The sequence below is a fragment of the Schistocerca americana genome, chromosome 1 (assembly GCF_021461395.2).
Source record: "Schistocerca americana isolate TAMUIC-IGC-003095 chromosome 1, iqSchAmer2.1, whole genome shotgun sequence".
NCBI lineage: Eukaryota > Metazoa > Arthropoda > Insecta > Orthoptera > Acrididae > Schistocerca > Schistocerca americana.
The window spans coordinates 357,672,627-357,744,715 of NC_060119.1; the positions used below are offsets into that span (position 1 = coordinate 357,672,627).

Here is a 72,089-nt window from a genome sequence, read left to right on the forward strand (position 1 = left end):
ATGGAACAGACATTACGTCAGAACCTCGCAATAAATATTAATGTCTTAATTCAGACAGTAAATCTGCATTTATGCTATGTCATGGTGCTACAAACTTTAAAGTATTGCCGAGGCGATTTGTTCACCAAAATTTCTTCAAACAGACGCTTATTTACAGTAAATAGTGCTACAGCAATCAACTACAAATGCGAGTAAAAAAGAATACGTGTTCACAATTTATCAGTGCCAACGAAACCGAAGCAAAGCTTGGTAGTCTGAATCGTGATAAAACTGGGATTGAAACTTTTCGTCACCAGCAGTGACTGGGAGATACAACCTTCATTAAGTCTGGTTGTCGTATGAGCGACATTTTAAACAACTGTAGCCCATCAAAAAATCAATACGTTTCCATTTTTGGTGGAATAAATGACGTTTGCACAAACTAATATAGTCACCTAAAATGCTGATAGACACTGTCAGGAAAGAGAAAAAGCAAACAAATATCATGACAGGCATCCCTCACGTAAGTCATCTAGCACACTCTAGTTTCGTATTCAAAAGGCTGGACTGTATCTGCAGAAATATCTGCTGGCCAACTGCAAAATTATTCTACATCTTCTCTACATGCTGTTTGCATGGAGAAACGAGCATACGAAATGCACCATTATTATTGATGAAACGTAGAGTAATCTGGTTTTAATCTGCGAGGAAGTTTCATTTCATCGGACACCCGCTGCAGAGTGAAAATTCATTCTGGATTATTATTGATGTACGTACGTCATTTCACACGTCTGTGTCGAATTTTAATTTGTTTCATGTGACTGAAAATAAAATATGTTATTTTCATTAGAAAATAATGATTCAACATTTCTTTATTATAATTTCCAAGTGACAAAAAAATATAGAATTTAAATAGAAGTATGAGAAATGTGAAGGGAGATTTGATCCCAAGACCATTATAATAAGAAGACTCTACGCTAGTCACTGAGCTAAGAGCATCAGCATGGCGTTTGGGCATTGTTTTGCACGTAACAGTGCTCGGAAATTATCTCATTTTTAGAGGCAATAGTTTCGAGTTTTTTTCTTTTTTGAAATTGTGTCCCTCAGTTTTAGTGAATTGGTGTCAGTTATCCTATAAATGTACATAAAGGAAAACGTTCAGAGCCAGTCCACAAGATGCCTTTGTCAGATAAATGTTCATACATGCACTATTTCAGTCGTTGTCAAAAGCCTGAAAAAGAGCGACGTACTACATGTTCCATCTAGTGGCAGCCGTACGTACTGGGTGATGTGACCTCACGAGCCATGACCGCAGAAAGCTCAGGATTTAACGCCGAATCCATAATCACGCGCATTCTGCAGCACTGGTTTGTTTCGCTGGCTCTGCACTGCTCGGCTTACCGCGCTGCTTTGGTCCTGCTGTGCCGCTCCACTATGACGTCAGCCTATTAGACGTGGTACACATATTTTATATTAGATTTTGACCCACCTCATTTAAAACTCGCGTGATGTCTGAGGTCTTTTAGACCCCAGAGCTCTTTTAACTACAAATAAACACTTTTAATGTGCCATCAGAGGGTTGGATCCCCTCAGTCGACGACGTCAGGTTGCAACGCCTGGGCTACTCTCAGGTTGTAATCTCCGTCTTCGGCGGTTGTGTCTGTCTGTCTGTCTGTCTGCCTGCCCGTCGCTTCCTGCTGTCGCTGTTCGTCCGTCTGTCCGCCTGCCTGCTCGCTGTCCGCCGCCGCCGCTGCTGCCTGCTGTCCGTCCGTCCGTCCGTCTGCCTGTTCGCCGCCGTCTGCTGTCCGTCCGTCCGTCTGTTCGTCGCCGCCGCCAGCCGGTGCCCGCCGCCGCCACCGCCGCCGCCGCCGCCGCCATCCGGTGCCCGCTGCCGCCGCCGCCGTTGCCGCCTGGTCGCCGCCGTCACCGCCGTCCTGACCCTGGTCTACGGCCGTCTTCGTCTTCATCCGTCTTCGTCTTTGTCTGTCCCCAGTTTCTGTCCTTTCCTCTTCGTTCTGTTCGTTATTGTTTCTCTCTACCGTCATGTCCGCCCCCACCACCGCTGCCACCGCTACCACCACCGCCATAGTTTATACTTCCCCTTCCACCGCCTCCACCACTATAACTTGGTGTGCCCAGTCCCACCCCCCTCCTTCCATCCCACCTCTCCTCACTCTCCCTTCACCCTCTATCTTCGTCACCCCCTCTCCCGCTTCTTCCTCTCGCTCCTCTCGTTCTGATCCTTTCCCCCCACTCCCCCAGCCTGTCACTGCAGCTCCGGCTCAGGTGGTGGCCCGTCGGGCCACTGTCCACGCCCAGCTCTCCCCGTCACCTTCGCCATCACCGCCGCCACTGCCACCGTCATCATCATCGTCGCCGTCGCCTTCGCCTTCACCGTCACCGTCACCATCTCCGGCGCCGACTCCGGCCCCAGGACCTGCCCCTCCCCGCCACATTCCCGTTGTTCCCATCCCCCACACCTCCTCCACCGCCGTCAAGCGCCCCAGTGGCACCCCTGCTTCCTCTGCTTCCAAAAAGGCTCCGCCTCGTCCTCCTTCCCCCACCCATGATGCCATGGATGTCTCCCCACCTGTCCCTGCCCCCTCATCCTCCTCCTCTACCCCCTCCTCCTACCACTACCTCCTCTCCCGTCCTGATCCCTCTCTCCTTGAAGCCTGGAACCTCACCCTCTTCCTTCGCCAGCATTGTCCTGGTGCCCCCATCTCCCTCCTCACTCCTCGCCGTGATTCGGTCCTCATATCCTCCCCCAGCCCAACCCTCCACACATACCTCCTCTCCCGCATCCCTGTCACCCGCTTTGGCCCTCATGCCTCTCTCACCCCTGCTCCTTCACCACCTCCCTACCGCCAACCCCAACCTCCGCGTCGCCCGCCAACTCTCACCGCCGTGATCACTCGGCTTAGTCCAGTGATCACGGAGAAGGAGGTGTTGGCGGAGCTCAAGGCGCATCCCCATTTGGAGGTGCGTGCGGTTCGCCGCATACATAACGCTGCTGGCCCCACTCGCCTTATGCGGGTTTTTTCTGAGCACGCCCCCTCCATTGACCGTCTCCTGAAGGAGGGTGCCCTCCTTTTTAACCAGCGGTACAAGGTCGACCCCTCCCGTTCCCCTCCTCAATCCCTGCGCTGCCAGAGGTGTCTGCGCTATAACGCGCACCCCACAGCTGAGTGCCGCGAGGCCCCCATCTGCCCGCATTGTCGGCAAGCACACTTCCTCAGGCAGTGCCCTAACCTCCAATCCCCTCCTTCCTGCAATGCCTGCAATCTCCCCCATCCCACCTACTCCCAAAAGTGTAAAGCCCGACCCCCTCCAACCACTCCTGAACTCACCGTCCCTGTCCGTCCCCTGGACACCCCCAACCCTCCTGGCAATTCCCTTCGTCCCCCCCCCCACCGCTGAGGACATCATCAGGTTCCTTACCATCGTCCTCCAGAATGTTCATCCCTTTCAGCGCCCCCACACCCTCCAGCAGATCTCCCTTGCCGCCCGTTCCATTTTCCAACTCAAGATGTACGCCACCTACTCCAACAACCAGGCCCATTTCACCTTCTCCCGCCTTGACACCCTCGTCTAAATCCCTATCATGGCGCGACAGCAACGTATCCTTTTCAACAACATCCGCTCCCTACCCGCCAACAGGAACCTCTTCCTGCACACCCTTGCCACCCACCGCGTGGATGCCTTCCTCCTTAATGAAACCTTCCTCCAACCCCATCACACCATTCACACTTCACCCTACCTCCTCCACCGCTCCGATAATCCCCTCCCAATTGCGCGTGGCGGAGTTGCCATTGGTCACCACTGCCAGATCCCCGTTCGGCTCCAACCCCTCCTACCCGACCCCACCGAACACCTGATCCTTAGTCTCTTCTTCCCCGGCCTTACCGTTACCTGCGCCACCATCTATGTCCGCCCCAACACTCCTATTCCCTTCGACTTCCTCTCCCACGTCGATCGTACCTTTTCCTCCTACGTGATCGCCGCCGACCTCAACATCCATAGTCGTTCCGCTGCCCAGTTACGGTGGTGGCATCAGTTCCTCTCCACCCTTCAAGGCGACCTGGTCCCCATCCCCCAGCATACCCGTCCCGAATCTAACTCCACTCCTGATGTTATCCTCTCCTCCCCCAACCTCCTTGGCCGCATAACGGTGGATGTCCTGGAGCCTATTGGTAGCGACCATCTCCCTGTCCTCCTCACTGTTTCCGACAGTCGTCGCCCTCGCCCCGACCCTCGTACTGACCCTCCCCCTAAGTTTGTCCACGACTATTCCCGTGCCGACTGGAATGCCTACCGGGCTACCCTTTCCACCCAGGTCGATAGCCACCCCTTCCCCTACCACCACCCTGACGATGTCACCCATGCCGCCTCCTTTCTCCAACAGACCTTGTCTGAGGCCGTGGAGGCCCACGTCCCTACTGTCGCCATCCACCCCCACCGTCCTACCTTACCCCCACAGGCTGTTCTCCTCCTCCGTGAATCCCGTCGTCTCTACCGTGCCTTCCTCCGCACGCGTGACCCGGACACACTACGACGCCACCGGCAACTCCAGCGACACATTCGTAATTTGCTCGCGGCTAAGAAACGCCGGGACTGGCGACAGACATGCACCCGTTTAAATGCTACCCTGCCAATCAACTCGTCCAAGTTCTGGTCGGCCTTCCGTCGCCTTACCGGAACTAAACCCTCCCCCTATTATCCTCTTCTCCATGATGATCACCCTTTCCCTGACACCCTTAGTAAGGCCAATCACTTTGCCTCCTACCTCTCCGATGTCTTTTCCATCCCCGATGATCCCCAGTTCGATTACTTCCTCTTCCCGGATGTCCACGATCGAACTGACACCTCCGTCCCTCCCCTCGCCCCGAGTTTCCAGTACTTGGACAACATTGCACACACGGGACTCAATGCCCCTATCACTACACAGGATCTCATTGCTACACTCCGCACAAAACGAAACACCGCTCCTGGTCACGATCGTGTCACCTACCGTCACCTTCGTGAAGCTCCTGTCTCTTTCCTCTCCACCCTGGCCAGGCTCTACAATGTAGTCCTGTCCACCGGTTACTACCCCGACCTGTGGAAAACCTCCCGTATCCTCATGTTCCTTAAACCTGGCAAACCGCCGTCCGCCGTCTCCTCCTACCGTCCCATCTGCCTTACCTCGGTCTTCAGCAAGGTCCTGGAATCTATCCTCACCCGACGCATCCACCAGCATCTCCGCCAGCACCGCCTCCTTCCCGTTACCCAGTGTGGCTTTCGGCCGTCCTTCTCTTCTGACGACCTTCTCCTTCACCTCACTCATCTCCTTTCTGAACAGCTTAATTCCCGTCGCTCCGCAATCTTCCTCTCCCTGGACCTCGAACGTGCATATCACCGCGTATGGCATTCCGGTCTCCTCTTCAAGCTCCAAACCTTCGCCCTTCCCATTAACTACGTCCGTCTGATCGGCTCCTTTCTCTCCCGCCGTCCTTCCTATGTCACCATCCATAACACGGATTCCTACACCTTTTTCCCCTCCGCCGGTGTGCCCCAAGGCTCCGTCCTCTCCCCCCTCCTGTATCTTTTGTACACGGCGGACATGCCGCCGCCGTCACCCCCCGTCCACCTTCTCCAGTTTGCCGATGACACCGCCTTCCTTGCCCTTGCCCCCACCCTGCAACGCTCCCAACGCCTTCTCCAATCCCATCTTGACCGATTCACCGCTTGGTGTAACCAGTGGTTGCTCAAGGTCAATCCTTCGAAAACCCAGGCGATCATTGTAGGCAAAACCACCCCTTCCTTCCGCCTCCTTGATTTCTATCTCACCGTCTATGGCCGTCCCATCACCCTCACTCCCACCCTTAAGTACCTTGGCGTCACCCTCGACCGTCGCCTCTCCTGGACTCCCCGTCTCCGTACAATCCAAGCCAAGGCACGTTCCCGACTCCGTCTCCTCAAGCTCCTTTCCGGCCGTACGTGGGGTCTGGACCCTTCCGCAATCCCCCACACCTATAAATCCCTCATCCGCCCTATCCTTTGTTATGCCCATCCAGCCTGGATCTCCGCCCCCCCCTACCTTTTATAAATCCCTCCAAATCCTTGAACGCCATGCTCTCCGCCTCGCCTATCGCATCCGTCTCCCCTCCCCCACGCGGATCCTGTATGACCTCATCCCCTTCCCCCACCTCCTCCTTTTCCTTGAAAGGATACAGATCCTGTACACCTCCCGTAAACTTGATCCTCCTCACCCGCTCGTATCCCCGATCCTCTCCCATCCCCGCCCGCTGCCGCGCCTGTATTCCCACGTCCCGCCCGGTCTCCATCTCTCCACCCTCCTTACTCTCTCCCAAGGTGGCTTCCGCCAGCTCCCCCTCCCTGATGATGTCCTCCTCCCCTCCATCTACCCCTCCTATCAACTTTGACCCTGCCCCACCACCCACTTCCGGTGTCCTTTCCTTTAGGCACCCTCCCTCCCTCCCTTCTCTTCCTTTCCCTCCCCTTCTCTTTCCTTTTCCCCCGTCCCCTCCCTCCTCCACTCTTCCCCCCGGGCTTCCCCTCCCCCTTCCTCCCTCCCCCCCTTTCTCCCCTGCCCGTGGCATCTCTGCTCTCCCCTCTCCCTCTCCCACTCCCCTTCCTCCTCCTCCTCTCTTGGCAGGTCCCCGGACTCGCACACGCATAGTGAACATTCGCGCGCCGGAGATCATCGCCGTCAGTGTCTAGTGTGTGTGCTTCGTTTTGTGTTTCGTGCAGTTACAACTCAACTGTTCACATGTGCCGTCGCAGTTCTCCGTGTTTTGTGCGCCGTGTCAACAAGTGTTAGTGTTTTTATCGTCCAACGTGAACGGCTTCTTGTTTTTTGTTTTTTTGTAACTACTTTCTTTGCCCGCCATTTTTTGTATTTTCTGTGTCACCTATCTCATATTATTGTACCCCATAAGGCTGAAGAGCGGCGTATTAAGCTGCTGCCAGCCCGCCTTGTATGAGGTGCTGAAAATTACAATAAAGGAAAAAAAAACTTTTAATGTGGGTGTAGATTACTCATCCTCCAGATATGCTATTCGCCTAAAGAACAACAATTTGAAATTTTTGCAGTAGGGTCAGAAAATACCCCAGGTATACAATATATGATTTTCAGTGTTATATATGTTTTGTTACGGAAATAAATCTTGGCAACAGTGCATCTTATAAACCGACATTCATTTATACAGTGTTGTAAACAATGAATAGAAAATACATTCACGTGCATTATTCAGACTTGGAACTGAGTATTGTGGAAGGAAGATGTAGTGTGATAGTTTATTCGTCATGGATGGTAATATACGTATTGCAAGGAGCTAGTCTCGAGCAGGCTTTGGCAGATGCACAGAAGAGTGATAGTGACAATGAATCAATTTTAGGAAACGAGGATGACAGTGATGCTGATGGAGGTATGATAGAGGAAGATATATGGGTCAGAGATCAAGTGGAAATTTGTGGTAAGGTCTTACGGGACCAAACTGCTGACGTCATCTGTCCCTAAGCATACGCACTACTTAACCTAACTTAAACTAACATACGCTAGGGACATGCCCGAGGGAGGACTCGAACCTCCGACGGAGGGAGCCGCGCGGACCGTGCAAGGAGCCTAGACCGCGCCGCTACCCCGTGCGGCTACAGATGCAGTGGTTATAGGTGACAGTGATGATTCTATCATAACTCTTTGTGCCACTGCACAAAAGAGAGAGAGAGAGATTTGCAGATAATGTAAGAATATTTAAACAATTTGCGATGTAATTACACGTTTTTCCGAGGAATACCACTATTGCCACACTAGGAAACAGATTCCAAAAGAAATCGCAAGATCGTAACACAATTGTGAAACTGCTCCTAAGACACTTTGCGCGCGTTTGGGATAAATAACATTGTATTCTTGTCTTTGAGCACGAGCTGCTTGTGGAGGTACTAAATCCAATTGAATATGACTCTAAATGCACTTTCGAAAATTTCGACTAAATTTTGCGGTGTCTATCGCCACATTTGAACACTTGACTCTAAAAAGATGGCTGTACACTTGTGAAACCTGCTGAAACTCTTCACACGCCGGCCGCTGTAGCCGAGCGGTTCTAGGCGCTTCAGTCCGGAACCGTGCTGCTGCTACGGTCGCAGGTTCGAATCCTGCCTCGGGCATGGATATGTGTGATGTCTTTAGGTTAGTTAGGTTTAAGTAGTTCTACGTCTAGCGGACTGATTACCTCAGATGTTAAGTCCCATAGTGCTTGGAGCCATTTTTGAGCTCTTCACACGCTTTTGTAAGAAACAGATTCCGAAACCGATGTCAGCTGATTTCACACGCCAAAACTCTAAACAGTTTTAGCTGCTTTTAGCAGCACTGCCAGAGGGAGAAAAATTTGAGTCCTACAGCTATTGTGGTGTTCGTCACTTTTCTGGAACGGTGAGTGGGCTTAGTTTATATTTGCTATCGCTGGAGCCAGGGACGTCATTTTCTTAACTTCTCGAAGCACACGTTGGTATCCAAGCAAAGACGGGAAGGTCAGAACAATTACACAAACAGAATTCGAACATTGTCTACATAGGAGATAAATCGCTGGGATTTTCGGTGATTTTTCGATAATCTACAGCTGCCGGTCTGGAGATGCTGTAAAGCTACAATGGCAGTTGAGGGCCAGCATCCCGTCCGTCTGAACCACAGGAGGATGGTCTGCTTGAACCTGTCTCTGAACACTCGAACAAAGAAGACGTCACATGACTCACAGATGTCACAGAACTTTCCGTAGGTACCTTGCCCCTCACTTGATCGAACCAGTCTGTAAAGGCTCCTATGCCCCACACAAAGGAAGTCTTGTGACTCTCTGATGTCATGGAACTGTTTGTGAAAGAAGCATTCTGATTGGTTCTTACTGAATTTACCCATCAAACTGCTGCTGCTGGTGGTGTGGCTGCACTGTCCGCCATTTTCTGCAGACAGACATATTACAAGACTTTCAGCGGCAAAACTGTTTTGTACAGATCGCAAAAGAAACATGAAGTAGTCACATTGTACTGACAGTTAATTCCTGAAAAAGTGGTCTACAGATCATAAAATACGGAACTATGGCCATAAGACACTTCCTCAATTGCGCTGCTCTGCTACTGTAGAGAAAAGCTTACGTTTTTTAGTGTGAAACCGGCCAAACTGCTACTGCTCCAGTGTGAGAGCACTTTCCGCCATTTCCTGCAGGTAGATCAATTATGGGACTTTCAACAGCAAAACTATTTTGCGCAGACCAGGAAATAAACATACGGTACTTCTGTGCGGTGTGGGATCCTTACCAGATAGGACTGACGGAGTACATAAAAAAAGTTCAAAGACGGGTAGTACGTTTTACATTATCGCGAAATGTGGAAGAGAGTGTCACTGAAATGATACAGGATTTGCGATGGACATCATTAAAACAAAGGCGTTTTTCTTTGCGACGGAATCTTCTCACGAAATTCCAATTACCAACTTTCTCCTCCGAATGGTAAAATATTTTGTTGACACCGACCTACATAGGGAGGAACGATCACCACGATAAAATAAGGGAAATCAGAGATCATATGGAAAGATATAGGTGTTCGTTCTTTCTGCGCGCTATATGAGATTGGAATAACAGAGACTCGTGAAGGTGGTTCGATGAACCCTCTGCCAGGCACTTAAATGTGATTTGCAGAGTATATATGTAGATCGAGACAGTTAAATTGCACTGACAGTTAAACCCTGCAAAAGTGGTCTACAGATATTGAAATATGGAAACTATCGCCAAAGACACTTCCTCAATTACAGTATTCTGCTATTATCGAGCAGCGTGAAACCGATCTTAACTGGGATGTATCAGCTCATATCGTATTGATGTAGTAAACATAATTCATAACATGCACCATACAAAATCATCACTTTTGCATCCGGCATATAGCTGCCGAATACCATACTCTCGTAAATATGCTGCAAAGACAGACAGATCCCAAAAAACGTAAGTGCTTTCACCGTATATATTCTTTGCAGCACTAGGTATTTCCTGCGAGGTCAGATGGTCATCCATTGCGATCACGAGTCGACAGCCCCTGCATACGCTGCCCCGACGCGGGATTAGAGCGCCCTCAGCGCAGTGTGGTCACTCTCCAAACTGGTGCACAAAGGCTGGGATGGTTCCCCTCAGCACAAAGACGTTACTGTTTCTGGCCCCAACCCGCTTGCTTGCTGCCGTGCTCTGTACAGCCATCTCCAGACTCAGGGATTACAAGAATATATGTATTTTCACGAGGTTTGCTAAGATGTAACACCATCACGCGATAGTTCTCGAAATGAAGCACATAGCGGTATGTTACCGATCGCTTGCACAGTATAGTTCCGAAGATAAAGAGTGGAAATTATATCCCTAGATACCTGAAACATTAGCGAGGTGGAACATGCTGGAAACCACACAGTAACTAGAAACCTCATCTGTAAAGATCTTTACGTGAAAACTCGAAAGAATAGAGGAAACTGGTAGTTCCACTCGTAATTTTTTTAAGGAATACCTATGTCAGTCATGTAACAGATTCCAAATCATCCTTCTACTTTACAAAATCAGCTAAGGTCTTTCTCATATCTAGAGAACCAGCAAACTTCTTTTCTGTCTGTCTTTTGCCATCAAGATGCACACAACACACACCACAATCGATGTTCTCTCAACTAAATAAAGACAGGAAATATTTAGAAGCAGCCAGCCAGACAATTGACATGGGAGGGAATAATCGTTCAATGCAAAAACACGTCCATATTGAATCTTCTGAAATTTCCATGGAGAACACATGCAATCACATTCTGCCCAACACATACTGAGTATTGGTTCGCTATTCAGCCCCCTGGAGGGCGGCATGGTCAGATCAGCTACATTCCTGTACCCCACCCACTCTCTCTTGTTTGGAGGCCTCCCATCGTAAGTTAGAAATTTCAATCGTTCCGGCCACAGGCTACGGCCGCAACGCGTACTCCTGCACCCCAGACGGCAACTTCCTAGTAAACCACCCACTTGTATTTATTACGATTACAGCCTCAATCTGATGGCATTTGACAATAAGTGAAGTATCGGAAATACCCCCCTCCTGACGATGGCGGCTCTGGAAATATAGCAAGGTTAGAGGTCGGTTTCACGCTGAAAAATTCAAGCTTACCACGACAGTAGCAGAGCAGTGTAATTGAGGAGTGTCTTTGGCGATAGTTTCCGTTTTTCATGATCTGTGGACCACTTTTGCAGAGTTTAACTGTCAGTGCAATATGAGTGTTGTATGTTTTTTTCCAGTTTTGCTGTCGAAAGTCTCGTAATTGGTCCATCTGCAGAAAATAGCGGACAGTGCTCTCACACTGGCAGCAGCAGCAATTTGGCCGGTTTCACACCGAAAAATGTAAGCTTTCCTCGACAATAGCAGAGCAGCACAATTGAGGAAGTGTCTTATGGCCATAGTTAACATATTTTATGATTTGTAGACCACTTTTTCAGAATTTAAGTGTCAGTACAATATGACTTTCTTTTTCGATCTGTACAAAACAGTTTTGCCACTGAAAGTCTTGTAATTTGTCTGTCTGCAGAAGATGGCGGACAGTGCACCCACACCAGCAGCAGCAGCGGTTTGATGCGTAAATTCAGTAAGAACCAATCAGAATGCTTCTTTCACAAACAGTTCCATGACATCAGAGAGTCACAAGACTTCCTTTGTGTGGGGCATAGGAGCCTTTACAGACTGGTTCGATCAAGTGAGGGGCAAGGTACCTACGGAAAGTTCTGTGACATCTGTGAGTCATGTGACGTCTTCTTTGTTCGAGTGTTCAGAGACAGGTTCAAGCAGACCATCCTCCTGTGGTTTGAACGGATGGGATGCTGGTCCTCATCTGACATTGTAGCTTTGCAGCATCTCCAGACCGGCAGCTATAGATCTGTTTCCTACAAAAGCGAGTGAAGTGTTTCAGGCAGGTTTCACAAGTATGCAGCGATCTTCTTAGAGTCGATGTTCAAGTGTGGCGGTATGCACCGCATAATTGAGACAAACTACTGTGCAACGGTCTTTCTGAAAGTGCAATTAGAGTCATTCAATTGGATTTAGTGCCCCCTGAAGCAGCTCGTGCTCAAAGATAAGGGTACAAGGGTATTTGCCACAAAAGCGAGCGAAGTGTCTCAGGAGTGGTTTCACAAGTGTATCGCGATTTTGCGATTTTTTTTTTGTAGAGTCTGTTTTCAAGTGTGGTAGTAGTAGTATTCCTCGGAACAAAATGTGTAATTACATCGCAAATTGTTTAAATATACTTGCATTATCTGCAAAGCTCTCTCTCTCTCGCTCGTTCACTCTCTCTTTGTGCAATGGTAAATTTAGTTCCTGCGACACCTTCAAGTTATGAGAGAAAATTCTGCACATTGCTTAAACCCCAAAGCAGTTCTTCTTCAACGACAAAGGGTATCTGTGCACTGGTGATGGAATGTAGAAGGCTTCAGGTATTTCCAAGATGGCAGGAAGCAAGTGGCCGCCATATTGGATTACTTTGAGCAAGGGGAGGGCCAACAGCGTCCTCTGGTGTTGGTGTTGTGAACTAGATCAGTTGGACCTCGACATCATGAATAACACATCAATGGAGCTACTGCCTATGACAATTCAAACTGTTTAAATAAACAATGCATGCTAATGTCCATCCTATCTGGCAGCCCAGCTCAGACTGAGTCCTTTTCCCACCAATTTCCAGATGGGGGAGGGGGGAGAGGAGGAGGAAGGAGAAGGGGTTAGGTTAGTGGAGGTAGCCCAATTGACCTTTTTCCCTCAAATTTGAACTTCTCTCCATGATGTCACTCCGACATTGTGACATCTATGGCCGCCATTTTGGATCCACCATCTTGAATAAATTTGACAACAATGCAGTGTAGAATGGCTCGAACTTTGCCCTACTCCAAATGCCCTGTATCGTGCATTCCACTGACACTAGACTACTGCTATTTGCGACTTCAGTGGTGAGAAGCAAGAGCTCAATGGAGGCATGTTGGACGTCTTTTGCGTTTTCTGATGAAATCTGGTTTGTCTCAGTGCTAGTTATGGATGTATATTGATTAGAAGGATTCCAGTCAAAGGCCTGTAGCCAACCTGTCTGCATGCTAGACACTCTGGACCTACACCTGGAGTTATGGCCTATCGTGCAATTACGTATGACAGCAGGATCACCAACGCAGTTATCCCACACTCCCTGACTGCAAATTTGTAAGTCGGTCTGGTGATATGTTGTGGTGCTATTCATGAGCAACATTCCAGGGCGTGTTTTTCAACAGGATAATGCTCACCCACATACCGTTGTTGTAACCTAACATGCTCTACAGAATGTCGACATGTTGCCTTGGCCTGTCCGATCACCATATCTGTTTCCAATCGAGCACATGTGCGACATCATTGGACAACTCCAACGTCATTAACTAACAGCATTAAGCGTCCCTGTATTAACCGACCAAGTGCAGTAGTCATGGTAATCCACCTCACAACCTGACATCCCGCACCTGTGCGATACAATGTGTTAACGTTTGCATATTTGCATTCAACATTCTAGCAGTTACACCAGTTATTAATGCATCAACATTTCAAATTTGAAGTGGCTTACCTCATATTAACCTGTTGTCTTTGAATGTTAATCGCTTAAATATGTTGCCTACACAAATGTATTTCAGAATTTCATTTCTCTACGTTAGTTATTTTTTGGAGTTGAGTGGGACCTTTTCGTAAGAAATTTAATGTAATTTAATTTTCTACTGTTCAACTTTTTCGCTACGATCCACGGTTCTCGAGTTATTCGAGAAAAATATGAAAAGTGACATGCAAATCTACCCCCATCCCAACTCTCATATCTCACCGGGCAGGATTTTTAGTGTGCTGTTCTTAACACTACCTCTTAGCACTGTGAAAAAATTTGCGACTACACGACTTTGCCACTAAATTTCCTTCTTTAAGTGAGCTAATGCTTTCCGTTTTGTTATTATATACTGTCATCGGTGCCGCTTTTTGCTGTTGGTTATTCTTCGTCCTGTATATACTGACACAATGCCTGATATACCCCGAAAAAAAGAGGTCAAATCTCTGAAAGCTGCCATTCGTCTGCAGCGTTGGTATCAGGATGACAAGGATTAGTTAAAGGAGACAGATTAGACTTAAACGTGACGTGTAATTTATAGACATAAATAATCATAAACCCTTTTGGGGAATGAAATCGGCTACGTCGTTTTCAAAGAAATGGCCATGACATTTCCCTTAAACGATTTAGAGAAAGCACGGGAAATCTAAATATGAACCTCTCAAATTCTAGTACAAATTATTTTGCCTGAGTCACCTCGCTCGACAAGGTTAAACAACTCAATGAAACTTTTTGTTCAACTTTTCGCACCACTAGTCTCTACATGGTATTGCGGCTTTTTAACCACAGTCGATTAACACCGTGACAATCGATTACTCGTTTCGGTGTCCCATGATTCCCCAGTGCCGCAAAGATATGTTTTGTGTTTCAATGTTGGTAAACTGCGCATACTAGCGTCGTGAAAAGTATGGCCGAAGCGAATAGAAATTTCAAACACTGCTGAAAGGCCTCGGCGCGCAAATATGAGTGTGACAGATCCGACTGATAAAAGCACGATTTAGGAATGCGGAACATGAGGAAAATCATGATATACAATATTTAATATTGGTAGGCTTCCGCGTTTACGCCGGGAAGACGTCTCATTACACGAAAATGGAAACGCAAATAGACAACTTTTTAGACCATTTCAAGAGAAATCCTTCGCGTTCTACGGACGATGGCACGCAGAATAGTGTGTTCAACAACATCACTACTGTTAAAAGAAGTCGAAGCAGCGGTAGCGGCTTGTCATCCGACACGGATCAGAATCTCACAGTTGCGGGTGAGTTTCTCGCCCATGAACACTTCCTTATTGATTGAAAGACATAATTAATCTCTGCATGGTATGTGCATGTGACGCATAGTTTTAAAGGTGTCGTGTTGTGAAGCGGCTAAAATTTTTCTCGCCTCCGTAATAACTCGTAGATACACACTTGCAGACAAATATCGTCGGCTATTTTCTTGTTAAATATCCTAACAGTACCTTAGAAGGGTGTCTGAATGTATTATGGAGTGCCGCGGTGTCCGCATAAACAGCAGGGCGGCAGAGTTGTGAGGGTGGAGCATGGTGCAGCTTTTATTGATTACCCCTTATCTCGAGCTTAGCAAGCAGCAGCTCTCCATATGACGCTTGTTTTCCTCGATACTCCAGTCGCAAGTGTTCGAAGATTTTCCGCTCAGCGACAATTATTTCAAACGCCTGTATTCGGATCTCGCAAACACGAATTAAGAGTGTACAAGCTGCGACGTCAGCCCATTGCCATATGTGTCATCGTATGCCTTCTTTTCCCTTGTTTTATAGTTTTAAAACGTTGTTTTAGTGAACTATTACCCTCGAAGTCTAATTACGGTACTGTCACCAGGTGGAATATATATAATTGCATATCATTACCTTGTGTGTGAAAGTCTGTTTCTAGGAATTTATTCTTCTCATCGCACAAAAAATGAAATGACAGTGGTTGATAGTGATATATCAGTTTCTGTTAACAATGTTTACCAACTCTGCGCTCTTGAGTCATGTGTTTTTAAAATATTTTGCTATTTGGAATGTGTATGATCAGGTGCCTTTAATGGCTGTCTTTAGTATTTTCCGTAAGATTATGGACAATGTGGCACAAGTGAATGTCGAATTACTGATGTTACAGACGTGTCAACAATTGTCCAATATTCATGGCAACATTAATACGTAACTTATCTTTCAGTCACGTGTTTGTATCAGCGTACGCAATGTGCTCCAACGAAAACAAAAGAGAGATCGATTATAAGCCAAATTTAAACTTGCCTTCGACTAGAGGCAAATCAATAAGATTTTTATTTGTCTTTTAAAAAAATAGGCAGCATCTACGCATCCCATTACGAATGTTTTTTGACGACAGTTTTGGACAAAACACATTTTTTTCGCCGTTAAGTGAGCACTGTACTTGTATGTACATAAAATGTTAAATTTTTGCCTTGCACCAAGAGAAAAAGCCACGACCTATCGCAATGTTACGAGCTTAAGCACGTCTTCATGTGGCGACGTCAATTTTTGTGCAATTTACATGTTTCCCATCCGAGGAAAATCTAATTTTCGAAGTAATGAAACTACGTGAAGTAAGGCTTTCTTTGTAGCATGAGGCGACTGACAGCAGTTCATCAAGAGTGGCTGTAGATGTGTAAACTAGACGCTACTCTGCATCTAAAAGATATATTTTTTTCATCTTTCAGAAGGCGCACGCAACATATGTATCATTGAAAGTAATTTTTAATGCTTGCTTAGCTAACTCTAACTATATTTTATGTCCTACAATAAACATTGCAAATATTTAAGAGAAGGGATAGTTAACAAACACCAGCCTTTTCATGTTATAAAATTTCACGCGATACAAATGGATGAAACTGCTTCACATATTGGTGCTCAAAATTTATCATTTTCAGCTATCCAATGTGGAAACCTCACTAGATGCTCTTACATGCCTATATAGATGACGCTCACCAAGTAACTGTTTTCGTTATTAACGTTCCCAATGACAAGATATTTTTATAAAGCATCTTAATAAAGTTTACCATATTTCAAGCTTTTCTAGGCCAGCTGTTGAGCAGACCCGCCTGCAAGCTGTCTATTATGATCACCTTCGATATGTTGGTTTTATGCCAATAGTTAACAGCTTTTCTTTTGTGACATAAGCAGTCTAGCTTTCGTAGTGGATCTTAGTATCGACGAATAGAAACTTTTCATTGAATCATTCAGAACTTTTGTTATTGTGGTTTGGTATTTTTTTATATTGTGAGAAATTAATGTTTTTGAGACGGTAATATCACTGCCCTTTTTTTTCAAATTAACCAACACATTGTTCATTAGCCCGTTATACATGGAACGGAAGACTGTCAAGACGAAGGTGGGTGTATGGTTTGGAAATATCGTTTGCTATTAAGAACATTTTAGTTGCAACTGGTCCACAGCCATGACAAACTTCTTGGTAGAAATTCATTTCTTGCATTCCCTTTTATTTTTGTGCTGCGACGTTTCGGTTGTGAAGCCTTTTTCAAGTTACTTGTTTGTCGCTAAGTGTCACTACACGTATATCAGTGTTAATGTACATTCGTAAATGACTTGACGGCTACCATGGCTTTAGCTCTCAAGCCCGTCCAACTCCCCCTCCCCTCCCCCCCTCGACTACACATCCGAAACTGAACCATTGTAGTATAAAAAACAAAGATGGATATAAAAACAGACTGTAGAGGAAACTAATTTCTTTAAAAACTAGTAAGAATATTTAAACTTCTCATTTCTATCTGTTCGCTTTTATCGAGAAGTTTGGCCGCCATATCGTTTATAGATGTGTTAACAGCCAATCGTTGAACCATTAGGATGTTTATGTATTGCACCACGTATCGACGTATCCGTGCTGTCTCTTTTATAATGCCATCACGATATACCGACGGGAAACGGACAGTTTGGTTAAGATCTATTTGATTTACATAATCACCTACGAAAAATCTCCCATGTAAAACTGTCTCTTCCCGTAGGCCTCACTGTGTGTGCCACTTCCGATAGGAGCCGGGTTCAAAACCCTGTCTAGCCCTTCTAATATAGGTTTTAGTGGTTTCTTTTTAACGATCAAGGCGAATGCCGGTATGGTTCCTTTGAAAAGACACAGCTGATTTACTTCCAAATCATCGTTCTACAGAACTTGTGCTACGTTTCTAATGTCCCCGTCAGGATGTTAAAACTCAACTTTCTTCCTTATAACAAACCCGACACTCGAAACACACTTGCAACAAGCACCATTAAAGGACAATCATTTATATGTGTAAATGAAATCCATCGGGAAATCACTCTCGCGATCTGCAAAAAGTTGAATATATTACAGATTCCCGAATAATAAAGTAAGATAATCAGCTGCGTGGGCGGAACTCGCACTGCTACAGATGTGTCAATTGCTTGTAACGAGAGAGTTATGTTGCAGCCTATGTCACTAAGTGCACCTGTGCTCGGGTGATCATTGTAAAGTGGGTAGCAGAGACAGTTATATTGTACTACATGTAAACATTTCTCCGTGTTCCATTGACAGGTGTAACATGAGAAGAATGCTTGCTAATGTGCTGCTGTATGATTTGTTATTAGTCCGTATGCATGGTCTTACTGGAACTAGGCGTTTGGGGGCCCTAAAAATATTCATATATTTCAAGTTGAAAACTCGTATTTGACAATTTCGAAGAAGGTATTCGCGAGATCTTAGCCCGCTTTCTTTGAATTTATTCAGGTTGAGATATTTCAGTTACAAAATCTTGCGTATCTGTCAAATATTTTACCATTCGCACAGGTCTTCTTCGTACTTCCTCGATTTCAGTATTAGCCCAGTATTCCATTAAGTGCCATAACATTTATAATAAGTATTTTACTTTCGTCGAGATACACATAATGAGCTAAAACTCAAGTTGAGCTAGCTGGAACCACCTTACAGCCTTTTGTATACCCTGATGTATGTTCAGGAAACACGAGACCTAGAAAGGAGGAGAAAAACCACTGTTTGACTGATCATTAAGCGGTGTTGAAGAAGTTCTACGTTACGGAATGCAATGTGTAATTCCCATGTACAAATGTATATTTCCTTTGGGACGAACAGTGGCTTCATAAGACCGTAATACATTAACGGAGCCTATACACACAGAGAGAGAGAGAGAGAGAGAGAGAGAGAGAAAAGACATTAAAATCCAACGCATTTTACGTTATATTCTCTCTCTCTCTCTGTCCGAACAGGCCTTAGAAGGCCTATTAGTACCGCACAGGCGTTACTGGATGCGGATATGGAGGGGCATGTGGTCAGCACACCACTCTCTCGGCCGTATGTCAGTTTAAGAGACTGGATCCGTTACTTCTCAATTAAGTAGCTCCTCAGTTTGCCTCACAAGAGCTAAGTGCACCGCGCATGCCAACAGCGCTCGGCGGACCGGATTGTCACCCATCCAAGCGCTAGCCCAGCGCTTAACTTCGGTGATCTGACAGGAACCGGTGTTACCACTGCGGCAAGGCCGCTGGCTCACGTTACACTGATTTTCAGTTAATCTACGCCTACCTCGATTGCATGCCATATGAATTTTAATTGGGCCGTGGAGACGGAAATTTAACTATAAGGGGTGTTCAAAAAGAAACAAGCCGGAATCATAACTACAGAAACCAGTACCTGTATGTGAGGAGTATTGACCCTGTCTGTTGAGACACTTGTACCACTGTGACACAAGGCGGTGAACGGCCGTCTCGTAAAATTCCCGGGGCTGCGATGTTAACCAGTTCTGCACGTACAGCTGGACGTCGTCGTCCGAGGTGAATCGGAAAGGTTGTGCTGACGTTCTTTTTTGACCAACATGGCCCCCATCTGATTCACTTCTTGCAGCACGGGACGACAGTGAATGTCCAGCTTTACTCACAAACCTTGAGTACCCTTCGCCCAGCGATCAAATCAAAACGACGAGGCAATCTCACCAGTGGAGTCATTCTGCTCCACGACAATTAAAAGCCCACGGCCAACACAGTCGCGGCACGCCTGCAGAAATTCAAATGGGAGGTTCTCGGCCACACACTACACAGTCCGGACCTCTCTCCCTGTGAGTACGCCATTGCTGGTCCCCTTCAAACGGCTCTGAGGGCAAACGATTCACCTCGGACGACGGAATTTTAATAGGGCCGTGGAGACGGAAATTTAACTATAAGGGGTGTTCAAAAAGAAACGAGCCGGAAGCATAACTACAGAAACCAGTACCTGTATGTGAGGAGTATTGACCCTGTCTGTTGAGACACTTGTACCACTGTGACACAAGGCGGTGAACGGCTGTCTCATAAAATTCCCGGGGCTGCGATGTTAACCAGTTCTGCACGTACAGCTGGACGTTGTCGTCCGAGGTGAATCGGAAAGGTTGTGCTGACGTTCTTTTTTGACCAAGATGGCCCCCATCTGATTCACTTCCTGCAGCACGGGACGACAGTGAATGTCCAGCTTTACTCACAAACCTTGAGTACCCTTCGCCCAGCGATCAAATCAAAACGACGAGGCAATCTCACCAGTGGAGTCATTCTGCTCCACGACAATTAAAAGCCCACGGCCAACACAGTCGCGGCACGCCTGCAGAAATTCAAATGGGAGGTTCTCGGCCACACACTACACAGTCCGGACCTCTCTCCCTGTGAGTACGCCATTGCTGGTCCCCTTCAAACGGCTCTGAGGGCAAACGATTCACCTCGGACGACGGAATTTTAATAGGGCCGTGGAGACGGAAATTTAACTATAAGGGGTGTTCAAAAAGAAACAAGCCGGAAGCATAATTACAGAAACCAGTACCTGTATGTTAGGAGTATTGACCCTGTCTGTTGAGACACTTGTACCACCCTGACACAAGGCGGTGTCGACAGGAGTATGTACTCGTCGGCGGGGCAAGGTTGCACCCTATAAAGAATGTTGCACATACTGTCCACCTCTCAAAAGATATGACCATGATAAATGAATCAGTAACACTACAACCCCTCAGTATGCACATATTGTACCCTGGTGCCACTGATCACAGTCCTCGATGATGGTCCACACTAAGTATTTCTCAACGTTTCCATGCTGTATTCATAGGGCTTACTTTACTTTTCCGTGTTCAGATCAAAATTTATTTTTCCAATAGTTAGCCACCGCTACGGCTTTGTCGTTGGCTTGTAGCAGGTCACTAAAGCTGCAGGGCTCCGGCAGTAGTCGGCACATGAGCAGATGTGCCTCCTCTTGTACCTCTCCGCATCCGCAAAGAACGTCGTCGTCATTAGTCAGCAGTCCCCACTTGCACAGATTAGTTTTGCATCTGGGTACACCAGCCCTCAGCCTATTTAGTGGTCTCCACACTGTATAAGGAAGTTTGTTTCCAGGTGCCATAGTCCATTCATAGGGCTAAGAAGATACTTCGTCGCCTAGTACACTTCAAAACATCGAAATTATAGAAAACTTTGCCTGTAAACGTCACAAGTTACTGAATGTGTCGTCTCCAGACTCTTATTCATTGCCAACTAATCGACTATCTAATCGATAAATGGAATCTGAACATTTTTCGATTCCACAGTCGATGATTATCATGCAAGGTAAAACACATCCTTAACTATCGGACCAAACAAGAGATTTTCGATTCCAAGGTATTCTCGATTACCGATTCCGGGTGTTCGAACAGCATAACCAAGAACAATACGTCATATTTCCCTCCCCCCCTTTGGATCGCCTTATGTCGGAAGCATTCGAGATCAGAACGAGAACAGCTGCTGGTTGTACCAGTAAAACTTCTCGGGTATATAATCGTTCCCGTTTGGCACCTGCTGCTCGTCAGTGCGGTCATTCGGGCAGCGGCCCACAGTCGCTATGCCGGTACTGAAAAGAACGTTCTGTGAAAGATGTAACTGAAAAGTATTGAATTGTGCATACCTTATAATACCATGAACGCGGCTCAGTTGAATTTCACTGCGAGTTGTTCGTTAAAAACAAACTAGAAAAAATATATACTATGAAAACAGTGTCTGATATTTTCTAAATTTGTTAGTTGTTTTGCCTTCAGTGTAATTTCAGGGTGAAATTCCTTAAAAATTCGTTACGTTTGTTGCAATCGAAAAAAAGTCATATGGTTAAATTCGTTAGAAATTACGTCGACAGAACCGTAAATTCGAAATTATCGGTGTGTGTCAAGAGGTAATCCATAAATAATGTTAGTATGGCCATTAACATAATACAACGCGACATGGAATGATTTACTTAGAAGGTGACATTATAGAATCTCCATAATATATTTTATTGCACATATTGTCTCCAGTTTTCAAATAGCAGTTTGACACCTTCCTAGCAGAGAATACGAATATAAAATCACTGCGTCAGAAAGCGACCTATCCCGTGTTTGTGATATGATACACACATTATTGATTTTGTCTCACTTGAAACAACTTGTGCAGCTCACATGCTAAAGAGATCTGTTTCTTGCTGTCCACTATTATCGCGGTGCGTTGCTTTGGAATTTGAGCCGTTTGGCAGTACGAGTGCACAAATCACAACCATACAATAGCTTTGTTGAAGGAAGAATAGCCCAACTATCTTAATATGGTGTAATTCTTAATGTAACGCTGTTGCCTTTTTCTAAAATATCAGGACGTTTGTCGCGAAATTTTCGATATTCTGAAAAAGTAGCAATAGCTGCTTTACGCACTGCGCGAACTGCTCCGTTGCAAATTTTCATAAGGTTTGCTTAACAATGAAAAACTGTAACCAGAATGAGTGGGCCCTGATCATGGTACGAAGATCACACCTCACAATCACCTATGGCTTGATCTACACCTTCCACTCAGAGGGTTTTAAGTGCTTCAAAAACATAATCTAAGTCTTTCTTAAATGATTTACTTATCTAAAGTTTTCTCTAAAAACCTATGTCACTCCTGGTGTAAGAAATGACACTAATAAAATGCAGGTAATTGTAGGCTGGGATCACGAATCCGTATCAATTCGTAAAAGTTCTTTTGTTTCTAGAGAAGAGGAATATTAGTTCCTTGAAAATAAGGATATTGAAATATATATTGAAAATAATATATTTGGTTAATCGAAATCAGTAGCCTCTTCTCTAAAACGGACAGGAAAAAAAATCATCTCCGGTTCGCAAGGTAAAAGCTGGATAAGTGGCACAGTAATTACGCGCTGGATCGTGTGAGTACGGATGATACCGCATGTGGAATGAACATGTATCTTATCTCCTCCCTCCCTCCCCTCCTCATATATATATATATATATATATATATATATATATATATATATATATATATATATATATACTAATAACGATTCTGTCGTCGACTACGGAATCTATGAATCACAATATGTTACTTTTCACCTAACAGGCTAGAAGAATTTTCATCATCTGCGCTTCAAGGATCAAACTGGGTTGAGGTTACAGCTACGTTGACAACCTACAATCCAGAAACTGGGCACATTTTGTCCACAAACCTTTAGAGCATGTTTACGGGAACTAACGTGAGACCTTCGCCTATGCTACCATTATTTGCCACATTCCATCGGTCGAAATAGGTGAGCCAACGAAATGATATACCGATATTCCAAACTTATTACGGACAAGTGGTTTTAAATGTTGTCAAACGTCATTTGTAAGTCTAGTGTATTGAGCATATTCTGCACTGGTCAGAAAACTGTGATAGGATACGCACTGAAGAGTCAATGACCTCCGACTGTAATATTGACGTTTCTGGCCAGGCTGGCCAATATAATAGTGATGAGAAAGTATAAACTCGCGTGAGTCGAAGCTTTGTTTACATACAACAAAGAAAGGAGAAGAAGACGTTAGTTTAGCTTTAACGCAAGAACGGCTGCGCAATAAACACAATGGTTGAAACTGGGTCACCAAGCTTGTTAAATGTACTATATAGCGGCTTATGAAGTCATGTACTGAAAGTAACGGGAAGAGCCTTTGAAAGGTTAATCTTATGTTGAGTTCTATTAAACGCAGCCTACGAATTGAACGTATGATAACTTCGTATCATATGTAGTCAACGTTTTGCTACATGTAACGCCGCTAGAGTATTTTTATTTTACATTCATTTATTGATATTTATTCATGCTTCGTTAGTGGAATGCTTACTGATTAGAAAATAAACCTATGCAATTTTCTGCATCCTATTTTAGACCTTCAAAGTTCGTTTAGGACGGTTTTGATACAAGAACTTATCGTGAACGGGCAAGTCGCGCTGCCGTGGAGTGGGGGAGATGCCGCACAGTTCTCCTCATTATCGCCATGTTGCCGTCTGAGCGTTAATTTGCTGGCGTCGTTTAGTATTTCTGCTGAAGAGGATTTTTGACTTCACAGCAGTGATTGAAAAGTGAATTTCTTTCGCAGGCAGAGATCTAAACACTCTGCCATCGCAACATACCACCCCACGAGGTAAATAATTCGTTTGTTTATGAAATGACATAAAGATCAAATTTGTGTGCCACAGTTGTTTGTCTTGCCATTTTGGACCATTGTGTGTGTCAGTAAGGGTCATTATTGAACGGTGCGGCGGATATTTAATAATTCGCAGGCGTGAGGCATTTGAGATTTCGTTTATTAAATATAATGCTTAGTAAGTGCGACCGTCGTCGCCGTGTCAATAAAATTACTGTAAAACTTCGAATGAATTATCAGAGTACCTTTCAAGAACAGTATAATTCTATTGAAATGACAAGGTCTTTTGTGTCATTTTGTATTAAACAGGTGTTAGTACCTGCGCAGATTGTGCAGCAGAATAATGGAAGAAGTAGACGAAGCAGAAAAAGAAGCTAGCGAAGTTCTACATTCACTTCTCTCCGTTGAACGAATAGAGAAACAGCCACCCACAACGGAAGATGGAAATCAGGTACAGTACTAATATTTTTTGAGTTCCTTCATTTTTGAAGATGTAGCTTTTGTAGTTTTAACTCAGATTATTGCTTCACACATACCAGCCATGTACACTTCTTGTGGAATATCTCAGGGACACTTCCATTGTTTTGTTCATGTTAATTCCAACTGTGCGTTATTTCACATATTTCCAGTTCTTTACCTGATTTGATTGAAGTTTATTTCGGATTCACCCAAAAATATCATAAAGTGGTTTTAATTTTGGAACAGTAGACTTGCTACTGTAGCTGAAATAGTTTACAATAAATCAATAACCTGGAAAATTTGTGTTACACTGTCTGCTATTCCTTAAGATCAACATAAGTTTCATTATTTGTACTTCTGTCTCTAAAAATGACTTTGACAAAATACAATGTATAAACTGCCCAACTATTTGTTTCTATTGTAAAGCCAGTTTTTTTCTGTCTTTGTGCCTTTTAAGTATCTCTCCCTACACCCCACCCCCATCACCAATAAAAATGCATATTTCTTGCTACCCAAGCAATTATTAGTGAATTGTGTGAATGTTTCTTACTGCAAAACTTGGAAATTAAAGAGTTTTTCTTAACTTTCTTTTTTTTATGAATATCAGTGGCTCGAATGCTCTTTTGATCACTGATGATGACAATAATAATCCTGTATTGAGTTGTATTTTTGTAAGAGGTTTATAGTCACTTGCTTCACGAAATACTGCTGAATGCATTTCTCTGTTTCCTCAACCCTTTTACACATGTCGTTTGTACATCAACCTGTGTTTTATTAGATGTTTAGGCTATGAAACAGTGCCATACTTTTTTGAGTTGTACGAATATCGTCATAGATTATTTTGCCCCTCATTTGAGAAAAACAAGAAATTATAAGATCAGCAATTGATATTTTGTGTTAAGCGCACCTTAATATAACCATTACCCATTTTGTGCTTATGATTAGTTAATTTGTTTTATGTGCCATGGACCTTTGTATGATTAAACACAATGATGCAGAATGAGTGATCTTATGTTCATATTACACATTCATATATAAATATGGCTATTTGCTACTTATATATCCCGCCCCCCTCTTCATAACAAATATGTGAATCATTAATTCCTACTCATTGTCTTTTACATATTATATATGTAGAAATTCTTATGTGGAGTAGGAGGAGTTGCTGAGCATAGACTTTTTGTTTGTTTTAAAATTTAAATTTAACTTTCCTGTCTGTCAGATATTTTATAGCACTGCTTAAGGAATGAAAAAAGTTGTTGGCAACATTGTGCACTCTTGTTTGTGCTAAAGACAATGTTACCGTGGAATAATGAATGTGTTCTTTCTCCTGGTGCTGTAATTATGTGCATTTTTGTTACTTTTGAACTCTAATGGGTTATATACAACAAACTTCCCTGAATAAATATGCTGTGAAACAGTAGTCAGTAAGCCTAACTCGTGAAACAAATGTCTAAAAGATGATCGTGGTGAGGACCATGTAAAATTCTTAAGTATGTTCTTGGGCAATGAAAATTTCCTTAAAGAGGAGTTACCGTAGAACATGGTAAAAGCTAAATTTTTCAATAAAGTGCCTATGCAAACATTAGGCTTTGCTATTGATCAGTTTTTGTTTTTTTAAACAAAACTAGATTTTTCAGCTTTCACATTCGTTGGCTTTGCCAACTCTCAACCAAATTTTTACCTTGAATCCTAACCTAGATCTCGGGTTGTGCTACAGATCAGTCTGTCACTGCAACCAACTTACTGATTTGCAGTGGTAGTGAGAGAGATAGTTAAAAGTCCAGGGTCAAGAAGCATGTTCGATAAGAGTCATTGACTTTGGCCCATGACTTAATGTTGATGGCTTCTGTGATGTCACCTTTTGCTGTGTATATTCATAGTTTTGTTGTTACTTTGCAAAACTGATGAATGTGGAAAAAGGGGGGGGGGGGAATGATTGTAATGACAAACTGATCTGCAGTAGCTTTGCTGGAGGTCAATGTTAGGTTGGGAGGTAATAGTTTGGCTGTAAATTGATGAAGACAATGAATGTGTATGTGTGTGTCCGGGGGGGGGGGGGGGGGGGGGGGAGAGGGGGTAGGAGCTGGCTGTGGTGGCAGACTGATCTGTAGCTTAGCCCATTTGACAAAATCACTAGACCTAATAACATCATTTTATATCACCATATTGTTTGCAGCGTTGTCACATGTTTCCTTTGCCACTGGTGAGAACAAAAAACTCATATCGAACTTTCCTGTTTATCCAAAGTCCACGGGGGTGTTATACAAATGTAAGAAAACTATAGTAAAACATAGCTATTAGAAGATTTATGATTGTTCATCAATAATTCTGAGAAAAATAACAAAAAAAATTATTTTGGACACATTAGTTTTAGTGATGCACGCGCACAGTGAAAATGGAGTAACAATAATCTGTTTTCCTTTCATCATTTTGTGGGGAGTGTCGGTGAGAGAAATTTGTGTACGCATTTGAAATTAAGTATAAAGTATGTTTTTTCCACTATCCAATTTTGATGAACTGAAACGTGTACAGTGCCTGAGACTGTGCTCAGCTTATCTGTGAAAACCTATTAAAATTCATCAAGTGGGTTTGGAGATTAGCATGTTCAAGACAGACATGACAGTTTCACAGATTTATCAGTAGTATACAGAGGGGTCCAAAAACATGTATCCACTATTTAAAAGTCCATAACTTGCAAACTAATTGACGGAGTTGTCTCATTTTTGGTGAAAGTGTTAAAGTCCAACTTAAGATATAATTGTATCTGTTCGAAATGGTCTTCATTAACATCCACACACAAACGATGCCGCCGAACTGCAGCACACACTACTGACTGCAATGTGTTCTGTTGGATATTTGCACATGAATGTACAATGGATTCTCGAAGTTCATCCAATGTGCGTGGCTTTTGTCGATAAACGATGTTTGGCTTAACAGTAATCATGACAGTATCCAGCGAAATCAAACTATGCACCTTATAACAGGCACAATAAAGGTGACCCCAAGGCATTGGCTACCCTCACTAAGCAATGTAGCTCCTCTCCATCTGCAATGAGAGAAATTGCTCAATAGAGAACTCAGAAAGATCAAGGACAACCCTGTTTTACAAATATTTCAACACATCCCCAATAGCGAGAGAACCAGACTGCCTGACTGCATTCTAACACACACTCCCTAAAGAGTGCAGCAATTTCGGATGACAATGGATTCAATCTAGTGAACCACTGGAAAGAGGAGTGGATCGATCTAGCATCCCTCGCCTTACCAGCACACGTTCTGGATTTGAGCATTTGAAAAGCTTTGCAAAATCTGGCCCTTGCCCATCCTAAATAGAATGCGAACAAACTGCGTAGATGTGCTGACTAATTGTACAGATTGGGGGGGGGGGGGGAGGAATCTTCCAAGTGTGATTGTGCAATTGCTAGGCAAACCATAAAACATATATTTGAAGATTTCTCATTGACAGCCTTCACTGGTGATTGCGCAATTCCTCCGTGTTACAAAAAAGGCAGTAGAATATGTCAGCAATACCAGTATTTGCCTTTAGTTGTGTTTCCATATATTTTGTGTCCCCCCCTCCCTCTTCCCTCCAACTTCACCTGCTTATGAGTTACACACAGATTGCAGCCATCTCCTCTTGCCTCCCTTCCTCTCCCTTCTTTGTCCACCTCGTTCTCCCTCTGTCTCTATGTGCAGGACATATTGAGTGTTTGTGTGTTAAATCTATAATTGTTAATGAAATAATGTGAATTGTCTTTGCAGTGCCGTATTAAGAAAATGCCATTCCCGTGTAATCGAGACTCCATTGTAGAAATTATGAATTATCCACAGCGAAAATTCTGCAAAGGGAAACTCTCTTCAAATAAGTGGTGTTTGTGGGATGTATACTGTTTTATCCTATCCCATTTCTGTTAAGACGATGGCCTCAATCAAATTGCCAGTGTCCTCATAACGCACAGCTGTGATCCTTGAGCAGTGGACAACATTTGTATTGGTGCAGGCATGCTATTTTACAACAAATAAGCAAAAGTTATCCACTTGTTATTGCTTTAGATCTAATCCTAATATTGCGGCAGATGCAGTGTGCAGGAGCTGCTGCCTCACAAAGTCAGGTGAGGCTAATTTTGTGACGTCTCCATGAAAACACATCAGTACTATGTTGACAGATATCATTTTGATTTTGTAGGCAATAGCACTTATCAGTTGAATGCTGTCCGAAGTGTTCTGAACTGTTAGAACTTTCCTTACGCTGTAAGGAATATTGGGATGTATTTTCACCATGGTATGTGTGTCTGTGATCCATTTAAAACCTGTACTGTGTGTCTGTCCATCTCCTTCACCCCCGTCTGTCTGGCTATCTCACCCTCCGCAGTCTCTCTGTATTGTGTCCTCCTCCTCATCTCTGTGGCCATCTCCTCCGTCTTCGTCCATCTCATCCTTTCCCTCTTCATGAATATCTCATTCTTAGCCTTCTCTGTCTGTCTTATCGTCCACCCCCTTTTGGTCTGTCTCGTCCACTCCTCTCTTTGAACTCTCTCTATTTGGAGATAGGAGCTTCTAACCTCCACTCTGCTAATTCCCATATAGCAAAAAGTATGTGCATAAAATTTGGTTGTAACCCATCCAGTATATGAGGAGGAGGAGGTGGTGGACACACACACACACACACACACACACACACACACACACACACACACACACACACACACACACATATGCCAAGTAAATAATTTCACACTTTTCCTGCTGGTTTCTTTGTATAGGACGCTGGAATAATCATTTTGAAGATATTTGATTTGTTTCATGCACAGGCTAGGATCTGTATCATTTGAAATAAAATATCACCATATTTGACATGTGTAGTTCTACTGCATGAATTGAATTCCATTATTGATAGGCTCGTTATGAAACTAAAAGAGAACATTTCCTGTAAGTCTGTATGAGAGAAGATGTAGAATTTCCTTCTCTCTCCTCTTCTTCTTCTTCTTCTTCCTCCCCCCCCCCCTCCCCCCCCCCCCCTCTCACCAGGTCAGATGCTACTGAACCTCATATGTTGTCTTCAGAAAAAATGAGAGACAGCATTCCCGTTGTATCTTATGAAGTTTCTCACAATTTAAACAGTTGGATTCCTTGGTTGTATGTGCACACATGCGGTTGGGGGGAGGGGGGGGCGGCTAATAGTATTGGAAAAATGAAATAAAATTTAGCTCTGGTACAGAAATCTCTCCCCCCCCCCCTCCCCCCCCTCCCCCCCCCTCCCTCCCCCCCCCCCCCCCCCCCAATAAAAGAAAAGATCTTGCTTATTCTAGGATAGCTGCTTCGACTTAAAGTAGCTACACTCGAAAATAAAACGTTTGTGAAGTTGTTAATGACTGTTAAAAATGTGTAAAGAAGTTGAAATGAACATACCTTGGCTAAAGACAAGGAAGATAGAAAATGTGCTGAATTACCTCAAAGCCTATAGACAAGAGAATAGAACAAACTGCACAAACTAAAATTTTTCAGAGTATTAGAACTGTTTCTATGCTTTGTACGTATCTGCAGAATTTTAGGATCTCTAGGGGTGACATTTTCTTTCCAACACGCTGTATATGTCATCATTCCTGTGACTCTCTAAGTGTCATCTAAAAGCTATACAGTATGATAAATTGGAGGATTGACACTAGAAAATAAGTTCCAGATACTTACATGGAGGTGCCCCAATAATGGGGTGCAGCTCTAGAAGGGTTTGGCCCCAGGAGCTCAGCATTCCTTTGCTGAGTATGGGCTTGACTACTCTGGGATTCCTCAGCTGGGGACTGGTAAGCAGCACCAGTCCGCTATCACCGTAAGCTCTGGGCATGCTTCAGCGACCACTGTGCGGCACAGTGGTGTAATTTTGTGTGTTTTGGAGAAGCCTTGGCTTCACGGCCTGGACCATGAGGAAGGTACACACCTCTATAAAAAATCTTCAACCTCAAGGTTTGCTATGTGCTGTTGAGGTAGAACAGTCTCTAGCAGGAAACCTCTGGGGTATCTGCCGCCGTCCAGTTGTATAAGGCTTCTTCAGGCATGCAGGGCTCTCCCTGGTTCGACGGTTGTTTCCCCAGCATCTTGTGGGATCCCTATGGAACAGTCTCGTCAAACTACTACTCCTGATGGGATGGGTGAACTGCCAGGTAGTACCTACACCCACTCATCAAAGAGAGCTCAGTTGGTCAGTCCTCTTGAAAAGAAGTCTCAGAATCATAGTAACAAGGCATCAGTGTGCCATAACACTTTGATTGTAATCAACCTTTGAGAAGGTCTCCCCTTTTTATATTTACTATATTCACAATCAAGGCATTGGAAGGCATTGCTGGGTCTCTAAAAGACTTCGTAATGGAACACTCAGTAGTTGAAACTGCTAATTCAAACCAAATATCTAAGCCTCTGGGATGTAAGGCTGTAGGTGACTACCCAGATGAGACTGAGTGGCATAACACCCTTAACTTTAAATGCTTAAATATGTTATTAGGAAGGCAAAAAGTCTGTGGTATGCAAATAGAATAGCTAATTCACAGGACAAAATTAAAACCATATGGTCAGTTGTGAAGAAAGTGCCTCGTCAGCAACAGAAAGTCGACAATATAAAGTCAGTTCGTAGTAAAAGTATTTCTGTTACTGTTAAATCAGATAAATGTACAGTATTTAACAATCTTTTCTGAGCACTGCTGGTGAATTAAATAAAAATTTAGTTTCTACAGGGAATCTTGGCAAATTCCTTTCCGAGACTGATGTCTGAAATACTCATCTGTAATATAGACAGGGGGGAGATTGAGTCAATAATTAAATCACTGAAGACTAATGAGTCTCATGGATATGATGGAGTGCCTAGCAGGAAGTTGAAGTGCAGTGCTGCACATGTTAGCCCTGTGTTTAGCCATATTTGTAATTTTTCCTTTAGGAATGGTCACTTTCCTGAACGATTAAAGTGTCGGTAGTAAACCCGCTTTTTAAAAAGGGAGAAAGAGATAATGTAGACAATTTTAGACCTATTTCTATGCAATCAGTGTTTCTTTTTAACAATATCAGCTTATTCCCAAGCTTTTACTCGGTTAATACTCGGCAGAAATCCAACTTGCATTTGGATCGAACTTCCTTAACTCTTGTGCAGAAAGATGTGCAGTGTACTACTCATTCATTTTCAATAACCTACCACAAGAATTCAAAAATCATGATAGTAATTCACGTGCTTTCAAATCGAAACTGAAGAGTTTCTTCATGGGTCAGTCCTAGTCTGTCGAGGAGTTCCTTGAAAAATTAAGCTGATTCTTATTGCATTGTTATTGTGTTTACTTAAACTTATGGCTTGGCTTTTTTCGGGTTCATAAACATTTTATTTTTATCTTTTACTACTTTTACGTTGTAATTTCATGTGTTAACACGTACCATGACCTTGAAGATTTGCTCCTCAATTTTGTCCTAAGGAACTTGATGTACGTATAAGTAAATAAATAAATAAATAAGTAAATTGGAGGAACCAGAGAGCTGGGAACTGGCTAATGTTGCCCCTGACCTTCCCAGTAGGTCACCATCTCCAAGGGAGAAAGACATGAATACCCTTTGCTTAACAATGACTTCCACAGCCGCTTTTGTGCCACAGTAGAATTTAAAATGAATAGCACTCACATTTGGAAGAATTACAGCTCCTGGTCCAAGAGAAACCGTTATTCATCTACTTACAAGAAACACATCTTAGTCACCAACACACGTGCATTACGGGGTTACCACCCATACAGTAAGGACGATGTTACTGGAGACAGGGCTTAAGGTGGAGTGGCTGTTTCAATTGATGACAGATGCCGCTCCTGTCCAGTCGTATCATGACCATACAAGCACCCTTTAATATCGCAGTGTATTTTTTGTATCTTCCACCTAATGATGCTTTGGCTGCAGACACACTGACACAAATCTCCCAGGCACTCCCATGCCCATTCCTTGTCGTGGGTGACTTCAGTGCACATAGTGTGCTGTGGGGCCCAGATACCCCTTGCTGCAGGGGTTGGATGCTTGAGCGACTCTTCTATTCTTAGAATACCTGTCTTCTGAACACGGGTCGGATGACACTTTCCCACAGCTACAAAGTGTTTTTCAGTTGTTGACCTTAGTTTTTGTTCCCTAGCTATTGCAGACTCTTTTGATCGGGAAGTGGCTCCACATTTACATTCTAGTGACCACTTCCCATTGTGGGTCTGTCTGCTGGCTAGGACAGTGGCTGACAGGAGACATGCAGATGGATGATACAAAGGGCAAATTGGTTGCAGTACAGTTGGCAGGCTACTTTTGAACAAAAGGATTGGTCACTGGAGATGGTGGTCCATATCACTTATGAGACCCAGCAGCTTGCCGCAGAGTCCAGCTCATGGGAACTACTCTGCGGACCTTAGAACACTGTCGAACTGCAGAAAACCTTCGTGCCTTAAGAGCTACGAGAGCACATACGAGGCAAGTGATAGAAGAACAGAAGAGGGTTTCCTGGAGGGAATTCATGACTTCCATTAATTGGTCCACTTCCACTGCCCAAGTTTGGAACTCAATAAGACGGATTTCAGGCAAGGGCAGTATGCATCTCCTTACAGCCTTGTCAAGTAATGGGGTCTTCATGGACACGCCAGAAGACATGGCTCAGGTTTTAGCTGAACACTTCTTTACTGTCATTATGTCACCCAGACAAGCACCTGCTTGTCAGGTGTTCTGTAGGACTGCAGAGATGAGGAAGCTCAATTTCTTCTCGCATAATGAGGAAGTATAAAACTTTCCATTCTCCATGTGGGAACTGGAATCAGCTTTGCGTGCAGCCGGATACTACTCCAGGACCTGATGAGATCCATTATGACATGCTTCGTCATCTGTGCTCTGAAGTGAAAGGACATCTCGTCTCCTGTTTCAGTTAGATCTGGCTTGATGGACAGTACCCCACAACTTGGTAGGAGGCAATATTAATTCCATTCTGGAAACCAAGGAAGGACCGTAGCGCCCGTAACAGTTATCAGACTGTTGCTCTTACCATTTGTATGGGTAAGACTCTTGAACGCATGGTCAACTGCCATCTCGTCTGACTGATCGAATCCCGAGGTCAGCTGAGCCGCACCCAGTGCAGTTTCAGGAGCTACTGTTTCACCCTTGGCAATTTAACTCTACTGGAAATGTTGATACGTGACCTCAGAAAAGTATATGACTCTACTTGGATGTACAACAGCCTTTGCCAGCTTCATGAATGGGGACTATGTGAACACCTGCCACTTCTTATCCAATCCTTTCTTGAGGACCAATGTTTTTGATATTGCATTGGTGATGCCTTGTCTGACTGCTATGTCAAGAGAATGGGGTCCCCTAAGGCAGTGCCCTCATTGTCACATTGTTTGCCATCGCAATCAGTGGCAATTCCCCCGCAGTCAGGAGCCCTGTCAAATGCTCTTTGTTTGTGGATGACTTTGCAGTCCTCTACTCTTCCTCTGATCTTATAGTGACGGCAAGGCAGCTACAGCTGACCATTAGGAAGCTGGAAGCCTGGGCCAGTACAACTGGTTTTTGGTTCTCACCCGAGAAGATTACATGTGTCAATTTTAATGGTGCTTGTCAAAGGTTTAACCAACCAGTGCTCACAATGGGAGATAATATTTTACATTTTCAAGAAACTATGTGCTTTTGGGTTTATTGTTTGACTCAAAATTAATTTGGCTCCGACACTTGAAAGACCTATGAACAAAGGGCTGCCAGCCACTGAATATTTTGAAATGCCTTAGCGGAAAAACATGGGGAGGTTGTAGGTCCCGCCTCCTGCAGTTTTATAGGGCATTTGTTCAATCACATTTAGATTATGGCAGTGTGGTCTATAGATCAGCCCATACTTTCTACCTCAAGATGTTAGATGCTGACCATCATGAGGGCATTTGGATATCAACTGGAGCCTTTTGGAGCAGCCCAGTTCAGAGTCCGTGTGAGAGGCTGGTGAACCACCACTCTGGATTTGGCACTGTATCCTTTTGGCTCCACAGGTGCTGAAAATCTCAGCATCTCCTCAGTTGTTGACATTTAGTGTAGTGGCCCAACCCACCTTGGAACAGCTGTTCAGGAATCCGCCCCATGCGACCAAACCATTTGGTATATATCCTACAGACGGTCTCAAGGATCTGGATCTGTCAGGCATCAAAATACACAGCCAGCGATGGAATGCATTGCTGTCCTGATGTCTTCAGAGGCCCAAAGTGATTTTAAGCTTGACACAGCACAAGAAAACTTGTCCTCCAGATTACGTTTTTAGAACTTTGTTGTAAGCATGTACCACAGCTGCAACATTGTTTTTACAGACAGATCCCAGCAAGAAAATGTCTTTGGTTGTTCTACTGTTTTCCCTGACAGGGTTTTTAAAGTGTATCTTCCCAAACAGTTTACAAATTATGATGCTGAATTATATAGCATTCTGATCGCACTGGAGAGGATTCACAGACATCATCATAAGAGATTCCTTGTCTGTCCCGACTTGCTTAGTGCACTGCAAGCACTTCACCAAATGTATCCAGTAGACCAGCTGATTCAGCTCATCCCTTACACCGTGGCAAGAAAGTGATCTTTTTCTGGGTACCTGGTGACGTTGGGATACAGGGAAACGACATGGCCGACAAAGCCTCCAAGGAAGGATATCCTGATGGTGCCACCGGTAAATATCCCATCCCATTGCATGCCATCATCTCATTTTGTGGCAGATGCATCATGTGTCAGTGGGAGACTGAATGGTTGCAGGTGACAGAAAGGAAGCTGCGGGCACTCAAATCAACCACAAAGGTATGGCAGACTCACTGCTGGAAGGAGGTTCTACTTATTGGACATAGCCCTTTAACACATGTCTTCCTCCTCCAGTGGGAGGATCCACCACTTCGTGAAGTTTGTGGTGTACCACTTTCAGTTCAGCTTATTTTGGGAATGTGTGCTCTATATACTGATACCGGGGCAGCCTTCAGACTCGATGGAGATCTGCCCACCATCCTCGCAAGTAATGAATCCAGTTTTACAAGAGTGGTGAAGTTTTGCAAACTGAAATGCTTCATCCCTAAATTATTGGGGATGGGAGGTGGACTTTAATACATTATAATCTGCTACGCATGGGGGGGGGGGGGGGGGGGGCCTTTGTCCCCACTAAGGAGATTGGCATGCTAACTTTTCGTTGTGGTGCTGATGACCTTGATGTTGAGTGTCCGTCACCTCAAATCATCATCGTCTTCATCTGGAATGGTCTTCAGAGTTTAAGAGTTCTTGCATATTCATTATTATTAGCATGTAGCAGTACCTATTAAACATGGCCCTGTATCTGTTACTGTCTTTCAATCAGAAGACTGAAATACAGTTGTCCACGTTAGTGTATCCTTTGCAAGTCTCTTCTTCTCTCCATGACTACTGCTGTCTACAACCACTTAAATCTGTTTGCTGTAGTGAAGCCTATTTGCCATTTACAATGATTACGTACCGTACTTTGTTCCACTATCAATTTAACTGCTCTTTGATGCCTCAGGATGACCTATCAGTTCTTATGGTAAAGTTGTACTGTAAATTTCTTTTCTCCCTAATTTGATTTAGTACTCTCCATTAGTTATCCAGTTTGCCCGTCTAATTGTAGACATTCTTCTGCAGCAACACATTTCAAAAACTTGTATTTTCTTCTTGTCTGAAGTGTTTATGACAAACATTTCAACATTTCACTTCCATTCAAATTTAACATGAGACAAATACTTTCGGAAAAGAGATTCTAACATTTAAATTTGCGTTCGCTATAGATAAATTTCTCATTGTTGTTAGTTCTTTCCTTGGTACTGACTGTCTGCACTTTATACCCTATCTACTTCCATCACTGACAAACTTTCCTGCCCAAATATTAAAGTAGTCTATTACTTTTCGCATTTTGTGTCCTACTCTTAATTTCCTTAGCATCACTGATCTAATCCGACTAACAGTGTTTGCCTTGTTTTATAATTGTCTTGTAACTTCTATTGAGACACTTCGACTCTACAACTGATTTTCTAAGTCTTTTGCCATCTCTGATAGAATTACAGTGCTGTTGGCAAAACTCGATGTTTTTATTTCTCCTTGAATTTTAATTCCTATTTCAAATTACAGCCTGATTTTCTTTGCAGCTTGCTCTGTGTACAAATTGCATAATAGGGAAAGGCTACAGCACTATACCACCACCTCCTTCTCAACTACTGTCTTCTTTTCATTATCTTTGACTTGTGAAACTGCCGTCTACTTTGTGTACTAGTTGTCAATAACCTTTCTCCCCTTGTTGCTTATCTGTGGTAGCCTCAAGGCTTGAAACAGTGTAATTCAGTGGTTTTCATAAATATACGAAACATCTGAGTATGGGTTAACCATTTTTCAATCTGTCTTCTTAGATTCTCCAGAATTGAGATGGACCTATCCTCAGATCTGCTTCTACCAGTAGTTCCATTCTTTTGTGGATAAGTTGTATTGGTATTCTGCAACCATGCCTTATTAAACTGATTGCTCTTTACTACGCACACTTACATTCTTTGAAACTGAGATTGTTACCTTCTTCTTGAAGTGTTAATTTCTTTAGCCTGTCCCATATATCCACCATACCAACTGGAACAGTTTTGTCATGTTTGATTGTCCCAAGTGGCAGTATTTTAACTTGTGTCTTTCAGTGCCTTGTAAAATTCTTCTCGTAGTAAAACCTTATCGTCGGAATGTTGTCTACTGGGTGTCTTGTTAATTAGACCCATTGCTGGTTCCCAAGCTTTGCTGATATCGTAGCTGCAGCTGATGAGGTTGTCCCTGATGTGTATTTTGATGGCCTTTCTAATGACATCGTCTCAGTATTTAGAAGTTTGTGCTAAAATTCTGTTTTTTTTGTATTCCATTGCATGAGTCTCGGACAAGCAGTGCTCTGCGACTGCAAACTTATTAGGATATTTCAGTCGAATAAAATGGTGCCAACTGTTTGTCCATTGTACGTCTTGCCACATTGGTACAGAATCTTATACACCGGCCTTCCACAGACTGAGGTCATCTTTGGTGCTCCACAATAATGCTAGTGTTTTATTTTATAGGGCAGGCAAAAGACAGTTCTGACTTGGTGCTTTCCAGTATGTGGTAGACTTTTTCCTGATAGCACTTTAATGCACCATAAGGCAGTCCTTACCCTTGTCTCCGTGAGTATGTTCATCACTACAGGTTGCACTGTAGTGGAGAACACACCTAATCTGCCAGTCTGAGCAACTGTTGTTTTGGAACACAGTTCTGAGGTGTTCTAGTTGTTGAACATTCTCTAAATCTGAGTGGTGCACATTCTGTGTTCTAGTGCTTTTACTACCCCATTCCACTGTGCAGGGTGGTGGCAACTGTCTGTGCAGAGTGCTCCATACCCAAATTCACAACCACAGGCAAGAGTGGGCTACCTATTATGACTCTTTCCATTCATAGTATCCTCCATTAAGTAAAAAATGCTGGAAAAGTTCAGTGGTCTTCCTGTCAAACGTCCAGCTGGTAAGCTAAAGTGACTTTATAGAAGCACCTTAGTGACATGTGAGATGTTGTAAAACTTATCAGGATATGATTCATTTCAGCCTGAATTTGTTGAGGCATGTCACAAAATCCATAGAATTGCACCGTGACCTTCTCAACTGTGCTGACGATGTCCGTGCCTGATATGATCTTAGGGTTGAGAAGTTCTCTCTCCAAACTGAAATCAAATCAGCACTCAGCTACATGTCAGTCAGATACGAGGGTCATCCACAAAGTAAGTTCCGTTTCTATTTCTATCCGCGGCAGCGCTACGATCACAGTTCTGAGCATGCACGGCAGTTACTCTGCTCAAGGAGAAGACATGTACGCCATTTTCAGATCGCTGCTGCCAACGTGTGCTTTGTAGTGCGTTTTTGTAATGTCAGCTGTAATTGAAAATGCCGCCATGTGTGAAATCAGATCTGTGATTTGTTTTCTAAATGCAAAGAAAGTTAAACCAAAGGAAGTTAATCAGCAAATCTGCAAGTTTTACGACAAAATGCTATGAGTGATTCAATGGTTAGAAGATGGGTCAGACTGTTCAGTGAAGGACGTGATCAAGTGCACGATGAAGAACAAAGTGGACGCCCGTCTGTGGTTACTGATGGACTGGTTCACACAATTGAAGAGGAGATTAAGCACAACCGTAAGTTTACACCAAGCCCTTACTATGGAAGTTCCGCAGGTCCCACAATAACCAATTCATGAAATTGTTACTGAAAAACTGAAAATTTGAATTTTTTTTTTATTTTATCCCCCCACGATAATGCCCTCACACGGCGTGTGTGACCAAACAACTCTTACGGGAATTTCACTGCGACGCATTTGATCATCCTCCGTAAAGTCTGGACCGCACTACTAGCAACTTTTATCTCTTTTTTACACCTAAAATCTGTCCATGGTGGTCAACACTTCAACAATAATGACGAGCTGAAAGATCATGTTACCACATGGTTGAATACACAGGCAGCAACCTTCTATGAAGAAGGCATAGAAAAATGTGTGCCACGCTATGACAGGTGCCTACAAAACTTCGGAAGCTATGTAGAACAGTAGTTTAACAGTTGTAGATATTTGTACAATATATAGGACGTTGTTTGTGTGTATGTACAGACACACAAACATACACACAAAATTCAAGCTTTCGCAACAAGCTGTTGCCTCATCAGGAAAGAGGGAAGGAGAGGGAAAGACGAAAGGATGTGGGTTTTAAGGGAGAGGGTAAGGAGTCATTCCAATCCCGGGAGCGGAAAGACTTACCTTAGGGGGGAAAAAAGGAAAAAAGGATGGGTATACACTCGCGCGCGCGCACACACACACATATCCATCCACACATATACAGACACAAGCAGACGTCTGTGTCTGTGTGTGTACGAGTGTATACCCGTCCTTTTTTCCCTCCTAAGGTAAGTCTTTCCGCTCCCGGGATTGGAATGACTCCTTACCCTCTCCCTTAAAACCCACATCCTTTCGTCTTTCCCTCTCCTTCCCTCTTTCCTGATGAGGCAACAGTTTGTTGCGAAAGCTTGAATTTTGTGTGTATGTTTGTGTTTGTTTGTTTGTGTGTCTGTCGACCTGCCAGCACTTTCATTTGGTAAGTCACTATATATATATATATATATATATATATAATTTTTTTTATCTGTACATGTTTGTTTTATATAACCAAATGGAATTTACTTTGTGGGCATACCTCGTAGATGACAGTCATGCAGGGGGCTTCCAGCAATGGTTTGTCAGCGAGACATAAAACATTTGTTTCACTTCCTGTAGCTTTCCTGTGTGCAGGATCTGCTACCCGCCAGATAAATGTAGCTTAAACAATTCATTGGAGTTGTTCTAGAGGCCCTCATTTTGTGACAGACATCCTGAAGTCATCCAAATGTAAAACTACTTGCTTTTTCCATTATGTGGACTACATGTTCGTCATCTGGCACCATGGAAAGGATAAACTTCATTACTTGCTCGCGCAGTTGAATTCCATTAATTCCAACATCAGATTCCTTATTGAGACCAAGGTCAAAGGAAGACTGTAATTCCTTGATGGCAGAGTCAAGAGACGAGTTGATGGCACCCTGGGTCACAGTGTGTATCAGAAGAAAATGTGCTCTGACCTGTACTTGCACACAGACAGCTACCGCCATCATGCACAGAGGATTGGGGGTACTAAAAATGTTAGTACACAGAGCGTGCACCATCTCAGATTTAGTGAGGCTTCCCCAGGAATTTAAACACCTTACAACTGTGTTCCGAAAAAACGGTTATTCAGAATGGCAGATTAGGCATACCCAGCGCCTCTCCATTGCAGGACAACCTGTAGTGAGGGATGAAGTCACAGAGAAAGAATTAGCCACTGTCATTCCACCGTACATCAGCACACTATTGGGAGAAATCGGCCCCTACTGAAAAAGCATCAAGTAAGAAGTGTCTTTTGCCCATCCAATAAAACATGGGTATTATTGGGAAGTGTCAAAGATGACCTCAGTTTGTGGAAAGCCAGTTGACACCAACTTCCACACCAGTAAGGCAAAACATGTATTGAACAAACAGTATGCACCATCAAAGATCACTGCCAAGAACACCTACTGCACACTTGACTGATGCCCAAGATCATGCAATAAAATACGAACATACCAGGATTTCAGGAAAAATTTCCAAATATTGGAACAGCGTCGTCATAGAGGCCATCAAAATATGCACCAAAGACAAGATCATCAACTGGGATTGTGGCTGTAATCTCAGCGAGGCTTAGGAATCAGCTCTGGATGTGATGTTCTGGCCACCATGGCAGACAGAGTAACTACACCCATACTGCTGCAACCAGGGTGCCCTGCCGGAAGTTGACAGCTGGAGACACTGACATAATTGTCTCCTCGGTCACTGATTTGTGCCTTGGGCGCTGACTGCATGCAGAACAGCTTGCAGAGGGGGTATATGTCACAGTAGTACAACCGTGGAGTGTTCAATCAATGCAAATGAATATGTTGTTGATAATATGTGTAATCACAGAAATGTTAAATTTCATGCTCAGACAAAATGAAAATCAACACAAAGATAGTCAACACATCATAGATTGCAATGAAAAAATTAACAGGGAGCCAGATTACTAACATAAGTACACTACCACTTAAATTGGTGACAATTTTAACTTACGAATGAGATACGTGTTTTGCTCACTGGCAAGTTATTTCGTGAATACAACAGCAGGCATTTCCTTTGTTTGCCATTACTTAATGACAGTCTGACTTATTTTTACACATTGTCTTAAAATGTTACTTAGCACAAACATGTTTAGTATAGTATACAACAAAGAATTTTATGACAGCAGTGGTGGCCAGTTATCATCAGCAAATGTGCTGCAGCAAACTGCAAATATTGCACTAAAATTGTGCCATTTCGTTCAGAAGACAAGAAGTTGCACTAACATTCATTTTTCTTTGAAAGCAAGCCAAATTTGCACTGCAGTTACACTATTCCTCATACCTTCTGCTGTCCGCCTCGATAGCTGAGTGGTCAGCATGGCAGACTGCCATGCCAAGGTGTCAGGGTTTGATTCCCAGCTGGGTCGGGCATTTTCTCTGCTTGTGGACTGGGTGTTGTGCTGTCTTCATCATCATCATCTCATCCCCATTGTCACCCAAGTCGCTGAAGTGGCATCAACTAAAAAAGACTTGCACTAGGCGACCAGCCTACCTGATGGTAGGCCCCAGTCACATGACATTTCCATTTCCGTATCTTCTGGTACTATGAGTGCTACATTGCTTGCAGCACCAGGTCAATATTTTTCTTAGAAACTGTGTGTAATGTATTGTGCAGGCATAGAGTATGAGAAGCTTTTGAAGGCTGGTCCTAGAAACAGCTAGATATGCCAGTGGTTAGCTGCACTGGCTGGGAATTCGTTAACCTGAGTCTGACTCTTGCCGCTAGCTACTATTTTTTATTCCTCACAATGTTGAACAATTAATTATAACATTTAAATATATTTAAACAATTCAGTTAATATACATAAAATTAATACATTCAATTTTTATGCGGTTACTACCCTTGTACGTCAAAAGGCTGTAGATGGTTGTAAAAATGAGAGTATATGAGCAAATTTAGTACTTTCTTTCATAGGAGGTACCACAGCAGTGAATTTATTAAAAGAAGGTGGCATTTTCCATTTTTGCCATATTAATTTTATCTATTCTCAAGTGATTTTTGTGGTTCTGCAGTAGAAAACTATGCCTAACTTGAATGAGATTTTCACTCTGCAGCGGAGTGTGCGCTGATATGAAATTTCCTGGCAGATTAAAACTGTGTGTCGGATCGAGACTCGAACTTTGCCTTTCGCGGGCAAGTGCTCTACCAACTAAGCTACCCAAGCACGACTCGCGCCCCGTCCTCACAGTTTAGAAGGTAGGAGGCGAGGTGCTGGCGGAAGTAAAGCTGTGAGGATGGGGCGTGAGTCGTGCTTGGGTAGCTCAGTTGGTAGAGCACTTGCCTGCGAAAGGCAAAGGTCCAGAGTTTGAGTCTCGGTGCGGCACACAGTTTTAATCTGCCAGGAAGTTTTATGCCTAACTTGTTGAAATGTCATTGTCTTCAGATTTGTTTTTCCTGGTTGTTTTTGTTCATGAATCAAATCTTGTTGATTTGATAGCTTGCCTTTGTAAATGTTGAGTTGTCAGACCAAGAAAGCATTTGTGAACCAAAATAAATAGAAAACACATATTTAAAGATGTTAAAATTTGAGTATGTAAGGCATAGCTTCCTATTGCAGAACCACAAGATGGCTTGAGAATGGTTCAGAAGGCTGAAACCACCCAGGGGCAAATAAAATTAATACACTGAAAGTGGAGAAAGCCATCTTCTGTTAGTATGAACATTTATATAGATGACATAAAGACACGCTTTTCCTATAAATCTTAGGAGGAAAAAGTGAGATTGAAGGCATAAGGTGGATTTACTCCAAATGTATGTCCAACAACAAGAGGGTATGAGATGAGGTTCACTTACTTGGCTCAAATTATGTTAATAGAAGTAGCTTCCTAGAATATTCCACCTGAATGGGCTGTAGGAAAAGGTGAAACATTGTCTAAAGATTTACGTGTAGAGTACGAGAGAGTTTCAAACAATAGATCTGGAAACAGCGTGATAGCCTAGTGGTTAAGCACAGACTCACAATTCAACAGCTGGGATTCGACTCCAGCTGGTTCAGTCATTTTCTCCTTTCATTTTATTTTATTTTTTGCAATGTTAAAAGATTAATTGTAAGATCTAAATGTATTGAAACAATTCAATTTATATACGTAAAATTAATGTATTCTATTTATTACAATCACTACCCTCATGAGTCAGAAGCGTATCGGCCACCACATTGTTGCACATCGGTAAAATAGTGTGCGAGCCACTGCTATCTGACAATCTTAATAGAACGCTGGTTGTCATGAGAAAAAAAAAGTAATTTTATGCTTATTGTTTAATAATTCTCCTGTCAGCTGTCTCAAATACACTGCTTCTTCGGCTGCAGAATTGAAAGCTGCTTATTATGCTCCATTGGTTGAGTCGGCAACATCCTTAAATTTCTTGCTATCCCAGGAAATTATACTTTTCTCCAACAGAAAAGCACACTCATATTGTGACAACCTAGTAGCTAAAGCATAAAAAATTTGAGTCAACAAAACCAGTTACACGCAAAGCTTTAAAATCGTCTTTATGAAACAAAGTGCTGTAGTTTATAGTGTCCATGACAAAACAAAGGAGCCATTTTCCTGCCTTGTTATGCACACTAGTAAACTTATATTATATTGGCTTAAAATACTAACTGCATAAGGCATGTCAAGTCTTGTATCAGTACTGTTGTAGAGCAGACATCCCATAAGTTCTTGATGGGGCACTTGAATCTTATCACCTGTGTATCCCAAAGCTTTAATCCAGTCTCTATTGGTGGTCCATTGGCAGTACAATCAAACATGTTAGTGTTCCAGTACATATGCAGTATAACCCTTCTGCTCAAGTTTTTAATTATCTTCCTACCAGTCTCTACTTATACACATGCCTAGACTGGACTTTGCTTTTTCTAGATCTTCAACTTCATAATGCTCAGATGTTCCCTGTTATACCTTGTTTTCCATCACATTGTTATTACAAAAGAATAAAATTCATCTACATACAAAGTAACTATTGCAAGATTTTGACTTTATTTTTTAATGAACACACAAACTTTGTCAGTATTTGCAACATAACCTAGGTTTTTCGTTCAGCTGTCTAGCTGACTGTTTTAAACCATAGATAGCATTGGATGGTTTATTTGATACAATACCATCTGGTTACCTCATGAGAATAGTTTCTTCCCAGTCCCTATATAGAGTGAAAAAGTTTCATTATAATCTGTTCCAAAGTTTTGAGTAATTCCCATAGCAACAAGTCTATCATGATAGAGCAGTGTGTCATCTGCATTACTTTACAGGTTACTGAGTGAGGTGATGCAGTGGTTAGCACATTGAACTCGCATTCAGGCGGAGGATGGTCAAATTCGTGTCCAGCCATCCTTATTTAGGTTTTCCATTATTTCCCTAAATCGCTTCAGGCAAATGCCGGTATGGTACCTTTTAAAGGGCATGCCAATTTCCTTCCCTAATCCAATGGGATCGATGACTTTGCTTTTTGGTCCCCTCACCCAAATCAAACAACCAACTTTACAGATTAAATATGCACATGTTACCTAAAGTAATTTTGCTCTCTATTGGTTCCGCTAGTTCCCAAACGCCATTATTCTGGAAACATTTTATTTTCTCTTTCGAAGCCGTTATCAAGTCTTCTCTGTCACTTGTTGGCGTGGCATCCTTAAGATTCATGGGATCTTCTCTCAAATTGGAGGTTCAATCCCGTCTCCGGCCATCCTGATTTAGGTTTTCCGTGATTTCCCTACATCGCTTCAGGCAAATGCCGGGATGGTTCCTTTGAAAGGGCACGGCCGATTTCCTTCCCCATCCTTCCCTCACCCGAGCTTGCGCTCCGTGTCTAATGACCTCGTTGTCGACGGGACGTTAAACACTAATCTCCTCCCCTCCTCCTCAAATTGGAGGTGGTGAGCATACTAGTCTCACATTTGGGAGCATGACAGTTCAAACCTGCTTCAGGCCAAAAAGATTTAGGTTTACTGTGATTTCTCTAAATTGCTCCAGGTTAAATGACGGGCTGGTTCCTTTGAAGGGGCACAGCTGATTTTCTTCCCCATCCTTAAAACATTCTGAACTTGTGCTCCATCTCTAATGATCTTGATGTTGAGAGGACATTAAACCCTAATCTTCCTTCCTTTCTTCCTTCCTTCCTTCCATTCCAAACTGAAAAATCGCTTGCCAAATAGATGACATACTCTGGATACTCTGTGGGATTGGGTACACAGGGTTACCTTTTGACTGACTGGGCCTCTTCAGGAGCATCAGGATCAGTATGTAGCATCTCCATCTTGTCTCTGCCTCCCGCTAACTGAGCATCCGGTATGTAATCTGGGTCTTGATCTGTGTTGGCACATCACTCTCTGCACTGCTGACTTCCACTACTTCCTCTGCCACGCCTCGTGCAGCATACTGTTCACTCAGCCAGAACACGCAATAACATTCATTTACAGCTGATGTCCTGGTACTGACAGTCCTGCACTCATTCTCCAGGAATGCATCACTCCTGCCTTTCACAGTTTTCTTAGGTTTCCGTGTTTCGTTTACACTTGAACCTTCAATCATTTCAGTTTAACCTACAAAAACAAATTTCTTAGCTTTTGCATAAAACTTTTATTTTTACATGGTATATGGAGTAGGGCTCAACAACCAAATACTTTTAAACTGTTCAAAGAATACTTTACTCTTCCACAACTCATGTGGAATCTTGCCATTAAGTGCTCTTTGAGGTACACAGTTCTTTATGTAAACAGCTGTATTATATGCCTCTGTCCAGTATTGCTTAGAAAGACCAGATCCAAATATAAAAAAAACACCACACCATCTCAAAAATTGATCTGTTAGTACTTTCCACTACACCATTCTATTCTGGACTGTTGGGTACTCTAATCTGATGCTCAACGCCAGTTTTTCTGAGAAATGGGTTACAGTTATAGTTCACAAACTCACTGTTGTTATCTGATCTAACACTTGATTTTTGGGCCAATCTTATTTTTCACTCAAGTTTTAAACTCGCAGAAAAAATCAAATGTTTGACTTTCTCTTGAGAAAATCCCAGAATGTCCTGGAATAATCACCCACAGGTAAATACATGTACTTTGCCATAACGTGTGACTTTTGCTCCAGGGTCCTGCATAAATCCATATGCACCTAGCCTGGCAACTCGGATATACATTGTTCTCCAGCCTTAAGAGATTGAATTTAGACATCTTACCAAGCATACGTGATTTACACTTGTAAACATGTTCAGAGTCCCAGTGCTCTTTGTGCCTTCACTCAGTAAATGTAACTCAAGTCCAGTGTGAAATTTAACATGACCAAATCTATGGTGACATAAGTTTTCCATGCTACAAAATTTTCTAATAGCTAGTGCATGCTCGTCTGACAACACATGTTCAGCATTTTTTGGTTTATAAATGCCATGTGACTTCAATCCAGAACAAAGTAGTTCATGCTCTTTGTACACCTTACATCTGTTTTTGTTAAAAACTTTTATGCCTTTCTTAACCAAAACAGAAACTGACAACAAATTGGTGACCAAGCCAGGGACAAGAATAACATTCCTGATTGAAGATATTTCTGGTGAACTGACAAGAACATCTCCTTTTTCTTCAGACTAATTTCACATTGTCAGCATTCTTCACAATTAAAATCTTGAAGCCTCTTGACATTGTGTTCAACAAATTTCGGAAAGCATTGACCCACTCATTCTGGTTTATATTCGACACCACAACTTCACAAAGCAATGCCTTGTCTGCTCCTTTGGAATCTTCCTTTAACGATTCTAGATTCTGGGGACAGTCATACTTGAAGTGATAATACTTCCAACATTTTTTTTTTTTTTTTTTTTTTTTTTTTTTTTTTTTTCCGTTGGAGAAACCCTGCTGCATTTTCTTACAATGCTTTGTGAATAAAGCACTAATCATTGCCACCTTTGTCCAGCTTCTACATTTCTGTTTAGTAACTTTGCTTTGATATTTTCTGATGTGGAATTTTCATCTATTGCACAGGACTCTGTACCCCTCCAGTAAAGCAGACGAACTCTTGGTAAACTCAGCATAATGAGTACAATTAATCAATCATCAACTGGCTTTCCCATGCTTTGGAGCTTGTTGGCTACATCTGGAATAAGAGTTATGCAATTCTGAAAATTTCCTCCACATTTGGAGTGTCTAAAAATGTATCCCAGAGATCCGTCCACCTAGTTCTGTCCTTACCAGCAAGCACCCCCGGCTACCTCCGCCTTTTTCGTGTTTTCCACGTGTGTGTTCAGAGATTTATCCTCGTGCAAGAGGATAAGTGTCCACACGTCTGTTTTACATCCCTGAATTTGCAGCAGCACTTGCACCAATGGCATAAGTCCCATAATTTTTCATGCATTAGAATGAGTTTCATAACAAACTTACATGTGTTACAATCATCCATGCTTGTTAGTTTGACTACCTCTAGAATAGCAGTTTTCATCAAACTTAAATATGGAGATGGTCTTAGGAACTCAAATTCGTAGCCACTAAGTTACAGAACTGGTTTCATCCAAAAAATCAAAGAGTTCAGGTGCAAATGAGTTTGATGAAACACAAACCATAACATGTATCACATACAACATGCTCACATAACGTAATACACTTGTTCAGTTATTGGTATTTATACCAGTACGACATACATACATCGCTGCACAGATGTGCCATTCTGGACCCGTAATCTGTTTGCAGAATGGCATAGAGAGAATATGCTGGTCGTGCTTTGTCATCTGTGCCCTGAATCAAAAGACAGCTCCCCTCTTGTTCCAATGAGATCTGGTTTGATGGGAAATACCCCAAGACTTGGAAGGAGGCAATATTAATTCCATTCTGGAAACCAGGCAAGGGTCATAGAGCCCTTAACAGTTACTGGAGTATCATCGCCCTTGCCAGGTGTATGGGTAAGACTCTATAACACTTGGTCAACTGCCACCTCATCTGGCTGCTCGAATCTCGAGCTCACCTGAGCCGCTCCCAGTGTGGTTTCAGGCACTACCTTTTCACCCTTGACAACTTAATTCTACTGGAGACAGTGATACAACAGTCCTTCTTCCACCGAAACCATTTGGTTTGTGTGTTTTTTTCCCCCCAAAAAAAGCATATGACACTACTTAGCGGTACAGCGTACTTCGTCAACTTCATGAATGGGGCCTATGTGGACACCTTCCGCTTCCCATTCAATCCTTTGTCGAGGACTGGCATTTTCGCTATCGCGTCAGCGATGCCATGTCTGACTACCATGTTCAGCAGAAAGAGGTGCCCCAGTGCATTGTCCTCAGTGTCACATTGTTTGCCATCACTAGCAGTGGCAATTCCTCCCTCATCAGGAGCCCTGTCAAATGCTCTTTGTTTTTGGATGACTCTGCAATCTTCTACTCTTCCTCTGATCTTAAGATGATGACGAGGCAGCTACAGCTGACCATTAGGAGGCTGGAAACCTGGGCCTGAACAACTGGTTTTTGGTTCTCACCAGAGAAAACTACATGTGTCAGTTTAACCGTGCTTGTCTGAATTTTAACCAACCAGTGCTCGCAGTGGGAGACAATATTTTAAGCTGTCAAGAAACTGTGTGCTTTTTGGGTTTATTATTTGACTTGAAATTAACTGGGCTCCCACGCCTGAGAGACTTTATGAACAAAGGGCTTCCAATCATTGAGTAATATGAAATGCCATAGCAGAAAAACATGGGGAGCTGACAGGTCCTACCTCCTGCAGTTTTATAGGGCATTTGTTCAGTCATGCTTAGATATGGCAGTGTGGTCTACGGATTGACCCATCCTTCCTACTTCAGGATGTTAGCTGCTGTCCACCATGAGGGCATTCTGATATTGACTGGAGCCTTTTGGACCACCCCAGTTTCAAGCATGTCTGAGAGGCTGGTGAACCACCACTCTGGATTCAGCACTATATCCTTTTGGCTCCACAGGCACTGAAAATCTCAGCATCACCTCAGTTGTTGACATTTAGTTCAGTGGTCCAACCCACCTTTGAATGAATTTTGAGGAATCGGCCCAATGCAACCAAGACATTTGGTGTGTGTGTCTCAAATATCTGGATCTGTCAGGCATCAAAATACACTGCCAGGGATGAACGCATTGCTACATTGGCATCTTGAGAGGCCCAAAGAAATTTTAAGTTTGATACAGTGCAAGAAAATTTGTACTCCAGATTTTGTTTTTACAACTTTGTTTTCATCCACTTTAAGTACGTATTAAGTTTTATCGTGGTTTATGCAGATGGATCCCAGCAAGAGAATGCCCTCAGTTGTTCTGCTGTTTTCCCTGAGGGTCTTTAAAGTGAGTCTTCCAGAACAATTTACAAATTGTGATGCGAAATTATATGGCATTCTGCTGACACTGGAGAGGGTTCACAGACATCCCCGTACAAGGTTTCTTATCTGTTCTGACTCTCTTAGTGTACTGCAAGCACTTCACCAAATGTAACCAGTGGATCCGCTGATTCAGCTCATCATGACTCCTTGCAGTGGCTCCAACACCATAGCAAAGAGGTGATCTTTTGGTGGGTACCAGGCCACATTGGGATACAGGGCAACAACATGGCTGACAAAGCTGCCAAGAAACCATGTTGGGATAATGCTGTCCATCAGTGTCCCATCCCGTTACGCACCATCATTTCATCTTCTGCCAGCCAACAAACTGCAGTCACTCAAATTGACCACAAAGACATGGCGGACTTCATGTAAGCCTCATTGCTGGAAGGAGGTTCTGCTTACCAGATTGTGCATTGGGCATAACCCTTAAACACATGGCTTCCTCCTCTGGCAGGAGGAACCAGAACTCTGTGAAGTTTGTGACGTGCCACTTTCAGTTCAGCATATTGTGGCTATGTGTGTTCTGTATACTGATATTAGGGCAGCCCTCAGTCCTGGCTGGAGATCTGCCCACCATCCTCACATATGCTGATTCCAGTGTTACAAGCGTAGTGAAATTTTGTGAACTCTCAGGCCTCGTCCCTAAATTGGTGGGAAAGGACAGCAGACTTTAACTCATAATAAACTGCCCTGCATGTAGGGGCAGCCTTCATCCCCACCCAAGAGATTTGCACGCTGACTTTTCTTCAGGGCACTGATGGCCGTGATGTCGAGCACCCAAATTATCATCATCCTCAATATGCTGTGTGAGGATGAATATAAATAACAATTACATTCTTCGTAATAAGTGCAGAAATGTTACATCGCATACACAGGCAATATCTTCTGCAAAAAGTTCCCAATTTTCAGCTTAGTCAGAGAGCATTGGGAATCGTGTAAAACAACATTAACAGGACAGACTTGATATCTTGAAATTTTATTTTCATATACATTCAAAGGTTTAGAAAATAAGTGGTAAACCAGCAGTTGTAAAAAGAATTCAAATAGAAAAACATAATCTTTGATTAAATAAGGCATATTGAAATCGTATCACAAGTACTGGATTTCAGCAGAACAATGAGTCATATACACTAAATTCTGGGTCAGGAGGATTTTAAACAAAGATAGAACCTTATCTGTTGATGCTGCACTGATACTGAACCACCTCGTATCTAACTTCCTCGATACCAAATTGGTGTGAAAGGCAATGGTAACTTGATCTCTATGATGATAATACACACACTTCCCATTCTTTGCTATGGAAACTAGAATCATCTTTACGTAAGGGTCAGTGCGACAAATCACAATCAAATTCACTTGAGAATGACATTGCGTTAGAAGAAAATCTTCCTGGAGAGATTCCACACATGTATATAAATGGAGAAAAAATGTGAACCATTTTAAAACAAGGAAGGCATGAGACTCAGGATAGTGTTGCTGTGCTTTCTTGAAGCTGTGTAGGGAAGGTTCCAGAAAATGCGATCAGTTGTCATCACATCTGGACTTATTAATGTAGTATACCACTCTACTGATGACGATGATGACAACGATGATGATAGATGGCTTTCCAACATGATATTCCTATCTTTCTTACGAAATGTGAATCTTTTTAAGTCTTAAGTGAATGATCTTTCATTACACAGTTTGAAGAATAGTTGAGATGAAATCAGTGAAAATAACCAATGTTTGAAACTTTAATATGATTGTTCATAAACATCTTCGGTTCATAAAGCTGTAATCTAATCCCAGTTTAAAAATGTAGAATACAGTAGACACTGAGGCAGCTGAGGTTACCGTAAGATGTTGTAGAGCAGAATTATTTTTATATTTGTTATATTCTGTTCCTCCTGTAAAATTGTTGTAAGACTGTCATTATTTTGCTGAATTTGAGCTTACTCTGATCTCAGGGAAAAGATTGTGCGACCATGTCACAGCTTTTGGCCCAAAGCTATCCTACATCTCATGCAAAACTTTACTACTGACTCATTGATCATAAGGATAAAGGGACTAACGACCTCTTTGTTAAGTGCCTTAGAAAGCGTATACATCATCCTCCAATCACTCACTCGTGCTTTTTGTCCCCCGTGCTCCAGGAGAGTGTAGTTTGCCACACAGTTTGTCTATCCTTGGTCACTATCAAGATTATCTCATTATGTAAAAGGTACTAAAAAGAAAACCCACTGCTCAATATAGTACAATGAAGGGGAAGTGGCTACCACTTCAACCCTTAAATATGGTTTAAAGTTTCTAATCTTTCAAAGATGATGGCAGTTTTGACTTTCAGGTGCCTAATAACCCAAAATCATTTGTTTTATTAGCATCTGAAAAGATTCTGCTTAATTCTGAAGTTAATCAATTTTTAGTAGATTAGTTAGTTAAGTTTTTGGGAATAGTATTTGATATAATTATGAAATATTGTAAATGAATTAATTTGTAACTGGCCAAAATGTCTGCAAAATTCTAATAGAGATATATATAGAAAACTTTAATGTTATTATCCTACATTTATTGATATAGCTACTATGTTTTAAAGAGAGTAGCTGTAGTAATCATGATTACTCTTTGCAGGTGATCATTATTTCGGCCAGTGACTCTACATCTTCTGTGCAGACTGAAACATCATCTCCTCAAAACCAAAACAACCAAATTACTGGTGGAATGGTTCAGTGGCATACACCAGTGACTGGACAACAAGCCGTCTTTGCAAGTATTGTGGATAACAACCAACAGTTTGGTAGGAACGTAAATAGTGAACAAGTGCTGTGGCAGACAGATGGTATACAGTTGTGGCAAGGTTCCCACCAAACAACAGCAATTTGTATACCTAATGTTGAAACATCAAATGTGGCAGAACAAGAAACTTTTACCAGTGCAACCTCAGAAAGGCCTGAAGCAGCACTAAAAGTAAAGAAAAAAATGACTTTAATGAAGACAGCAGATTCGAGGACAAATACTAAGTCAAAAACACCTCAGAAATCTAAACAAAAAGTCAGAGACTCAAGTGATATGGACCCAACTCAGCTGGAGGAAAATGCACAACAAGTGAAAGAAAGATTTGAGAAAGGCTGTGAGTGCCAAGAAGAAAACTGTTTCAAAGGACTTAGTCCTGAGTATGTATATCGACACAGGCTGAATATAGCAGAGCTAACCAAAGGTGAACATGACATGTACCTTATGGGTGTTACAATGGCTGTGCTTACTAATCCGGAAGAAACTGTTAGACACAAAGAGAGACAACGATTGCGTGCCCAGTATGCATTTCAGGGCCGCCGAGTTTGCTTGGCCGCTTTCTTATATCTGGAAAACTGTACTCATTACCAGTTGAAGAGAATCCGGAAACACGTTATGGTACATGGTGTATCACCACGTGTTCATGGAAACTGTGGAAAGAAGCCCCACAACACGTTTCCTCTTGACAGTTACCGTCATGCAACATCTTTCCTTCAACGATTTATTGAGAAACACACTCAAAGCTCAGCAACCACTGTTAATGGGTCATCACCAGGTTCCGGGATGAAGAGTAAGTCAAAGCCTGTAGGGAAAACAACTCCTTTATACTTGCCCTCAGAAATTACAAGAAAGACTATTCATAATGCATATTGTCAATATTGTGAAAATTATGATCCATCAATAAAAGTAATGGGTTATTCTACATTTAGGCATTTTATGAAGGAACAGTTTCCACATGTGAAATTTTGCAAAACTGAAAGCAGTTGTAACAGAACAGCAGTAAACAATCAGACACAGAAATGTAATGGAAGCAACTCTGTTCAGGTTGTGGACACACTTCCACAGCAATGTATAAAATTGCCAAGCGAGTCTCTTACTGCACAGGTGCCTGAAAATTGTCAAGAAACGCAAGCTACATCTATTCTCCGTCATGGCCAGTTAACTGCTATTCCCATCATATTCTCACAACCCGCTTCTCAGTCAGAAACAACGCTCCCTGCAAATGTTTCTCAAGAGCAAGCTTTTATTGTAAAACCTATTTTACATGCATCTCTGGATGGAACACCAGTGTCAATAAACAGTTCTGGGACATTTACATCGTATCAGCTAGCTCCAGCACATCCAACATACACGACTCACCCACACAATTCTCAGACAATAGCTGTAGCCTCAATAGATGGTAATACACAGGACACATTTGCATTTACTACATTATAAAAAAAATAAAGCCATCAATCCTCATGTTGCTTGGAACAACACAGTTGTTTGCTAGACATGTTCTTGTTGAATGAAGTATCCTGTTTCCTTCATTTGGCCTTTCAATTGATGTAACCAGCCAGTTATAGGGAGACTTACATTTTAATGTAGACTGTGAACTGCAATGCATCTTGGTGTTTCTCACATTGATAAACATTGCCAGATGTGATAGACATGATAATTTACAGATAAAAATTCTAGGACAGAGAGAGGGTTCAACCCATGGCCATTATATCTGTAGCCTGGCATTTTACCACCAAGCCACAGAGATGCATGCACAAATTAAGTTTGCAAAACTCATAAGTTAAATGTTGGTTAAGAAGTTATCATTTTTAGTGCAACAGCATTGTACAAAAAGAAATTACATATATTAATATATTACTTAATGTCCTTCAATTTTTGAAGGACATGTAAATTGTATTTATAATTTCCTGATGTGTAACTGTCATAATTATTTCACAAGAATGGCACACTTTATTATATTAGTATATAGTTCAAGATCAGTATTAACATAAATAATTATGTCCTTTCACTCCTACAGACACGTTTTTCTAAGTGTTATTTAAGGGAAGCTTTTAAATTATGTTGTCAAAATCTTACTTTCGTTTGTTTCCCCAAAGAATAGTTTATATGAAAGAGATTAACATCAAAAATAAATTTAAGAGTTAGTCTTTCATGAAGATTTTTGTCAGGGGGTTAGCCTCGTACAGAAGTGAAACATGGACAATAAACAGTTATGAGAAGAGGAGAAAAGATGATCTCGAGATACTGAAAAGAATGCTGGAGACAAGAAGAGTAGCATAGAATACTGGCAGTGTGGTATTGAATCAAATGTGAGTGAAAATGAAATTTATGGAACAACTTGATAACTTGATTGGACACGTCCTTAGGCATCAATGATTTATTAGTTTGGTACTGGAGGGAAGTTGGGTGGGATGGGGGGGATAGTGGAGGTAGTGGAAGGAGACAAATGTTTGGCTACAATAAACAGGTTCAAATGGTTGTAGGTTGCAGTGGTTATGTAGAGACAGAGGCTTGCATGGAGTAGACTAGTGTTGAGAGCTAAATAAATCCCAATAACAGCAATTGCCGTACTTTTTTTTTCTGTCAGTTGCAACCAAGTTATGAAGAGTTTTCATTTTTCATCATTAATGAGAAAAAATATTAGTCGAATATGAAGTGTATGAAACGTTTAATATAATGCTTGCCAGAGATGGAATGACATTAGTAATGGGTTTTTGCATGGCGAGAGGTTTAATAATGTGGTTCCTATCATGAGGAGCCTTACTGATGTGTTACTTTTATTTATTTTTGTAATACATTTGTTTGGATATTTTCTCAATTTTAAATGATTACTTTAGTGTGTACAGACATTATTTTGCGGGCCAGAGAGATATGCTAAATTACATGCCACCATTCAGTCTCTGTCTAGGAAACAAATCTAAAAGAAAAGAAAGCCTTTCATAAATTTTGTATGAACAGATAACATTCTTTAATAATGGAGGAAAAAATAAGGACAATCTTCACATTGTTATTTTGTGTAGATGCTCCAGTTCTTATAATACACACAGAAAATAAAATGGGATTAAATTAGGGAACAATTATTGACCTTAATTGACAAGAGCAAGCTGTATTGCAAATGTTTGGTATTGTTGAAGTAAGTGAAACAGTGTTGCAATTCCTTATGGCATCACATTAGTAATGTCCTTCTCCTCTACTCGTGCTGTAAAACAATATTGTGATGGACAATGTAGATGTTGAACAGTTGCTTAAGATTTTGAAACATAAATTATTATTCAACTGTAGGTAACGATACTTTGCACCTGTGTCACTCTGAGGAAGAACACAACTTACAGTCCTCAAAATCTTCCTTCATCTGGAAAAGGCATTCATGCAAATTGGGTGGTTTACATCTTTACTGAGAATTTAGCCTGCCCTGGAAGTGAGTAGCTTTGATTTGTTGTGTGAATAATAAAAGTAAAAATGTGCAAAGATGCTAGGCTCCTTTAGCTATATGAAGATGATTCAAATAAACATATACACCCCCCCTTACACACACACACACACACACACACACACACACACACACACACACACACACACACACACACAATATTGATTATTTATCTTCACTTTCATCAAAGACACTATCTTCTGACTGAATGAACTGAAAAGTGTGATAATTTTCTATGTATACAAGTATTCAGATTTTTTTCTAATCCATTGTGTGACTTTTGTTGCAACTTCGTAAGAAGTATAGAGTACAAATACGTTATAGAAATATGATGATCTAGCTTTGTAGACATTGAATTGTACAGTTATTAATATTTTGGCTTTGATATAAATGAATTTATTTATAAGACATTGGACTTTTAATTTTTAACCTGGTACCTATTCTTGGTGTTCGAGTGTCCCATTTTGGGAAAATTTTTAAATGTTTGAATTTTTTAAATTAGTAAAGAGGGTATTATTTCATGAAATTGAATCCCTTGAGCCGAAGACTGTTGGCAAAACTTTATATTGTATTCTGTGAGTCGTAGTAGTAGATTCCAAAAGGAAATTTGACACTTAACCCCAAAATGTTGTCAGTATTTATTCCATTCATTGAGAAGTTGATGTATGTTGCGAGAGAGAAAATGGAATAGCACCAATTTTTATATGTCCTGAGAATAAACAACACTATTAATTGTTGTTTGGAGTGAAGTTTTAAATTGGGAAAGCTTCTGATGAAGACTACTGGAATATGTCAAAGACACAGACCATAATGTGCAGGGAGAGGGGAGGAGGTGTATTCCAAGTAATGTAAATACCTTGGAACTTTTTGTATTGAGTGAGGAAGCACAGCAGTAAAGGGGTGATGTACATTGTTTGTTATGTCTTAAATTACTCCAAGTAAATGCAAAACGGCTGAAGGCTTTAATTTACCAACATACTTACAAAATTTAAGCAAACAGTTCATCTCTAAATCAATATGGAATTCAGAAAGTAAACGGCATATCATCCCACACTAAAACTATTATATAGTATGTATTGTTGGAAGTAATATAATCCATAATTTAACAATATGATTCTTGTGACAAAACATCTAAATTGCACACAAATTCACTGTTAAATGCTGGCTGTGTATGAACCAAATGTAATGTTGCGTCTATTCATAATGAAACAGTGGCAACAATTTGACCAAGCCCACACAGACCTAGGTGATGTTGATTTACCATACAGTCCTGATCTTGCACAAGGCAGTTTTCACTTTTTCAGTGAACTAAAAAAGAAGTTATGGGGTGGTCAGGGCAGGGCAGGGGGATATATATATATAAAACCTTGACCGAGGAGTGGATTTCTGCCATCAAGTTATTGAATGATAGATAGAACATTCTGATCATTTGCAGAGGCTGGGTGACTATGTTGCTGAATAGTGTCATGTATGTATCACTTTGAAGTGAGATGCAATTCAGTAAAATTTATTTGGCCTGCATTGATAGTGTGTAACTTAACTGTTTGAAATCCTCTCATGATAATTTTGAATCATCACTTGCCAGTAAAATCCAGTAAACAAATGTAATTCATAATTAAACATGACCAAGTTACTGTGCAATAGCCTGCAAGGATTCTGGTTAGCCATGTTGTATGAATGTGCCCATGTTGTATGAATGTGCTGGATAATAAGGAATGCACATTTGATGTATGACAGTTTAGATGGGAACTGGACACGTTAAAGTGTATCAATGTACGAGCTATTTAAAATTGCTAAGCAAATTACATCCCCACTGAATACCTATTGGATTTCTTATGCGCAAATAAAATACTGCAGTTTTGCGTTCTGAAATACAAATCTCATGCAAAAAAAAAAAAAAATAAATAAAAAATAAAAATAAAAATTAGTAGTAAACTACACCGGAGAGCAGAAACTGGGATTTTATAGCTTCAAAAGTTTCGGAACACTAGTTACCTCAGTTATAACATGTCACTAAGGTAACTCCGTTGGTGCCTTTAGAAGGCACTTCACTGAAGTAGGAGGGACTCCACATTTGCCAGGACATTAACATATAGCAACACGTAACTGACACTAATTTCATATCAGTTAGTGATGAACTCCCTTAGTATAAGAAACTGCAGACCAGAGAGAGAGAGAGAGAGAGAGAGAGAGAGAGAGAGAGAGAGAGAGAGATTCAAATATATCAGTGAAGTGCTTTCAGATGAGATGCATTGTGGCAGTATGAGAAAAGAAGATGTGAAAGGAACAACAGAGCCAGATTCATTTCAGAATGATAATGCTGAATGTAATTTGGAACGGAAGGAAGGATGTGGAAGATAATGGAAGAGACGTAAAAGACCAGACTAGTGGAGACACACAGGTCAAGTGTGTGTTAGAGAACCTTCTTTTTTTTCTATAGTTGAAAAGTACTTATGTTGAGATTGAATAGATGTATACAAGCAAATTGGAGAAATGCATAACCAAATCACTAAAGCGTTTTGTAACAAAATAGAATATTGGGTATTGTAGTTGTGGGCAGTTATCAGTACCAATTCATGTGGACTGTCTGTAATAATTTTGTTATAAAATACTGGGTAAAACAGGTCAGTTGAGAGAGCACTTGTACCCTCATGTAACTACTGTAATTTCGAAAGTTTGTCTACCTGAAAATGTACTGTTGTCCCAAGCATATTGCAACAAACGGTGTATTTCTATCGCTGCTCGTTTAGTTCACACACTTCTTTCAAACACTGAAACACTGTACCCATTTGACCTTCAATATGTACTAACTGGAGGAGAGGGCAAATAAGAAAGCCTGGTGTGAGAACTTACCCTAAGGCATACTTCATTAGACTATAATGAATATAATCATGCTTCTGGCATCAAGATTCAGTGGTACTCTGACAACAAGCTCAGATGAGCCTGAATTATAAACAAAGATGGGGTAACCCTCTCCTGACAACAAACAGCATACATGCCATCTGGTAGGCCTGAAACACCAAACACATGGGGAAAATTGTCAACTTGTTTGAGCTGTAACTCATTTAGTGTGAGTAGCAAAGAGCTGTGCTCAGTGCAATAATTGCAATGCATATTGATGGTAATATACAGGAAATCAAGGTACTACTTTGCTGATGTTCCTGAAAATAAAGTGCATATTCATATTTGTTCTTGGTATTTTAATTGCAAAAGCTGAAATGCGACCATTTGAAGAGTTACAAAATATTTCCATACAGCAGATTATTAGTGCTAGTGTGACTAATGGCTGTCAATATGCTGCACCTTGTTTTCGCAGACATGTGCATGCAATAAAAACCTACACAGTTTCAATCTACTGCTGGCTCACTATATTTCGATTTAGGAAAAAACTTTGGGCAGCAAGCGGATACACTCGCTCAGAGAATGCTTTAAACTCAGCTTAGGTAATAGAATTCGTAACGGTGGAATTTCTTCTGTGGTGAGCATTTGCAACTTCCTGCAAAACAGAGAGAGAAAGGAAGAAAAACCTGTGTGTGCTGCTCAAGTCTGCAGTGTAGATTTTTTCTGAGAACCTTGAGAAAAATCATAACAAGTTTTTCATATTAATATGTAATTTAATTATCAATCACTTTAATTCTATGGTTACAGAAAAATTAAGTCACAAGTTTGGACTGTCACTGGCAGCTGTGTATTCAATTGCCCAGCTATGTAATCGCTTTGTGCTGAAATTTCATTTCCTTTTCGACATTGTCAAAGCTCTCATATTCACTCCATGCTGGATTTTTAACTGTTTTCGGATTCCATTCGAGGTGAGCTTTCCTCCGACTTGTAGTTTCTAAAATTCTGAGCATATCTTAAGATACACATTTTGGATTTATTTATTTATTTTTTAATTTAATACTGATTTTTTGTTAATATTTGGTGAGTATTTTTCTCATTTTAGGTTCTAGTAGTGCCCAAGCTAATAATACTGAAGAGCCAAAGAAACTGGTACACCTGCCTAATACCGTGCAAGCCCCCTGTGATAATATCATGTAAGCCCCCTTTGAGCACGCAGAAGTGCCACAACATGATATGGCATGGACTCGACTAATGTCTGAAGTAGTGGTGGAGGGAATTGATACAATGGATTCTGCAAGGCTGTCCATAAATCCGTAAGAATACGATGGGGTGAAGATCTCTTCTGAACAGCATGTTGCAAGGCATCCCAGATATGCGCAATAATGTTAATGTCAGGGGAGTTTGGTGGCCAGCAGAAGAGTTTAAACTCAGAAGAGTGTTCCTGGGTCCACTCCGTAGTCGTTTTGGACATGTGGAGTGTCACATTTTTTTGCTGGAATTACCCAAGTCTGTTGTAATGCACAATGGACATGAATGGCTGCAGGTGATCAGACAGGATGCTTAAGTACCTGTCAGTTGTATCTAGACATATCAGGGGGCCCACAGCAGTCCAACTGCAGATGCCCTGCACCACTACACAGCCTCCGCCAGCTTGAACATTCCCCTGCTGACATGCAAGGTCCATGGATTCATGAGGTTGTCTCCACACTCACACATGTTCATCCTCTCGATACTACCTGAACCCAGGCAACATGTTTCCAATCATCAACAGTCCAATTTTGGTGTTGATAGTCCCAGGCGAGACATAAATCATTGTGTCATGGGATCATCAGGGGTACACGAGTGGGCCTTTGGCTCCTAAAGCCCATATCGACGATTTTTCATTGAATAGTTCACATGCTGACATTTGTTGAAGGGCCAGCATTGAAATCTGCAGCAATTTGCAGAAGGGTTGCACATTCTGTCACACTGAACGATTCCTGCAGCCATTGTTGGTCCCATTCTTGCAGGATCTTTTTCCGGCCCCAGCGATGTCGGAGATTTGGTGTCTTACCAGATTCCTGATATTTTCAGTACACCCGTGACATGGTCGTATGGGAAAACCCCACTTCATCGCTATCTTAGAGATGCTATGTCCCGATGCCAGTGTGTCGACTATAATACCGCGTTCAAACTCCCTTAAATCTGGATAACCTGCCATTGTAATAGCAGTAACCAATGTATCAACTGCGCCAGACACTTGTTGTCTTATGTAGGCATTGCTGACCACAGCACTGTATTCTGCCTGTTTACGTATATCTGTATTGGAATACGTCTCTCTATGCCAGTTTCTTTGGTGCTTCAGTGTAAAACAATACTGTATGATGAAGGAAGTTGTAGTTCATCAGAGGCTGACAGCAGTGTCATGATTTCACGCAACAGGAAGAAGTTAAATAGCTTGATTTTTCTCTTGTACTGTCTATGCAATCACTGAGTGAAAGCATACCAAACACCTGCAAAACTATGTAGGCCTATACCGCTCTGAAGGATGCAAGTAAGGTTTCCTACATTGAATAGATTTATTTACTTTACTTAAATTTTCCAATAGAGATGGCAAAAAACTAGTTTTTATTGCTGTTTTCCCTCTTTGACCAAGGGTGAACTAATCTCATTTTCTGAATTAAAGAATAAGTAGCTGCTGTCCACAGACATAATTGACTTCTACATATTGCAAAAAGTCAGAAATTCTAAAGTACCAATATATATTAGTCATTTTAGAATTTTCACAAATATGAGAAGCACTAGACGAAACAAACAGCAGACAGGTTTTGCATGCTAGATTTGTCGTGTTCTGCCCACACACTGTAAACTGTCTGTGAAGATGTAATTAGAAGGCAGAGATTTCAGTAATTTCATTGAATTTTGTGGCGTCTGCTTCCATGTGTGCACAAATCTTATAAGTCTGTGTGTTATCCATGCTGCCCTAACCGGTATGCCAATACTTGTTAGCCATCATGATTGATGAACTTTGGCTTAGAGTTGAAGCAGTGTGGAATGGCGTACTAGTTTCTATCATCCAAGCTCAGTTTGATTTAATGTTGCACCATATAGAGCCATTGGTGCTGTGAAAGGTGGCAGTTCACACGATATACACACAAATCGCCCACAAATTTAATCATGCATTCATCCTACTGTACTGTATACACACAACTACATTTTTGAAAAAATGTTTTCCTGTCTGTCCCGCCATGCAGTTTAATGGGTGGCAATTTTTCAAGGATCTATAAATTGATTTTATAATACCACATTATATAACCATCAGAACTTTTTCGTGGTGAGGGCACTGTCAATTATTCCGTAATATAAGAACAGTATTGCCATGATTACCCCCAGTGACATGGGGGAACTAAAGCTTTCACTTTAACAGAGGTGTTGTTCTAAATGTTGTTTATCTCTACTAAAGAATAGTTTATGAAGTTGCAGCATTTTCTCTCAGCTTTGACCTAGCTCTTGGCAGTATGGGCCTGTTAATGACTCTAGTTTGGGTGTTTTTATTAAATGTAATGAATGTTGCTGCAACACAAACAATAGTAATTAGACAAAAAACAACCCAAACTTGTGACAAGAAGAAGATTCCTCACACAAAAGTTAAGAGGGTCATTCCAAACGTGATGCCTCCTATTTTTTCGTGTTGGCCTTTTATGTCCGCACCAGATGTCAATGGTATTGTGTTAACACTTGAACCTTCCTCTTTGATTTGCAGGTGATTTTGTTGTTCTGTGGTATTTGACGCCAGCAGAGGAGCATTCCAAAATGGAGTCTGATGTGGACGTGCATATAAAACAGTGATGTGTGATTTAATTCCTCGCTGCCGAAGAAATTGCACTGATTGAAATCCATAAACACTTGATGAAAGTGTATGGAGACGATGCAATAGAGGTGAATAATGTGTGGTGATGGTTACGGCACTTCCAAAGTGGTGAAAAGGGTGTGTGCATGACAAGCCATGGCTGGTTGACCCTGCGCAGCTGTCATCCCTTGCTATGAAGAGCGTCTTGATCAATTCATCCGTGCTGATTGCCGGATAGTGAACAGAGAAATGTGTGCAAAGCTGAATGTCGACTGTAATGCCTTGGAAACAATGTTGGAACTTCTTGGTTATCGCAAAGTCTGTGTGAGATGGGTCCTGCATATGCTTACAGAAGAAGAAAAAACTCATTTAATGGAAATTTGTTGGGACCTGCTGAACCATTATGAAGCTGAAGATGACAATTTTCTGAATAGCATTGTCACAGTAGATGAGACGTGGTGTCTCACTACAAGCTGGAATCCAGAAGACAGTTATGAAATGGTGATACGCGAATTCTCCGTCAAAGAAGAAATTGCTGTCTTCTGGGATAGCCAGGGTGTGGTTCTTTTGGATGTCCTGGAGCCTGGAGAAATATCAATTCAGTATGCTACAAGATGACACTGCCTAAGCTGAAAGCATGAATTTCCAGGGTAAGGCCAGAGAAGAAGACCAACTTTCACGTGCAAGATGATAATGCCTTGCCCTACACCAGTTTCGCGACCACACAACTCGCTGCAAAGTTCGACTGGACTGTCTTACCACATCCACTGTATGATCCTGATTTAACACCTTCAGACTTCTGTCTCTTTGTGCCCCCAAAAGATGGAATACGTGTTGGACATTTTTCAAGACTTTTGCTGTTGTCAAAGCTGTAAGGAATTGGTTAGCCTCAGCTGGTTCCAATTTTTACAAGTGCGTAATGGAAATGGAAATGAGCATTTGGCATCATTGGGTGGGAGGCAGGTCCGGCTGCCTTGGTGCAGGTCTCATTACATTCGACGCCACATTGGGAGACCTGTGCATCGGATGGGGATGAAATGATGAAGAAGACAGCACAACACCCAGTCCCTGAGCGGAGAAAATCCCTGACCCAGCCAGGAATCGAACCTAGGCCCGTAGGACAGCTATCCGTCACGCTGACCACTCAGCTATCAGGGCAGACAAAGTGCGTAATGAATGGTGATGACTGTGGAAAAATGACAGTTTGTAACTGAAATATTGCTCTATTTATCTGTTCTGTTGTGATTTATGTATCTTCTGTAGTTTCCATGACTGGAAATAGGAGTCATTTCTTTTAGAATGACCCTCATATTTTGTCACTTTTCACCATCAATGAGAAAATGTTATTCACATTATGGATTTGTGAAAAGTTTTAAATAGTCTCTGTCGGTGAAGGAACGACACTTGAAGTGGGATTTTCAGATGCAAGAAGTTGAATTATATGGTAAATACTGCTTTCATTGTGTTTTGTTTAATGTTCCTCTTTTGCATGTTATGTTATAGCATCAACACTGTTTTGTTTAACGTTACATTTTTTGCACATATGTTAAGGATTTAGTCAGAATTTTCATCTGGTGTGTAGAATGTCGTCTTCAACATCAGTTTCATCACTACTAATGCAGTCCATGCTACTTCTAATGGTTGCAACAATATTCATATGTCTCTGACGATCCACATGTACAATATGTTGTGCAAAATAGATTGTACGATTTGCAACAACTGTTACTTCGCTCACATTTCGTACATCTACTTACTACTAATTCCACCAATTCAAGAGGGCCTACAAAGCCCATTCCAGTTAAGAGTGCGCACGAATTATTTTCCACTTTTCAACCAGTCACTGTGACAATGTACGAGGCGACAACTGCTCTGCTGATTTCCAGTAAATGACTTGCACTTGAGCATGTTTTATGTGGTTTTTTGCAGGACTTCATTTGTTGGTGGAAGTAACTTCAAATTAGAAGATATTTCTCTTTTGGTTGTAAACAGTTGGTCTCGTAATTGAGTCGTTGATTCAGAAGGTCTGTCCTTATAGAGAAGTGGGAGAAAAAGTTGATACTCAGCTTTCATTATTTGGTAATAATGGATGTTCATGTTGCCTAGTAAATCCAAGCCAAGATCTTCACCTCTATGCTACATGGTGCATGCACCAGCCTTGTCTTTCTGGAATGAGTGATAGACAGCATCTCATCCAGTTAAAGCATTACTTCACGCATATTCGTACACTTGTCACCGAGATTATTAACACTTTCTTTAATGTCAGCTGTCTGCCCATTAAATTGCTTTATAGTAAAAACTACGAAAAGTGTTTGCTTCCAATAAAAGTATGGTATTAAAACAAACACACCTATATGGTTCCTAACAATTTAGAGGGTCAGCACGAAGTTGTGCCCTGATTATAACAATTTGTTATGGAATAACCTTTTGACATAATAATTTACATTTGATTCCATTACATAGGTTAGTGTTGCTAGTTTTTTTTTGAGATCACTCACATTAGTAAACTTCAACATGTGCTCTCTTGGTAGCTCGGAGAATGTCGAAACAGTATTCCAGTTTCTGCCAGGTGTTTCGTAACGTGAGTTTTGTCACAGTTCCCACAGCAGCTTGTATCCTAGCCTTCAGTTCATCGTCATCAGCAACTGGTGTGACGAAGACTCTGTCCTTGATATAGCCCCAGAAAAAAACGTCAAGGGGCGTAATGTCTGGAGAGGGGAAAATGTCCGGATCTGTGGATTTGAAGGAACGGTCCAACACCCTGGCCACCCGCTCTCCAGACATTATGCCCCTTGACTTTTTTTCTGGGGCTATATCAGGGGCAGAGTCTTCATCACACCAGTCGCTGACGTCGATGAACTGTAGCCTAGGATACAAGCTGCTGTGGGTACTGTGACAGAACACATGTTATGAAACACCTGACAGGAACTGGAATACCGCCTCGGCATTCTCCGTGCTACCAAGGGAGCACACGTTGAGGTTTTACTAATGTTAAGTGGTTGTTAAAAAAAAAAAAAAAAAAAAAAAAAAAACTAGTAACACTAACCTATGTAACTTATGTCAAACAGTTATTCTGTTATAAATTTTTATAACCAGTGCAAGACTTTGTGCTCACCCTGTATATCTTCTTCTCGCCACATTGGATAACCATGTGTAGAGCATAGTGTAACGTCAGCTTCCTCATGAGTGAATAATTACTCCTGTCGACAAATGTAGTTGATTACCTCAATATTCGATGGAGCATAGCAAATCAATAAGCTGTCCCTCATTTTGAGAGTTGATTAAAGCAATAATATTTTGGGTAGGAAGTGCTGTTGTCAATGCCAGGAGTATTGTTTAACAGCACCAGCAGACTGTCATCTTCCTGATTCATGGTTTTTAATGATGGAGTCTCATAATTACCAAAAACCATGTATGTTTCATACTCTCCTTTCACAGCATTTATCACGGTGGACCGGAGGATGGAAGCATTAGAACCAGTTGTCCATTTCATATGATACACCAAAGCATTGCCATCAATGAGGTGATCGTCGGGAAAGTTATCTACTGAAGAAGTGGCAGCAAGTTTCTTTAGCAGAACTGGTTTGTTTCCTTTCTGCTTATTACCATAGTCATCATCAAATAATGACAGTGGAAATGCAGGAAGTCCATATTTAAGAACGTCTAATAAATTCATATTCTTTCGTTGAGACATAACAAATAAGTGAGTGTATATCTTTCCTGAACCATAACTTTTTTCCCCAACTGTAATGTGTTTCTTCGTTATAGCAATGGTTGCTACTTCTTTACGAAAAAGTCAGTAAGTAGGTAATTCGTTTTTGAAAGCAGTCACCAACAGTTAACGCACTGTGAACATTTATTCTTTTATCAGCTTACTGGCCAGTGACAAAGTTGACTGTAATATTTTGTTAACTAACAAAGGATACATATGTTGTGAGAGAGCAAATTGTATTTTCTTGTTGTCATGGGCATCTAACATTTGTCTAAAAACACCCGTCTCTGTATGAGAAGTGGCTACTCTTCCTCTTGATGTTTCAAACATTAGGTCCATTGACACAGATACTTTATTTCATATGTGCCTCCATCTATTTGATCAGGAGACAGTGTCGTCCCTACATGACCCCTTCCACTTTCCCATAATGTATTTTAAGTGTGTTCACCAAACTGGTCAAGAGGTGCAGCATTACAAAACCCGAGTACGTGTCAACATACGTATGCTCATTTCTTAGAATAATTGTGATACTTTCTGACACTGTATTTTCCACTTCTAGTAGGTGAATTGTTGTATATAGTGATTAATTCCAGTGGCCAGCTGCAAAAAAGTACGGAAGCATATATTTTAAGCAATTTTTTTCTAACAATTAGTCTCCTTCTCTTTGTGATCTTACGAAGAGATGGATGAATGTTACAGGATAGATGAGCATACTGACCCATAACCTACTGATAGATGTATCTGTAATTTTCTCTGATGTTTTCTAAGTTAATCCATATTAGAAAGATCAGTAGGGATCAAAGTATGAAGCAGAGCTGTGACGAGCATGTCTAAATGTTTAACTGCTTTTGGCCATGCTTTGTCTGACAACGTATTGGGAACACACACAAAAAAGTAACATCAATCATTGGTCAGTACTATATAGTTTTCCTGTGGAATCCGAGTTTGCAACAAAGAAAAAGTAGAATTTAATATTTTAAAGTTGCCCACCCCCATTCCATTCTGTGGAGTGGGGGGGGGGGGGGGGGCATTTTTTGCTTCAGTCTCATTCCCAGTGAGATTGGGGCTCACTTTCTCTGATCCAATTCGTAGTTCTCAGGATATTTCAATATCTTCAATAAAGTTGACCACACAATAATTATTTAATAAGAAAAGAAATATGACAGAAATTTATGCTAGGAGTGCCGAAGTGACGCCCTCCAGATTATGAATTTTTTCATTTGTAACTATTAGCTGGAAAAAGAGAGAAACTTTATGCCATATGTCAAGATGTCGTTAATTTTTACATTGATCGCTGCCAGACTGATAGGTATTAAGTGTACTATCTTAATTAACTTGTATTGAAGTGGTAGTGTTTTCTCAGAAAACCCTTACTCCGCATTTATGTGTACTCAAATAAGAGACATGCTATGACCTATTAAACCTAGAAACTGCTTACATACTTTCACTTATTGTAGGAAAAAAAAAAACTATTGCTGCGAGGTGGAATCCAAAATTTTCGGGACTGATGCTGCCATCTGGGAAGTAGGAATAGTAGACTTTTGAACCGCTAGATGGCAAGAGCTACTTATCTGACGAGTCAGTGTGCAGAGTGGCATTCAGCTGGGAGGACGTGTTGCATGTCCACAGTGATTTCCGTAATACTCTGTGTTTGGTGTGTGGCGAATTTACAATGGATCTGCGAACAGAACAGTGCATGTGTATCAAATTTTGTGCAAATCTTGGGAAAAGTGCTATGGAGACCCTTACAATGATTCAATTCAATTTACGGTTATGACCCAGAGACAAAGCAACAATCATCTTAGTGGAAGAGGCTGGTCTTCCAGGCCCCAAAAAAGCGAGACAGGAGAAGAGCAAAATGAAGAGCTTGATCATTGTTTCCTTTGATACCAAGGGAGTTGCGCACAAAGAATTCATCCCACCCAACTAAACAGTGAATTCCGCGTATTACTGTGATGTTTTGAGACGGCTCCGTGGAAACATGCAGCGACGACGGCCCGAACTTTGGCGTCAAGGGACTGGCTGCTGCTTCACGACAATGGTGCATCCTTGCTCACCAGGTCCTTTTTGGCACAAAACAACATGGCGGTTGTACCCCACCCACCATACTCGCCAGATTTGGCACCTTGCGACTCTGCGCTATTCCCAAGGCTGGAACTTAAATTGAAAAGTCGTCTGTTCAACACTCTAGAGAGGATTCAAGAAGCGTCGCTGGCAGTGATAAAGACCCTCAAAGAACAGGACTTCCAGAAAATGTTTGACCAGTAGCAGAAGCACTGGGACCTGTGTGTATATGCGGATGGGAACTACTTTGAGGGTGATTGTGACCATTAGTCCAAAGGTAAGATTGTCAACAGATGGCAGCACCATTCCGAAAAATTTTGTATAGCATCTCGTCAAAATTTGACTTTATTAACCAGATAACCTTTGAGTGTGCTTCTTTGTTTATAACTTGCCTGCTTTGGGAACAGAAGTTGCAGGTATTGCTAGATTATTATTATTTTTTTTTTTTTCACGGCAGCTAGACCCAGCAACTGTCCCCATTTTCCTTCCAAACCTGTATAGTATTCGCCATGTGTTGTAAGTATGGTTCTTTCAAATATTATTGAATCTCGAGGTGTAAGTTGTCATGGCCACTTTTCATTAGATTGTTGTTGGAAACTTATTCATTGAAAGAAATACATAAGGAACTTATATCTAAAAACAAATATGATGTGACTTTCCAAACGAAAGCGTTGGTATGTTGATAGACACACAAACACACACACAAAATTCAAGCTTTCGCAACCCACGGTTGCTTCATCAGGAAAGAGGGAAAGACGAAAGGATGTAGGTTTTAAGGGAGAGGGTAAGGAGTCATTCCAATCCCGGGAGCGGAAAGACTTACCTTAGGGGGAAAAAAAGGACAGGCATACACTCTCGCGCGCGCGCGCGCGCGCACATACACACACACACACACACACACACACACACACACACACACACACACACACACATATATATCCATCTGCACATATACAGACACAAGCAGACATTTGTAAAGGCAAAGAGTTTGGGCAGAAATGTCAGTTGAGGCAGAAGTACGGAGGCAAAGATGTTGTTGAATGACAGGTGCGGTATGAGTGGTGGCAACTTGAAATTAGCGGGGGTTGAGGCCTGGTGGGTAATGGGAAGTTCCCGCCGCTCATACCTCACCTGTCATTCAACAACATCTTTGCCTCTGTACTTCCGCCTCGACTGACATCTCTGCCCAAACTCTTTGCCCTTACAAATGTCTGCTTGTGTCTGTATATGTGCAGATGGATATGTGTGTGTGTGTGTGTGTGTGTGTGTGTGTGTGTGTGTGTGTGTGTGTGTGCGCGAGTGAGTGTATACCTGTCCTTTTTTCCCCCTAAGGTAAGTCTTTCCGCTCCCGGGATTGGAATGACTCCTTACCCTCTCCCTTGAAACCCACATCCTTTCGTCTTTCCCTCTCCTTCCCTCTTTCCTGATGAAGCAACCGTGGGTTGCGAAAGCTTGAAGTTTGTGTTTGTTTGTGTCTCCATCAACATACCAACGCTTTCGTTTGGTGAGTTACATCATCTTTGTTTTTGGATATATTTTTCCCACGTGGAATGTTTCCCTCTATTATATACGTAAGGAACTTAGGCGTTTTGTTCCAAATGGTACTCGTGGCTAGCGTTGTTAGTGGGTGAATGAGTAGATATTGATGTCTTCATCACTTGTGTCCACTGTGCAATTAGGCCCTGCAGCGGCACTTTGTGGACAAATGGGATCCATAAATGGCAATGTTTTGAATCTTAGGTTGAACACAGCAGCAACTGCATATTCTCTGTTTCTATTGTTCCTAAAAAAAATGGTTCAAATGGCTCTGAGCACTATGGGACTTAACATCTATGGTCATCAGTCCCCCTAGAACTTAGAACTACTTAAACCTAACTAACCTACGGACATCACACAACACCCAGTCATCACGAGGCAGAGAAAATTCCTGACCCCGCCGGGAATCGAACCCGGGCGTGGGAAGCGAGAACGCTACCGCACGACCACGAGCTGCGGACTATTGTTCCTATCCAAGCTATTAGTGAGTTGTGCAGTTGTTGCTGTTAATTCTTATGTTGTTGTAGGTAGCTCATGTTCCTTTGCATACTGTTAGGATTAGCTGTCTGACTACTGGAATAGCTTTCGAAAGAATGGCATAGTTTTCATTTGAGATTTCACTTGTTACCAGTTCAAAAGGCTTCCAGCAAACGTAAACATTCGTTAAAAATTAGCCACTAGTCAGTATCGAGGGTTTGAACACGGAATACAACAGGCTGCAATGTATTCCTTTTGCTCCAGGATGTATTTTAGTTTATAAAAGACAGTGTTAAATCACGTTTCAGTTTCCTGAATTGTTTGCAGACTTTTTCATTAGATCCTGGCTCTCATAGTGTGTTGGTGTTCCATTGGTGCTGCAACTTGTTTTAAAATAACTGACAATTTGTCTTGCCGTTTCCCACATAATGCAGAGCTTACTGTTACTGTTCAAAGAACTTTTCAGAACAGAGTTGACGATTTGTGCTAAACAAGACACGTGTTGCTTATCTGTGCTGCTGCTGAGAATAAGCTGTACAGCTGCAGTCATGTTACTGGCATTGTCGGTTATGATGCTTGCCACTTTTTTATTTTTATTGTTTTTCTATGATCTACTTTGAAACCCTTTGTCTAAAGCATCGCTGATTTTTAGTACTTCTGGAAAAGGGAATGTTTTGAGAGGCTTAACTTTCCGGCACCTGTTGCTGTTAATGAAATCACCAGTTATAACCTCACAATTGAGCGAGGTCCAAATATTGGTCGTTAAAGAAACACCATTTTTTTCTGTTTGATATTGAATATTTTGGTCAAACATCAAAAACCAGTGTCATTTATGACTTAGTGCTTGAAAGTCACTGTTATCGTGCCCAGTAGTGCTGTCTCCTTCTCGTTTCCATTTACTCTTTCAAGCGAAACATAGATTTAGATCAGTGCTCCTGCAAGGTGATGAGTTTTGCTCGAAAATTATAGCCTGCAGCAAGTTTGAAGGCACTTCTGCGCCTAGGGGCGAGGCGGTAGGGACGCGTGGGAAAGGATGCGTAGTGACCGGAAAACGTAGCATCTACTTTTGGCAAAACTTGCACCTATTTCTTGCAAAATTCTATCTTTTTTGTCGAAATTCGCATCTATTTTTGTTGTTTGTAAATACACACACAAATTTAAAAAGTTGTCACGCTACATGAGTGAAGACACAAAACTGACTTGTAAAAAAAGTGCTGATTGGAAACTTTTTGACTGGAATGTTTGCGCTTGCAAAAACTTCAACACCTTTTTCTTCCGAAATGGCTGTATTTGCTTTCAAAAATGAGTGTTATTTTGAAAAGCAGCAGCATTTTCCCACCAGTTAAGTGAATGCGTGTACGATATAAGATGTTTCTGGGCATTAGTTGTCTTTTCCCGCCCACTTTGAAGATTAATAAATCTGCAGACTACTAATTTTGACCTTCTGTGGGCAGAACAGACTACAATTTTGACCGTCACAGAGGAATGAGCTGTGCAGAGAAAAAAAACCGTGTCTCCATTTCGGTTGGCAGCTGCCTGCAGCAGAATTGACACAGGGATCGCCGGTAACTTCTGGTGTTGTAAGGGTCGTAATCGAAATCCGTGATGAACCAAGATTAGTCGTTTCTGTATTTCAAAAGAAGAAAATAAAACTGAGCAATGCACAACACAAAGCATTGGTGCTTGTTGAAGTTAGCAGAGTATTGTCAACGACATACACTCCTGGAAATTGAAATAAGAACACCGTGAATTCATTGTCCCAGGAAGGAGAAACTTTATTGACACATTCCTGGGGTCAGATACATCACATGATCACACTGACAGAACCACAGGCACATAGACACAGGCAACAGAGCATGCACAATGTCGGCACT

General features: G+C 42.0%; 1 protein-coding gene across 2 annotated transcripts; it reads left to right on the forward strand.

Annotated features, from left to right (window-relative positions):
• The first annotated feature begins 14,553 nt into the window (after positions 1-14,553).
• On the forward strand, positions 14,554-56,130 carry LOC124622649. Of its 2 annotated transcripts, none has more exons than XM_047148441.1 (3): positions 14,554-14,897; positions 24,359-24,500; positions 52,168-56,130. In XM_047148441.1, exons 2-3 carry the CDS (start codon positions 24,393-24,395, stop codon positions 53,764-53,766), a joined length of 1,707 nt encoding a protein of 568 aa, XP_047004397.1. In that variant the 5' UTR covers positions 14,554-14,897; positions 24,359-24,392; the 3' UTR covers positions 53,767-56,130. The 2 variants fall into 2 exon arrangements, with proteins under 2 accessions (XP_047004397.1, XP_047004387.1); XM_047148431.1 differs by lacking the exon at positions 14,554-14,897 and adding an exon at positions 23,852-24,046.
• Positions 56,131-72,089: the final 15,959 nt, after the last annotated feature.

Excerpts from the sequence above, each read along its gene's own strand:
- LOC124622649 (XM_047148441.1), top strand. The coding sequence starts at position 24,393 with ATGGAAGAAGTAGACGAAGCAGAAAAAGAAGCTAGCGAAGTTCTACAT. Across the intron at positions 24,501-52,167 it reads CAACGGAAGATGGAAATCAG|GTGATCATTATTTCGGCCAG; the intron begins GTACAGTACTAA and ends TACTCTTTGCAG.